Source organism: Jatropha curcas, chromosome 10, assembly GCF_041381405.1.
Source record: "Jatropha curcas cultivar XTBG-Jc1 chromosome 10, XTBG_Jcur_1.0, whole genome shotgun sequence".
Classification (NCBI taxonomy): domain Eukaryota; kingdom Viridiplantae; phylum Streptophyta; class Magnoliopsida; order Malpighiales; family Euphorbiaceae; genus Jatropha; species Jatropha curcas.
In genome coordinates, this window is record NC_143160.1 from 19,931,198 (window position 1) to 20,003,286 (window position 72,089).

The 72,089-nt window shown below is 38.3% G+C and overlaps 1 protein-coding gene across 2 annotated transcripts; it reads left to right on the forward strand.

Moving 5' to 3' along the window:
* Positions 1-3,475: 3,475 nt before the first annotated feature.
* Positions 3,476-39,831, forward strand: RL2 (Root hair defective 3 GTP-binding protein (RHD3)). 2 transcript variants are annotated; one of them, XM_089715393.1, is made up of 22 exons: positions 3,476-3,831; positions 4,825-4,891; positions 5,025-5,127; positions 5,569-5,639; positions 6,434-6,497; positions 6,572-6,637; positions 6,751-6,798; positions 6,879-6,941; positions 7,072-7,128; positions 7,380-7,538; positions 7,619-7,687; positions 7,814-7,905; positions 8,131-8,209; positions 21,984-22,149; positions 23,322-23,446; positions 23,560-23,822; positions 37,669-37,765; positions 37,854-38,024; positions 38,153-38,257; positions 38,479-38,573; positions 38,695-38,791; positions 39,280-39,831. In XM_089715393.1, the coding sequence occupies exons 1-22, from the start codon at positions 3,684-3,686 to the stop codon at positions 39,565-39,567; spliced, it is 2,493 nt and encodes an 830-aa protein (XP_089571519.1). In that variant the 5' UTR covers positions 3,476-3,683; the 3' UTR covers positions 39,568-39,831. The 2 variants fall into 2 exon arrangements, with proteins under 2 accessions (XP_089571519.1, XP_089571520.1); XM_089715394.1 differs by lacking the exon at positions 4,825-4,891 and having other exon boundaries at positions 3,694-3,831.
* Positions 39,832-72,089: the final 32,258 nt, after the last annotated feature.

The following is a 72,089-nucleotide window of genomic DNA, read 5'->3' on the forward strand; positions in this document are numbered from 1 at the left end:
TTCACACAAAAATAAAGAAACTAGAATTTAAAAGACAATTTCAGGATATAATGTATGAATTTAGCTTACTACAAAGCAAACCAAATATGGACCTAATTAATTCTACCCAAAACAAAGCAAGCAATCAAAGAAAATCCAAAAGAAAAAAAAAAAATTTTATATGGTCAGAACCGAGCACGGGCGTGCTGGATGGAAGCACGGGCGTGCGTGTAATGCTTAGTCCAATAAGTGAAGGTCAGGCCCTAGCACGGGTGTGCTTGAGGTGAAGCACGGGCGTGCTGTATTAAACCCTTTTTCAATGCAACCCAATTTAGGTAGGATTCTTAGATTTGACAAGGATTGTAGTAGATTTGCTTAATCTCAAAAGATATGGTCAACTAATTCTTGTTATCTTATCCACAAATTAGTTAAGATTAGATTTTATCACAAGATTATAGTGGATAAACTCAATCCCATAATATAAGGTCAAATCTCTAAAGATTAGGAACTAATCCCACAAAATATGGTCAAATCCCACAAAATAAGGTAAAATCCCTAAGAATTAGGAACAAATCCCTCAAAATATGGTCAAATCCCTAAGGATTAGGAATAAATCCCACAAAATAAGGTAAAATCCCTAAAATTTAGGAACAAATCCCACAAATTATGGTCAAATCCCTAAGGATTAGGAACAAATCCCTTAAATTAAGGTCAAATCCCTAAGAATTAGGAACAAATCCCACCAATTATGGTCAAATCCCTAAGAATTAGGAATAAAATCCACACAACTCAAGCAATATTAATGGTAGACGAAAATTTTTATACTCTTTTTTTTTTCTTTTTTTTTTTAATCAACAAGATCTAAGATCAAAACTTCCAGACTTGAACAAGAACGAAATTAATAAATTTAATTGAAGCAAAAACGAATTGAACTAACCAAACAAGAAAACAAACACAAAAACAAGAAGAATAAGAAACCAAATAAACACAAACCCTAGAACTAAGATAAATAAGAATTTACCTTAATCTTTGGCTCTGATACCAAATTGACGCGGAACCCTATGGAAATTAATTCCAAGAACTCTATGACAAGATTTGGAAGAGATCAAAGATCAAACTAAACTCCCCCTCTATGGCACCCAAAGCTTAAAGAAGCAAGAACACCAATAATAGAGTAAAGAATAAGATAAACGCCACAAAAGAATTGATAAGTTTACCTTGATTCTTGTTGCAATTAGAAGAATGCAATCTCACACTCTCTCTAAAGCAAAGAACACGTCTAAGCATGAAGTTGAAGAAATTCTATTTCATTGATTTGATTGAATAATGTGTCTTTAATTACAAAAAATCAAGCTATTTATACTAATCTAAGAGGTCCAGATCCTTAAAGGATTTAGAGTTAGCTAAGGATTAGGATTTAGCAAATCTAAACCAACTAAGGATATGACTAACAAAAATCATAACAACTAAGGATTTGGATATCTAATCCAAATCTACTAAAGATTGACCAAATCTAAACAAATCTAGGATAAGGAATTATTAATCCAAACCAACTAAGGATAAGGAATAATTAATCCAAACCAACTAAGGATAAGGACTAACTAATCCAAACAAACTAAGGATAAAGAATAATTAATCCAAACCAACTAAGGATAAGGAATAATTAATCCAAACTAACTAAGGATAAAAATAAAAGGGTGGCCCAACCCATTAACAACATTACAACTAAAAACTAACAAAAATGGGCTAACTTATTACGCCAAAATTAGGCTCTAGTATGGCCAGGGCATGCCATATGCTGGAATTTCAGATTCCATCTCAACATGTGGTTCCATTAATATGAGAAGCTTAGGTGTTCTCCATGCTTCCTTGAGATCTATGGTTGAGTGGTAGCGATTCCGTATCAGCATGAATGCATCATCAACAGGAACATTTGGTGATAACAGTGATTAATGTAAATGAGTTATTTCATTTTTTTCTTAAATAAATGTAAGCGAATTTTGTGGACTATGATTCCTCTATATTCTATTAAGAGGACGTGTAGTCAATATAATTTGAAAAGAAATATATAAATTAAGTACAAGTTCATTTTTTTACATGTCTCTCAATTTAAATTTTTAGAAATTAAATAGTAGTAAAGAATTTTAAATTTATGTTTTGTGTAGTTATAATATTTTAGTAAATTTTGAAACTATTAATTTACTCTTTTAGTCTTTTTTTAATTTACTATTATTATTTGCAAGTAATTTTCTTATTTAGCTAAAAAACTAAAAATTTTTAAAAAAAGTTATCTAAATTCGATTTCAAACCGGAATCCAACTAGAATCGGATGTTTTAAAACTGTCTCAAAGCGGTTCGGTTTCGATTTCACGTTTTTTTGAAATAGAAACCGACGATTTTAGAACTGAAACTGGCGATTTTGGAACTGTGGTCATGCCTACCATGTGCAAAACTTATATATATTAAATTACAGGAACCATGTAAAAATTTAAAATTAGAAAGGAAGAAAAAAAAAACCATAAGACAATAATTAATTATGATTTGATTAACTCATTATTAGAGCTCATTTGGAAAAATAAATTCCACAAAATTTTGTGTTTCATTTGGAAATTCAATATTGTGTTTGGAATAAAAAAATATATATTTAAATTCTACGAATTGAATTCTATGAAATTTGATATGTCTAACTCAAATATTACTAAAATTAATAGAATTTGTAAATGAATTCCATAAAATTGATTATTCAAATGTTTTGTTGACCATCCACTATAAACTCAACTATTTTTTACTTTCTTTTTTCCTTTTTATTTATTTTCTTTGGAAAATTCTAAATTATAACAGTTATTTTTTTAATCCAATAATGATGTTAGTTTACATTTTTATTTTTTTTTTTTGGAAAATTCTAAACTAGTAATGACGGTTTCTTTTTAAAGTCTAGTAATAAGGTTAGTTATTATTACTATGAAACTATAAAAATTGAGCATCAATAATTGTTTTCAAATGCAGTTGAAGACATTCTTAATATTTTTTTTTTAGTTTTCAAATTAATCACTTAAATCAATAAAATTTTTTACATCAATTAAAAATAATTATTATGATGAATAATAATGCTTATATATTTAATTAATTAGTGTATTTATTTAAATGAAATTTATTATTTATATTTTAATAAAAAATGATAAATTATTATATTATATATAATAAATATAATTGGTATTTATTATTTATTTCTATTAAATTATTATGTCAAGGGCGTTATAAGAAATAAAAATAAATAAATTTTCATTTAAGAATTTATTTCAAACATAATTAAATTTTTTATTTTAAATTGTAACATATCACAAATTTATTTACAAATGAATTTTACTTAAATTTATTTATTTAATAATGATTCATCTGTGTCAAAACGGTCTATGGGCTGTAAATAAGCTTTAGTGAAATATCTAATCCCATTAGCTTATCATATAATAGTTTTAACATCATAATTAAAAAAAAAAAAAATCTCGCAAAACGAGATTCTTCTATCTACTCACCAATACATCTGTACCCATTATGCGGAAGACAGATGCATATATGTCTCTGCCTTCCTGTTACTTCATCTCTACTCTATTTTGGTTCTTCTGCTCTTCGTGTACTTGGATTGAGCAGAAGAAAGTAACTTCAAGAGTTGAGTAGTGTTTGATCTCACTGGGATTTTGGTTAATATGGCGGATGAGTGCTGCTCTACACAACTGATTGACGGCGATGGCGTGTTTAATGTGGCGGGACTTGACAATTTCATTAGAACAACTAAGCTTTCCGATTGCGGCCTTTCCTATGCTGTGGTTGCAATCATGGGTCCTCAAAGTAGTGGTATGTCTATTCATATTGATTTCTTTTCTTTTCCTTGATTTTCGATTTGATTGGTTTACTGGGATTTGAATTGAATTGATTTTTGTTTAACTGGATTATATATATATTTTTTTGTATCAAGTTGAGTAGAAATCAGCTCTTCATTTAATGCTCCTCCTGATGATGGATTAAGTTCCGGTTTTGAGTTGTGATGGATTTGCTTTCGCTAAAAGTGGAAGTTGTTGAAAGTATATTGGTGGTGTAGATTGTATCAGCTGACTCTAGTTAGAAATGCATTATATCTTTTGCTAGGGAAAGAAAATATATGAATTTCCTGAGATTGTAATGTCGTCAATAGATTGAGTTTCATGCTGTTATGCTGTTTTATACAATTTGTCAATCTTTATGACGAGATGCTATTGCAGTTTTGTTGAATAACTTTTTGCAGTTGGAATAATTTTTTTTAAATTATTAAATAAATAATAGGCAAATATGAGTAATGAAAATGTAATTTTCTGCTCTTTAAAAGTTGTTCCCTCTTCCTTTATTGGTGGTTATGTCGATGTCCATAAAGTGGTACGGTTATGGCAATGAAAATGGTGATGGTGATACAAAAATGCAGTGGTAGTGGCAGGGAGGGTAACGGCAGAGGGCTGGTGGTGGCTGGCAGAGTGCTGTTAGTGGTCACAGTGATGTATTGTTATTGGAGGTATAAATATTTGACATGTTCTGTGAGCGTGACATGAACTCTATTGGGAATTAGAGTTTTGTTTCATATCATGATGGTGTCAACCTTCGACATTTTTCTCTTATCATATTCTTAATATATCTTATTATTGAAGTTTTCAAGCTTTTGGACATCAGATTCTTTATCTTTTCCTTTTATCTTTCAACATACATAAGCACAATTTCTAGATAAGTGTATATATATATACATGATTTAGCCCCATGCACATTGTTGAAGTCTATTTACATTTTACTTGTATGATTTTTTGTGCGTTCTTCCATGAACAGGTAAGAGCACCCTACTGAATCATCTTTTCTACACTAATTTTAGAGAGATGGATGCATATAGGGGAAGGTTTGTCACACAGTTTTTCAAGTTTCTAGTTTTGCAATGAAAAATCATTTTTGGTTTCTTGGTGATTTTTTATGACTCTCCTTTTCTTTTGCTTTCTCATTCACCATCAGATGAAACTCTAATTTTATTTCAGGAGTCAAACAACCAAGGGGATATGGATTGCAAGGTGTACTGGAATTGAGCCTTTCACAATTGCAATGGACTTGGAAGGAACTGACGGGAGGGAAAGGGGCGAGGTACTGACCTATTTATAATATACTGTGGAACTGTTTCTTGGTGGTGGCCCATCCAGTTTAATTTTTTTTTTTTTTTTTTTTTGGCGGGGGGGGGGGGGGGTTGGGTGTGTGGGAAAAGAGGAGAAGGCCAGATAAACTTTACAATTTTTAATCTGTGTTTATAATGAACTTAAAGCAAACTTTGATACTAATCATGGAAATTAGGTGCGTATGTGATATTGAATGATTTCACAAGTGTATGGATGTGTGCCTTTGGGTGAGTGAGTGAGTGTGTGTGTGAGAGAGAGAGAGAGAGAGAGAGGAGAGGGGGGGGGGGGGGAGTTGGGAGGAGACTGATGAGGTTAACAGATGAGTTTAAATCGTAATTCTCAGTTTGGATATCTATTGATCTCAATTTCAAGGGAAATTCTCATACTAATGATAACTTCATATTGTTTTCAGGATGACACTGTATTTGAGAAACAAAGTGCCCTCTTCGCACTTGCAATTGCTGATATTGTACTCATAAACATGTGAGTTTTATTATTATCATTGTAAAGCTTGCTTTATGTGTTTTAATGTGATACTTACGGCTAGTGTTAATTATATTTTTTTCCCGCCTTAGGCAATTTGTTTGGTCTTTCGTATTATTAGCTATTCTATACATTAGTCTATGACTAATATGTAAAAATCAAACTGTGCACTAAACTCTTAGATTTTAATATTTTTCCACTTTTATGACATTGGTTTTGCTACAAATGGAAATATAGGGAGGGGCCTAGTATTTATATAACTTGTTGTATATGAAAAAAGATCAAAATTCACTGGCCATGGCTTATGTTTGTGAAAATTATTTGCATTTTGAAAAGTACTTGTTTGTTAAAATGCATTTGCCATGGCTTTATTTTTGGTCTATAGGATCAGATGGTGAGCATGATATGCCGTCAGATGATTTAGTAAAAAATTCAACTGTTTTGATCAACCTTAACAATCAAAAGTGAAAATACCTAACTTATACATCTTCATGAAACAATATGATGAGGATACATGGAATTTTTGTTTTTGAAAGGCAGATGTCCCCTTTTGGTTACTTTTCAATATTTTGGTTGTTTAAACTGGCGGATGATGTTTCCATTGATGTGAGAATGTACCTCCAATATAAACCAGATGCTCTGTAAATTGTTAACCTATTTTAATAAAATATTGAATTAGAAAGATGAAGCTAAAGGTTGATTAGGGATGAACACGTGCACACATACATGAACATGCAAAATTTCTACTTGTAAGCAGTTGATTTTCTAACTAGATGGTTGGAAACTATGCATAGGTGGTGCCATGACATTGGCAGGGAACAGGCTGCCAACAAACCTCTTCTAAAAACAGTTTTTCAGGTACTCTAGCCATTTTTCCTTGGTTAACATACTATGGTTTTATTTATGTAAATGCATTTCTGTAATGTACATAGGTTATGATGCGTTTGTTCAGCCCTCGCAAAACAACATTACTATTTGTCATACGTGATAAAACCAAGGTCTGGATTTTCACTTATAAATTTCTCTAAGATAATTCCAATTCCGTGTACGATGTGCTCCATTGAAATGTAATATTTTCATTCATACTTTGACTATGCCTTCTATCTTATAGACACCGCTTGAATACTTGGAACCTGTTCTGCGGGAAGATATTCAGAAGGTAATAATTACATATTTTCTTGTATATTGATTATGCTTCTTGGTGTCATTGATCATCTTCAAACCCCCCAATTTCTGCAGATATGGGATTCTGTTGCTAAACCTGAGGCTCATAAAAGTACTCCTTTCAGTGACTTTTTTAATGTATGAAGATATCCTTTCAGTACTCTCTTGCTGCTGTATCTCTTTTTTGAACCATATCCCTCTATTCCCTACCCCCCACCCTGCTAAAGAAATAATGAGTTTCAATTTCACTGTTATCATACACATGAAGGTAGAGGTCATTGCTTTGTCTAGCTATGAAGAAAAGGAGGAACAGTTTAAAGAGCAGGTAATCCTTATAAATACTATCAAGCCTCTAAAACTCATATTTGTTGCTTGCATGGTTTTCAAATTCTGGACTGTGTTAATCTTCCCTGTAGTAAGTTCTGTTGATGTGATCTTTACTCCATATGTTTTCCTAACTCATTTAAGTTCAAAGTTGACATTAAGGATTTAAAAAAAAAACCCTCTCTCACCAGTTCTTGTTTGTGTTTCACAGATAATATCAGCACCTTTTGTCTAATATTTTATCTTGTACAGGTTGCTGAACTGAGGCAGCGATTCTTCCACTCTATTTCACCAGGAGGACTTGCTGGGGATAGAAGAGGAGTTGTCCCTGCATCAGGATTTTCTTTTAGTGCACAGCAAATATGGAAAATCATAAAAGAGAATAAGGATCTCGATCTTCCTGCTCACAAGGTTAATAAAAGCTTTTTCCTGTGTGAACGTAAAAGTTTTTGGTTTTCTTTTGTGAATATGTTCTCCATTTTGTTTACCAGGTGATGGTTGCCACTGTTCGGTGTGAGGAGATTGCCAATGAGAAGCTTAGTCATTTGACCACTGATGCGGTATTTCATTGCATCTGTTCTCTCTCTCTCTCTCTCTCTCTCCTTTTTATTTTTTTATTTTTTTATTTTTTTACAATTTCTCTAGGAGTTGCTTTAACTATTCTGAAATTTATTATTTGCCTTTAGGGTTGGTTGGCATTGGTGGAAGAAGTTCAAGCAGGTCCAGTTTTGGGGTTTGGGAAGAAGGTCAGCTCCATCTTGGAAACCTATCTTTCAGAGTAAGTGAACATTTATGGGCATCGATTCTAAGTGGTTTTCTAACCTACTTTCCAAGTGGATACGTGATATGTCCTCAATTTCGACATCTTGCAGATTTTTTTAACTGCTTGCCTTTCTGATATTTATCTTGTAACTTAAGTCAATGCCCTGATCTGTTTCAACTTACACTTATCCTTCAACTTGATTTTGAATCTCTGATGGATTTTAAAGTTTGTTTTGAATAGATATGACACGGAGGCTGTCTATTTTGATGATGGTGTGAGAAATGCAAGGCGGAAACAGCTAGAAACAAAAGCATTGGATGTAAGGCTAAGAATTTCTGTTTCATCACCATTAATATTGTTATTATTGTACAGAGTCCTCATTACTATTTCAAACAAAAGCATTGTTAATAAGGTGCATAAGGATCTGTTTGAATACAGGCAAGTTTTACAGTAGTTTGGGTTTTGGTGACACAATGCTTTATTATGTGAACTTACTAAGTTTAAACGCGGGGTATCTATTATATATTCAAGAAATTTTGAGGAATGAAAAGAAAAATAAACCTCTAGATTGCTTCGAATGGATAATGCATTGTTTTTTTTTTTATTTTTTTTTATTTTTTAAATATCTAACATAACATTGTTTTGATTGAGATATAGAAAAATGAACTTGGATCTCTTATATATTATAGACGAATATTCTCCTGGATTCTTATCACTGTTAACCGTTTTTAGCTTCATTTTGATAGTTGTATTGCCATTTTCCAAAAATGAGCTTGTAGTGTCAATAAAAGCTTACCTAAACCACAAGATTTTGGGGAAAAGCGTTCTTTTCTACCATAGCTTAAACAGTTAGTGAACTGAAGATCGAGAAAAAAAATGATAAATAAGTGTTGTCATGAAGGGTAACTGCAGAAGAAGCATGCTTTGTTACACTTTTTGTTGTTAATACAAGCATTATTATAGTCAGCTATTTATTGCCATATGGCTAAAAACTAAGTCACTGATTGCAAAGGGAAAGCTTCTCTGGTGTGTGCCCTTCTCTTTCTCCCCCTCTAGGTTAATTCCTTCATAGAAGAAAAGTCATATATATGCAAGCATTACAAGAGGTCTGTGGTTGTTAGTGAGTAAGTGTTCCTTTTACTTATTTCATTCTTTCATTTCTTCTCCTTTCATGTTGGGATGAGGTGGCAGACAGTGTACTGTAGGGTGATAGGAGCTGTTGCTTGATGTTGAAGCCATAAGATAACACTGGGCGAAATATAAAACAGTTAACTGGTGGGTGATATTATTTCTAAGGTTAGTTGGGGCAAAATTTGTTTTCTGCTGCTTCATTCTCTGCTACCAGGGCCATTGGATAATATCTTGTATTTCTGCTGGAATAGACTGCTGATGCCTACATATTAATTGGATCAGAAATTAGATAAAGGGAGCACTTTAAAGGGAAGAATTGTTCAAATCTGGATAGATGTGGAATATGGAGAGGAGTGACACATATTAGCAAGATCACATTGCCATTTTGTGTTGCTAAGACTTCACATCGGTTTCCGAACCTGATTCTCCTTTAATTTTAAATTTCTATTCCCTGCTCTGACTAAAATAAACTTTCCCTTTTATCAGATATTATTTCTTTGCAAAGAGAGCAATGAACGTGATTGGAAGTTAGCTGTTTTCCTTCTTGTTTCAAGTCTAAACATATCACAGTTACAATAATGTAATTTGATCACAGGAAACTAAGATGTAGATGTATTAATCCAAATCATCAAATGCATGGCAATCTGGAAATTCTGTTTTATCTGGCATTATATTTTTTTCCTTGTGTACAATACTCTATGAACATGTTAAGGATTAGTTGTAAATAGAACTCTATAAGTTGTAAATAGAACTCTATTAGGAGTTAGATTCCTAATAGGTTTATAGTATCTTGTATGTGTATATATACGTGTCCCTATTGATGAATCAAATAGAAGAAAATATTTTTTCCACATTAAATCTACATGGTATCAGAGCTTGTGGCTCTTTAAACTTGATTTTTCCCTTTTGCATAGAAAATTCCGGCGTTCCCTCAAAATCCGATCACCTGATTCCCTGCGCGGGGTGGCTGCTAGTGTTGGTGACCGTTCTAGGGTCACTGTTTTGTCTCACCGCCTACTCTAGGAGCTGCTCAGCTGTCGACCGGTCTTCCCTCAAAATCCGGTCACCGGATTCCCTGCGCATGGGCCTCACGCGCCAATACAATATTCTGCTACAGTACCACGCGCTGGCGCGTCCGGCGATCGGAAATTGCTTTCAGGTTTCGTTTTTATGTCAGCAGTCTACTCAAGTAGTTGGTTTTCTAATCTGGCGAAGTTTTGGTAGGGGCGTACTCAGTTTTGTCAATTTGGCGTTTCAGGTTACCTTTCGCTTCTGTTTGCATTGAAAGACTTCTTTTTTTGTGTCTATTTCTACGTTGCTGTCAGGATGTTTAGTTTTTATTAATAATGGATCCTGAACCTACAGATTCTAAAACTACTATTACTGAATTGATCCCAGCAATGAATAAAATCACAGAACATAAATTGAAAGGAACCAATTATTTAGATTGAAGTAAGACAATTCAAATTTATTTGCGAAGTGTTGAAAAAGATGATCATCTAATTAATGATCCACCAATTGGTGACACTAGACAACGTTGGCTCAGGGAAGATGTTAAGTTATTTCTACTGATTCGCAATTCTATTGACAGTGAAGTGGTTGGATTAATCAATCATTGTGAGTTTGTTAAAGAATTAATGGAATATCTTGAATTCTTGTACTCGGGAGAAGGTAATCTGTCTCGTATGTATGAGATCTGCAAAGGATTTTATCGGGCTGACCAGCGAGATAAGCCCCTTACAGCTTATTTCATGGAATTTAAAAAGATTTACGAGGAACTTAATGTTTTGTTGCCTTTTAGTCCCGATGTTAAGGTTCAACAAACGCAGCGAGAACAAATGGCTGTGATGAGTTTTCTTGTAGGTCTTGCTCCAGTTTTTGAAACTGCCAAATCACAAGTTCTTTCAGGCAGTGATGTTACCTCTCTTCAGGAGACTTTTGCTAGATTGCTACGTACTGAAGGTTCTCATACGCCTTCCCCTTCTGATAATAGTACCCTTGTGAGTCGTAATCAGGTAGCTAGATAGCCAGGAAACAGAGGAAGAGGAGGAAATAACCGTAGCAATGGACCAATCACTCGGGAGGCAAGCATTCTTATCTGCCATTATTGCCATGAACCTGGTCAAACTAAACGGTATTGCAAGAAACTGATTAATCCACCAAGGGTAAATATGGCAACTCAAGATTATGCAGTTACTTCTTCCGACAACAATGTAACAATTTTTGTTGCGGAGTATGCTGAGCTCTCTAGATACCGTTCTTCTAAGTCTACTGATTCCTCAATTGCTGCTGCTGCCAACTCAGGGACTCCTCCTTCCTGTCTTATGCCTACCTCATCAGATTGGGTCATTGATTCTGGTTGCACGGATCACATGACAGGTAACCCTAGTCTCTTATCCTCATTAAAAGAACTTGAACAATTTAATCGTCATGTTACTCTAGCCGATGGGTTTACATCTCCTATCAAGTGTATTAGCACCGCCAATCCCATTTCATCTCTTCCATTGTCTTCTGTTTTTTGTTTGCCTCGTTTTTCATTTAATCTATTATTTGCTAGCAAAATTACTCGTATGCTGAATTGTTGTGTCAAATTTTATCCTACATATTATGTGTTTCAGGATCTTTTGATGAAGCGGATTATTGGTAGAGGACGTGAGTCTGGTGGCCTTTATCTTTTGGATGAACACGTTTCATTATCTCTGGCTTGTGCTGGTGCTCTATCTCCTCTTGAGGTTCATTGTCGTTTGGGTCATCCGTCATTGTCTACTTTAAAGAAATGTCTGCAGTTTCGGTCTTCATCAATTTTAGAATGTGAATCTTGTCAATTTGCCAAACATCATCGTTTACCTTTAGTTCCTCGAGTCAATAAACGGATTTCATCCCCTTTTGAGTTAGTTCATTCTGATGTTTGGGGTCCATGTCCTGTTATTTCCAAAACTGGCTTTCGGTATTTTGTAACTTTTGTGGATGATTATTCTCGTGTTACTTGGTTATTTTTAATGAAAACTCGTTCTGAGATATTCTCTATTTTCTCTTCTTTTTGTGCTGAAATTAAAACTCAATTTAATACTTCTGTTCGCATATTGCACAGTGATAATGCTAAAGAATACCTATCTAGTTCCTTCCAATCTTATATGTCACAAAATGGTATTCTCCATCAAACATCTTGTGTTGATACTCCTTCTCAAAATGGGGTTGCAGAAAGAAAAAATCGACATCTTCTTGAGGTTGCTAGGGCACTTCTATTCCAAATGAAGGTCCTTAAACATTTTTGGGCTGATGATGTCTCTACTGCATGTTTTTTGATTAATCGCATGCCTTCTTCTGTGCTTAATGGTGCAATTCCTTATAACGTCTTGTTTCCTTCTAAACTTTTATTCCCCATTGAACCTCGTATTTTTGGTTTTACTTGTTTTTTTCTTGATGCTCGTCCACAGATTTCCAAATTAGATCCAAAGTCCCTTCGTTGTGTTTTCCTTGGGTATTCTCGGCATCAAAAAGGGTATCTTTGTTTCTCTCTCGATCTTGACCGTTATCTTATTTCCGCAAATGTCACATTTTTTGAGAATACTCCATTTTTTCCTTCTTCTATATATAAGAGTGTTGAAATCTTTGTGATTAAAGTAAATATTGTATTTCCTAGTTTAGGTTTATTCCTAATTAGTGTAAAGATTATGTTTCTTAGTTTAGGGTTATTCCTGTTTAGATTACTTTCTATATTGGAACAATTTTTTGTATATATATAGTAGAGTAGAGGTTGAAAATATATCACAAATTGAAAGAAATAAAACATATTATTTTCTTCAATTTCTACATGGTATCAGAGCCATTGCCGTGAATTTTTTAGCAACGGTTTCGGTTTGAAATAGTGCTGAGATATACACAGTGCCGCTAGAGTTGGCCGTCAACGCCCAGCTCAGAAGGAAGAGGGACCGCCGATCGGCCCTCCGTCCAAGCCGCGTCACCGTCCGACCACGCGCGTGTGCACACGCACTGCCAGAATTTTTCAGCCGTTCTTCACGCGCCGGCGCGTGCGGCTGTTTTCGGCGAGCTCCGTCGACGTTTCTTGTTCCGACGAGCTCGACTTGTTGTGGCGTTTTTTCCCACTGTTCCTCAGCACCAGTTTTTGCGTTTGGAATTTTTTCCCTTTTTTCCGGTATATTTCTGCCACTGCTGGTTCTTTATACTGCTGTTTGAATTTTTTTTTAATCTGACAGTATGGGTGACGGAAAGAAGGTGGATATAAGTTTTCACTTAGAGAGTCCCTCACTTCAGATTAGTCCAGTGAAGTTGGATGGAACAAACTACCTAGCTTGGTCTTGGTCTTCTTTATTATTTATTGAAGCAAGAGGTTTGCAAGGATACCTTGACGGTGGAGCGACTAAACCAGTTTCGACAGATCTGGGTTTTAACAAATGGAAATCCGAGAATTCCCTTATTATGTCTTGGTTAATATATTCTATGCAGCCAACTATTTTCCGAGGATATTTGCTTCTTGATAGAGCTAAGAAAATATGGGATGCTGCTTCACATACGTATTCACAAACTGGAAACTATGCTCAAAGGTATGAATTGCGACAGAAAGTTCATGAAACCAAGTAGGGAGATCTGACCATCGCTCAGTATTTTGCTGAACTTAGTGGGTTATGGCAGGAACTAGATTATTATCAAGATTTTCAAGCAAGATGTACTGATGATGCGACTCAAGTTCAGAAGTTGATTGAAGTAGAACGTGTGTATGATTTTCTAGCTGGCCTAAATAACGAGTATGATCAGATTTGAGTCCAAGTTCTTGGACGAGATCCTTTTCCATCCTTACGACAAGCATACTCATTTGTACATCAAGAGGAGACTAGGAGGAATGCTATGGTTCATAGATCTACCATTGACAAAGCAGGGTTGATTGCTAATTCTACAAGAGAACATATCCAGGCTGCAAAGAACAGTTCTTCAGATATAGATCAATTATTTTGTGACTATTGTGGTAATAACAGGCACACCAAGGAGTTCTGCTGGAAATTACATGGACGCCCAACTAAAGGGCGTGGAGGAAAGCGGGTCAGTTCTTCTAGACCACAGGCGCACATATCTGATTGTGGAGTTTTATCTGAGGAACCATCTACTGCTGGAAGCTTTTCTGATAAGGAGATTCAGTCCCTGAAATGATTATTGTCATAGCTTGATTCGTCCTCGACTCAAACTGTGGCCTTCAATTTTGTTAATTCAGGTAATGCTTTTCTTACCTTTCTTGCAAAAATTGCAAAACCCTCTTGGGTTATAGATTCAGGAGCAAATAAACATACAACAGGCTCTATAAAACATTTCCTCACATATTCTAAATATCAAGGCACGGACAAAATTCGCATTGCGGATGGCTCCTTAGTACCAATTGCTGGCACAGGTTCTATTGACTGTACTTCCAATATTAAACTCTCCCATGTTCTTCATGTTCCCAGATTTCCTATTAATCTGTTATCTGTCAGCTTAATCACAAAAGCACTTAATTGCAAAGTAACTTTTTACCCGACTCATTGTATATTTCAGGAACTGAACACGGGGAGAATGATTGGTAGTGGTAGCATGCGCGATGGACTGTATCTGTTGGATGACGTTTGTAGTTTTTCAAATTCGGGTACCAGTCAAGCTTTGTTAGGAACTTCTAGAAATCCTTCCGATGAAATTATTCAATGGCATAGGAGATTGGGACATCCTTCTTTTTCTGTTTTAGGACGTTTATTTCCCACTTTGTCTGCTAAATGTGATTTTAATTCATTAGCATGTGATGCTTGTGAACTTTCCAAACACACCAGGCATTCTTATTCTCCGATTAATAATAAAAATTTGATTCCTTTTGCTACTATTCATTCTGATGTTTGGGGTCCTACTAAAACTGTTTCTCTTTCTGGTTATAGATGGTTTGTGACCTTTATTGATTGTTGCATTAGATTGACTTGGGTTTATTTGATGAAAACAAAAAATGAAGTTTTTTCGTGTTTTCAGAATTTCCATAAAATGATTTGTACTCAGTTTGATGCGCATGTCAAAATCCTAAGAACTGATAATGGTATTGAATACATGAATGCAGATTTTCGTACCTATTTAGATTCTAATGGTATTATCCATCAGACTAGTTGTGTCAATACTAGTGCTCAAAATGGAGTAGCAGAAAGGAAAAATAGGCATTTACTGGAAGTAGCTAGGTCCCTTATGTTCACTATGAATCTTCCCAAACCATATTGGGGGGATGCTATTTTGACTGCTGCCTACCTTATCAATCGTATGCCTCTTCGTACTTTGAATTTTAAAACTCCATTAGAGGTTCTTTAAGGAAAAAAATCTTATGTTGTACCTCCTAAAGTCTTTGGATGTGTTTGCTTTGTTCATCAGAATGGTCTCAGCAAATTAGATCCTAGAGCCTTGAAGTGTGTGTTTGTTGGTTACTCTACTACTCAAAAAGGATACAAGTGTTATCATCCTGCTTCTAGAAAATACTTTGTGAGTGTTATCATCCTGCTTCTAGAAAATACTTTGTGAGTATGGATGTTACCTTTCGGGAGTTTGAATCTTATTTTTCTTTCCAGTCACCTCTTCAGGGGGAGAAATATCAGATGGAAGAGGTGATGGATGACATTTCTTTCCAGGGGGAGATTCCTGTAGACATAGATAGTAAGAGAGAGCAACCACCCAAATCTCTAGGAAGATTGGATAGACCTGATTTGAAAACCTACACACGGCGGACTAATACAGATACAACCATGGAGCTTGAGACCTCTGATCAACCGTCCTCTCCAATTTCGGTCCCTGAAAATACAGAAGAGCAAGAACTTGTTGAGTCTTCTTTAATTCCTGTTGATTCTGATTCTAATCTTGATTCCAGTCCTTCTGATAATGACCTTGATATCCCTATTGCACTTAGAAAAGGAGTTACAACATGCACTAAACATCCCATCTCCCATTTCATCTCTTACAATGCTCTGTCCCCTTCCTATAGAGCCTTTGTTTTGTCTGTTTCTTCTGTTTCTATACCGCAGGATTGGCAAGAGGCATTACAGGATTCAAAATGGAAGGCTGCAATGGTTGAGGAGATGAGAGCTTTGGCAAAAAATGAGACATGGGATCTTGTAACTCCTCCACCAGGAAAGAAGCCAGTTGGATGTAAATGGGTGTTCACAGTTAAACATAGGGCAGATGGTTCAATTGAGAGGTACAAGGCTAGATTGGTAGCCAGAGGATTCAGCCAGACCTATGGTGTTGATTATCAGGAAACATTTGCCCCTATAGCCAAGATGAACACAATCAGAATTTTGTTGTCTTGTGCAGTCAATCTTGACTGGGAGTTACATCAATTTGATGTTAAAAATGCTTTTCTACATGGTGATTTGAAAGAAGAGGTGTATATGGAGATTCCCCCTGGATTTGATGATGACAAAACCAGAGGAAAAGTTTGCAAGCTGAAGAAGTCATTATATGGGCTAAAACAATCACCAAGAGCATGGTTTGAAAGATTTAGTAAAGCTATGCTTTCCTTTGGGTATATTCAGAGCGATGCTGATCATACTTTATTCATTAAACATCATGAAGGTAAGATCACGTTGCTTATTGTCTATGTTGATGATATAGTGATGACTGGAAATAATGAAAAAGAAATGACTCACTTGAGAAATTTGTTAGCTAGGGAGTTTGAGATTAAGGATTTGGGAAAGTTGAGATATTTCCTTGGGATAGAAGTTGCTAGGTCAAAAAAAGGGATTTTTATTTCTCAGAGAAAGTATATCCTTGATCTCCTTAAAGAAACTGGTATGTTGGGATGTAAACCTGCAGAATCACCTATTGAAGCTAATCATAAGCTTCAAGCTGGAGTGGGAAGTTCAGTTGACATTGGCAGGTATCAGAGATTGGTTGGGAGGTTGATTTACCTTGCCCATACTAGACCAGATATTGCCTATGCAGTAAGTTTAGTGAGTCAGTACATGCATGACCCTCGGGAGTCTCATTTAGAAGCAGTGCATCGGATTTTGAGATATTTAAAATCCGCTCGAGGTAGAGGACTTTTATTTTCTAAACATGGCCATTTAACAATAACAGGCTATACAGATGCGGATTGGGCTGGTTCCCTTGATGACAGGAGATCAACCTCAGGTTATTGTGTTTTTGTTGGAGGAAACCTGGTCACATGGAGAAGCAAGAAGCAGGCTGTTGTTGCAAGGTCCAGTGCAGAAGCTGAGTATAGAGCTATGGCATAGGGAATTTGTGAACTTCTATGGTTGCGCAGATTAATAGAAGAGTTAAAGTTGGTTGAAACAACAAATATATTCTTATTTTGTGATGGTAAAGTAGCCATAAGTATTATGAACAATCCAGTCCAACATGATCGAACTAAGCACATAGAGATTGATCGTCACTTTATAATAGAGAAGATAGTTGAAGGTGTTATAAGCATCTCCTATATAGCTTCAAAAGAGCAACTAGCTGATGTTTTCGCAAAAGGTTTGCATAGCAAGTTGTTTCATTCTTTAGTTTGCAAGTTGGGCATGAGTAATATCTATGCACCAACTTCAGGGGGAGTGTTGAAATCTTTGTGATTAAAGTAAATATTGTATTTCCTAATTTAGGTTTATTCCTAATTAGTGTAAAGATTATGTTTCCTAGTTTAGGGTTATTCCTATTTAGATTACTTCCTATATTAGAACAATTTTTTGTATATTTATAGTAGAGTAGAGGTTGAAAATATATCACAAATTGAAAGAAATAAAACATATTCTTTTCTTCAATTTCTACAAAGAGTGAGGGGGGGGATGATGACCTTTTAGTCTATGCTATCCAGCAAGTTCATAACTCTCCTGCTTCTGCTTATATTCCTGACCTTGCTCCTGCTCCTACTCCAGTGTCTGCTGCTCCTATTCCCGCTCCTGCACTAACATCTACACGCCCTCGTTTTGAACAGGTTTATTCTAGTAGACCAGGAACTCTTGACTTACTTCCTCCACCTGCCGTTTCAACAGAAGATCCGGTTCTCTCCACTCAACCTGAGCCTGTGCCATCCTGTTATGGTCCCAAATTTGGATCTAGTTATGGGTCTTCGAATTATGGGATCAGGTTTGAGATGAGTATCTTAGAAGGAGTTTTCTTCCTTCTATCAGTGGTGATAGACTTGGAGAGAATCTTCCATCTCCTAGAGCTCGTTAAGAAAGAACGCTACAATCTCTGAGTTTTAGGAACTCAAAACATTTTCATAACATTCTGCTTACATTTTTCCTGATATCACAACCTTTTAAATAACTAAATGCAAAGCTAAAACTACCCACTACCAACTAATAACTACCCATTACGATAAATAACTAGCTTAACCACCCCACTAATACTCATTACAAAGACACTGATAATAACATGATAAACACTGAATAACTAAATAAAAACACCGTAAATAGCAGTAAAACTACCCTAAGCTAGCAGCCCTATAACATTATACTCCCCCTCGAAAAAGCGCTTGTCCTCAAGCGCAAAGGATGGACGACATGCAATCTTCAACTTGTAAAAATGTGATGCAAACAAAATCCTTATTACCCTCTATTATTCTGCAAATAAGGAGCTGTTTATTGTGCTTCTATATTTAATTAATATTCCTGGATCAAATGGCTCCTCTAATGTTTCCTCTATGCCATTCTCAAATTGCTTCTTCCCACTCCCTTCCCATTTAGAGGCTGCCAAATCACAAGCAAGACCCTCCAATTGTGCTAACAATTGATGTTGGATTATTTCTTTCTTTTTCTCCGTTCTATCTTCTATACACACAACTATTGAGACTTGAAACATTTGCTGGAAAACTATTCGCTCTGCGGCGGTTTTAGGTTGTTCCAATTTTGCCAACTTTCCTAAATTATTACTCCTCATAGGTGGTCCAAGAACCTCCACTCTGTGAATTTCGAAACAGTTGTAGTGCCCTTAGGAGATTCTAGACTGGCTGAACCTATTGGACCCTTTGCTTTCAGTGCTTGACTTTCAGCACTTGAAGAAGTCAGCCCCTTCTTTGTGGATTCCAAGTCAAAAGACATGGCATCCAATTTGGCACGAAGTTGTTCAACCTTCTCATTACGGGTCTGATTGGCCTGCTGCTCGAATAAGAGTAAATTGAAGAGTTTGGTAAGCTGGTCTTGAACAGATTCGCCCATAACTGTTGGCTCTGATACCAATTGTTATGGTCCCAAATTTGGATCTAGTTATGGGTCTTCGAATTAGGGGATCCGGTTTGAGATGAGTATCTTAGAAGGAGTCTTCTTCCTTCCATCAGTGGTGACAGACTTAGAGAGAATCTGCAATCTCCTAGAGGTCGTTAAGAGAGAACCCTACAATCTCTGAATTTTAGGAACTCAAAACATTTTCATGAAATTCTGCTTACATTTTTCCTGATATCACAACCTTTTAAACAACTAAATGCAAAACTAAAACTACCCACTACCAACTAATAACTACCCATTACGATAAATAACTAGCTTAACCACCCCACTAACACCCATTAACAAAGAAACTGATAATAACATGATAAACACTGAATAACTAAATAAAAACACCGTAAATAGCAGTAAAACTACCCTAAGTCCAGCAGCCCTACAACACATCCACTCCCCAGTCAGACCTTGATCTTCCCATTGCTCTCGAAAAGGTAAACGTAAGTGTACCTACCCTATTTCCTCTTTTGTCAGTTATGATAATCTTTCTTCTTCATCTCGTTGTTTTGTAAGTAACCTAGACTCTGTCTCTATTCCTAAAACTATTGTCCAAACTTTGTCCCATCCTGGTTGGTGTGCAGCAATGAAAGAGGAGATGGCTGCCTTAGATACTAATGGTACTTGGGATCTTGTGCCTCTCCCGGCAGGTAAGAAAGCTGTTGGTTATAAGTGGGTTTTCACCATTAAAGTGAATCCTGATGGGACTGTTGCTCATCTCAAGGCTCGATTAGTTGCAAAGGGCTATTCTCAGATTTATGGCCTTGATTATTCTGATACTTTTTCTCCTATCGCCAAATTGTCTTCTGTTCGTTTATTTATTTCTTTAGCAGATACATTGACTGGCCTTTACATCAGCTAGACGTTTAGAATGCCTTTCTTCATGGGGATCTTCAGGAGGAAGTTTACATGGAGCAACCACCAGGCTTTGTTGCTCAAGTGGAGTCGGGTAAAGTGTGTAAACTTCGAAAATCTCTTTATGGCCTAAAACAGAGTCCTCGAGCTTGGTTTGGTAGATTTTGCTATGTGGTACATCAATTTGGCATGCAGAACAGTACTTCTGATCGTTCTTTATTTTTCAGAAGTACTAAGACTGGTTTGATTCTACTTGTGGTTTATGTTGATGACATTGTTATTACAAGGAGTGATACAGCCGGCATTACATCACTCAAGTCATTTCTCCAGACCCAGTTCCAGACAAAAGACTTAGGATTGTTGAAGTATTTTTTGGTATTAAAGTATCTAGGTGTAAGAGAGGCATCTTCTTATCTCAAAGGAAGTATGTCCTTGACTTACTAAAGGAAACTGGAAAGTTGGGTGCCAAGCCATGCAGTGCTCCAATGACTCCAAATTTGCAACTTTCAATTGGTGGTGAGCTATTTGATGATTCTGAGATGTATAGAAGGTTGGTGGACAAATTGAATTATCTTACCGTAACACGTCCAAATATTGCTTACTCTATGAGCGTCTTAAGCCAGTTTATATCTTCTCCTACTGTTATCCATTGGGAAGCTTTAGGACAGATTTTGTGCTACTTGAAAGGTAATCTAGGTCGTGTCCTGCTTTACAGTAATCATAGGCTTTTGAACATTGAATGTTTTTCAGATGCTGATTGGGCAGGTTCGAAGGTTGATAGAAGATCAACTTCAGGATATTGTGTCTTTGTAGGTGGAAACCTGATATCGTGGAGGAGCAAGGAACAAAATGTAGTCTCACGATCGAGTGCTGAATTAGAAAATCGAGCTATGTCACAATCTGCTTGTGAATTAATTTGTATTTGTCAGTTGTTAGAGGAAATTGGCATCAAATCCTTGCCTGCAAAGTTATGGTGTGATAATCAAGCGGCTCTTCACATTGCATCAAATCTAGTATTCCATGAACGAACAAAATATATCGAGATTGATTGTCATTTCATTCGTGAAAAGATACAACAGGGTGTTATCTCTACAGGACACGTTAAAACAAGTGAACAGTTAGGAAATATCTTTACAAAAGCTCTAAATGAACCCCGGGTTAACTATCTTTGTAACAAGTTAGGCATGATTAATATCTATGCTCCAACTTGAGGAGAAGTGTTAAGGATTAGTTCTAAATAGAACTCTATTAGGAGTTAGATTCCTAATAGGTTTATAATATCTTGTATGTGTATATATACGTGTCCCTATCGATGAATCAAATAGAAGAAAATATTTTTTCCACATTAAATCTACAGAAAACATCAAAATCCCCAATCAATTGTGAAATTTGGGGCCCTAAAAAAGGATTAGAATTATGAAGTTTTAGCCAAAATGTATCTGTTACCACTACAGTCTGCATTTAGAATTAAATTAAAAATGGTCAGAGATGGAATCTTTTAGCACATATAATACTTGTTCTTTATCGTCATTCTTTTCAGCCATTTTTCTTTATTGTTGTGCTTAAGCTTTGCCTTGCTTGGTATCCAATTCAAGCGTTAAGCTTGGAGAATCTGTAAATGCAATTCGAGAGCTCCTCTTGTTAATGTCCTCTGTTATTGCAGATCCTAAATGTGCGATTTCACTCTTTGTTTTATACATGTACACACTTACTATTGATTATATTTCTATGCTTACTCCCTCATCCCATTAGGTACTTGAAGATAACTCCTCCTCTTCTTCCTTGTATATATATATATCTATGGTACTGATGTATTATTCCTCAATGTGGGCCATTTAAAATTGTCGCCAGTTCTGAAGATTAAGTTTCTTCTTTATTATGCAGCTGGTGCATCCTGCTTATATTACCATGTTAGGGCATCTACGTTCTAGAACACTTGAAAATTTTAAGACAAGGCTGGAACAGTCACTGAGTGGTGGAGAAGGATTCGCTGCTTTTGTTCGTAATTTTAGTCGATCTTGCATGCTTGAGTTTGACAAAGGGTGTACAGGTAATCAATGCATACGGAAAATCAGATGCACTCACTTATGCTTGTTGATTGATAGTGATCGTTTGTACGTATGTGTTTATTTATGTTTTATTCTGTACTGAAACAAAATTGGATCATGCCTTTCCTGGTGAATTAGTAGTTGCTTCTTGGCTTACGTTTAGTTGTCCTTTAGATAGGATATAAAAATGCACTATGTTGGCAAATGTTTGCCTAAATTTTGCTGCATGAAAGCCAGATAGAATTCTGCATTTGTTGGCCTAGTTGAAACCTCAATTTTGATATGGAAATAATCTGAGATGCTAAAGCTGTTAGTTGTTCACTTCAATCAGGCCAGCCTGGTGAGGCAGAGTTCTGGTCTTTGGATTGACCATAGGAAAGTCCCAGCGAGTGCCATTGGCAGATACTGTGTGAAATTTACGGCATTCTAGTTATAATGATTACCAAAATTCTACTTTATGATTTTTTTTCAACTGCTTGTATCCATCATTTCATTGTGCGGTCTCCTTTAGATCATAAATGGTATAATAGGTAATATGGGGCCTTTTCTTTTTGGGTGCAGTTTATGTTGTTATTGCTAATGACTAGAGACCAGTAATTGTCATTATCCTAAGTGAAACTAAATACAAAGAACAGTAAAAATTCAAATATTGTACGTAAATATCAATAACATTGAACTTTAAAATTCTAAGACATTGTGAGTTCGAAATCTTGGTAGAAGCTGTACCCTTGGTATTTTGAAATGAATAAAGATGCAAGATTTCCCTGGCATTCTGGGATTCTTGCATCACGCTGGTGTGTATGATTAGAGCTTGGTGACAATTCCCAAGGAACATCGTTGGACATCAGGGTTTATTTATGGGATGAGATTTGTCTTTTGGCTTATCTGCATTATGACTTAGATTTTTGGAGGATTTGCTTCAACTGCTATGAGGTAGGATTGGCGAGCCCTTTTGCTTATTTATTTATTTTTTTGGTTTGATGCATTCTTTTCTCTCTTCCTAAATTTCTTTTTGTAGTGGAGAGGTTTGGAAAATAAAACAAAAAGAACTACTTGTTCTTGTCAATGAGAATTCCTTCTACATTTATTATTTGTGTTTTGTAGTGATATGCTGTTTGCCTTTTCACTTTCCTCAAACTCGGTGAGTTACCTTTTTAATGCCTTGCTTTCTCAGATGCTGCCATAAGACAGGCTAATTGGGATGCTTCAAAAGTACGTGAGAAACTCCATCGCGATATTCAAGAACACGCATCATCTGTATGCAGTTTGAAGCTATCAGAAATTAAAAACAAATATGAGGTAACTTGCTAGGTTTATGTTGCTATCCAGGGATTTTGTCAGAAGTATATTTTATACTGGTTTTCACTTTTTGCTGTTAAATAACCTGATCTGAATACATTACTAATTTGCAGAAAAAACTCAGTGATGCACTAACTCAACCTGTAGAATCTCTATTTGAAGCTGGTGGAAAAGACACATGGGCTTCGATAAGAAGACTTCTTAAACGTGAGACAGAGGTTGCTTTATCAGAATTTTCAACTGCTCTTGCTGGCTTCGAGTTGGATAAGGCTGCAGTTGACACATTGGTGCAAAATTTGAGGGAGCATGCAAGAAATATAGTGGAGAAAAAGGCTAGAGAAGAAGCAGGGAAAGTTTTAATCCGCATGAAGGATAGGTAGAGAACGCAATTCTACAACTTTTTTTTTTTGAAACATATATTTGGTTAGTTATGAGAAATTAGAGAAGGTTTGAAGCATTTTGCTTGATTATTCCCTCAAGCACATTAGGTTTAAATAAATCAAGACAACACAAATATGGTAAGTCAACTGCTAATTTCAAACCCTAAATCATATCTAGAATACAAGATATTCTACCAATAATTACAAGATAATCTAACACTCCCCCTCAAGCTGGAGTGTACATATCATATGCTTCTAGCTTGTTCAAATATATTCAATCCTAGGACCTCTAAGAGATATGGTAAGAATATCTGCCAAATGATTTTTTGAATTGACGAAGGAGGTAGCAATACAACCTGATTGAATCTTCTGCCTAATAAAGTGACAATCTATCTCTATATGTTTCATTCTTTCATGAAACATTGGATTTAAGGCAATATGCTGTGCAGCCTGATTATCACATAGTAGTTTCATTTTGTAGATTTAATGTGGGAAAATATTTTTCTATATTTGATTCATCAATAGGGACACATATATATACACATACAAGATACTATAAACCTATTTAGAATCTAACTCCTAATAGAGTTCTATTTACAACTAATCCTTAACACTCCCCCTCAAGTTGGAGCATAGATATTAATCATGCCTAACTTGTTACAAAGATAGTCAACCCGGGGTCCGTTTAAAGCTTTTGTAAAGATATCCCCTAACTGTTCACTTGTTTTAACATGTCCTGTAGAGATAACACCTTGTTGTATCTTTTCACGAATGAAATGACAATCAATCTCGATATGTTTTGTTCGTTCATGGAATACTGGATTTGATGCAATGTGAAGAGCAGCTTGATTATCACACCATAACTTTGCAGGCAAGGATGACTTGAAGCCAATTTCCTCTAACAACTGACGAATCCAAATTAATTCACAAGCAGATTGTGCCATAGCTCGATATTCTGATTCAGCACTCGATCGTGAGACTACATTTTGTTTCTTGCTCCTCCATGATATCAAGTTTCCACCTACAAAGACACAATATCCTGAAGTTGATCTTCTATCAACCTTCGAACCTGCCCAATCCGCATCTGAAAAACATTCAATGTTCAAATGCCTATGATTACTGTAAAGCAGGCCACGACCTGGATTACCTTTCAAATAGCACAAAATCTGTCCTAAAGCTTCCCAATGGATAACAGTAGGAGAAGACATAAACTGGCTCAAGACGCTCACAGAGTAAGCAATATCTGGACGTGTTACGGTAAGATAATTCAATTTGCCCACTAACCTTCTATACATCTCAGGATCATCAAATAGCTCACCACCAATTGAAAGTTGCATATTTGGAGTCATTGGAGCACTGCATGGCTTGGCACCCAACTTTCCAGTTTCCTTCAGTAAGTCAAGGACATACTTCCTTTGAGATAAGAAGATGCCTCTCTTACACCTAGATACTTCAATACCCAAAAAATACTTCAACAGTCCTAAGTCTTTTGTCTGGAACTGGGTCTGGAGAAATGATTTGAGTGATGTAATGCCGGCTGAATCACTCCCTGTAATAACAATGTCATCAACATAAACCACAAGTAGAATCAAACCAGTCTTAGTACTTCTGAAAAATACAGAATGATCAGAAGTACTCTTCTGCATGCCAAATTGATGTACCACATTGCAAAATCTACCAAACCAAGCTCGAGGACTCTGTTTTAGGCCATAAAGAGATTTTCGAAGTTTACACACTTTACCCGACTCCCCCTGAGCAACAAAGCCTGGTGGTTGCTCCATGTAAACTTCCTCCTGAAGATCCCCATGAAGAAAGGCATTTTTAACGTCCAGCTGATGTAAAGGCCAGTCAAAAGTAGCTGCTAATGAAATAAATAAACGAACAGAAGACAATTTGGCAACAGGAGAAAAAGTATCAGAATAATCAAGGCCATAGATCTGAGAATAGCCCTTTGCAACTAATCGAGCCTTGAGACGAGCAACAGTCCCATCAGGATTCACTTTAACGGTGAAAACCCACTTACAACCAATAGCTTTCTTACCTGCCGGGAGAGGCACAAGATCCCAAGTACCATTAGTATCTAAGGCAGCCATCTCCTCTTTCATTGCTGCACACCAACCAGGATGAGACAAAGCTTGGACAACAGTTTTAGGAATAGAGACAGAGTCTAAGTTACTTACAAAACAACGAGATGAAGAAGAAAGATGATCATAACTAACAAAAGAGGAAATAGGGTAGGTACACTGGCGTTTACCTTTTCGAAGAGCAATGGGAAGGTCAAGGTCTGACTGGGGAGTGGATGGCACAGGCTCAGGTTGAGTGGAGAGAACCGGATCTTCTGTTGAAACGGCAGGTGGAGGAAGTGAGTCAAGAGTCCCTAGTCTCCTGGAATAAACCTGTTCAAAACGAGGGCGTGTAGATGCTGGTGCAGGAGTGGGCATAGGAGCAGCAGACACTGGAGTAGGAGCAGGAGCAAGGTCAGGAATACGAGCAGGAGTAGGAGATTTATGAACTTGCTGGATAGCATAGACTAAAAGGTCATCATCCTCCCCCTCACTCTTATGTATAGAAGAAGGAAAAAATGGAGTATTCTCAAAAAATGTGACATCTGCAGAAATAAGATAACGGTCAAGATCGGGAGAGAAACAACGATACCCTTTTTGATGCCGAGAATACCCAAGGAAAACACAACGAAGGGACTTTGGATCTAATTTGGAAACCTGTGGACGAACATCACGAACAAAACAAGTACAACCAAAAATACGAGGTTCAATGGAGAATAAAAGTTTAGAAGGAAACAAGACATTATAAGGAATTGCACCATTAAGCACAGAAGAAGGCATGCGATTAATCAAAAAACATGCAGTAGAGACAGCATCAGCCCAAAAATGTTTAGGGACCTTCATTTGGAATAAAAGTGCCCTAGCAACCTCAAGAAGATGTCGATTCTTTCTTTCTGCAACCCCATTTTGAGAAGGAGTATCAACACAAGACGTTTGATGGAGAATACCATTTTGTGACATATAAGATTGGAAGGAACTAGATAGGTATTCTTTAGCATTATCACTGTGCAATATGCGAATAGAAGTATTAAATTGAGTTTTAATTTCAGCACAAAAAGAACAAAAAATAGAGAATATCTCAGAACGAGTTTTCATTAAAAATAACCAAGTAACACGAGAATAATCATCCACGAAAGTTACAAAATACCGAAAGCCAGTTTTAGAAATAACAGGACATGGACCCCAAACATCAGAATGAACTAACTCAAAAGGGGATGAAACCCGTTTATTGACTCGAGGAACTAAAGGTAAACGATGATGTTTGGCAAATTGACAAGATTCACATTCTAAACTTGATAAAGACTGAAACTGCGGACACAACTTCTTTAAAGTAGACAATGATGGATGACCCAAACGACAATGAACCTCAAGAGGAGATAGAGCACCAGCACAAGCCAGAGATAATGAAACGTGTTCATCCAGAAGATAAAGGCCACTAGACTCGCGTCCTCTACCAATAATCCGCTTCGTCAAAAGATCCTGAAACACACAATAAGTAGGATAAAATTTGACACAACAATTCAGCATACGAGTAATTTTGCTAACAGATAATAGATTAAACGAAAAACGAGGCAAACAAAAAACAGAAGACAATGGAAGAGATGGAATGGGATTGGCAGTGCCAATACACTTGACAGGAGATGTGGACCCATCAGCTAGAGTAACATGACGATTAAATTGTTTAGGTTCTTTTAATGAGGATAAGAGACTAGGGTTACCTGTCATGTGATCGGTGCAACCAGAATCAATGACCCACTCTGATGAGGTAGACATAAGACAGGAAGGAGGAGTACCTGAGTTGGCAGCAGCAGCAATTGAGGAATCAGTAGACTTAGAGGAACGGTATCTAGAGAGCTCAGCATACTCCGCAGCAGAAATTGTTACATTGTTGTCAGAAGAAGTAACTGCATAATCTTGATGTGTCATATTTACCCTTGGTGGCTTATTTATTAGTTTCTTGCAATACCGTTTAGTGTGACCAGGTTCATGACAATAATGACAGATAAGAATGCTTGTCTCCCGAGTGATTGGTCCATTACCACGGTTATTTCCTCCTCTTCCTCTGTTTCCTGGCTGTCTAGCTACTTGATTATGACTCACAAGGGCACTATTATCAGAAGGGGAAGGTGTATGAGAACCTTCAGTACGTAGCAATCTAGCAAAAGTCTCCTGAAGAGAGGTAACATCACTGCCTGAAAGAACTTGTGATTTGGCAGTTTCAAAAACTGGAGCAAGACCTGCAAGAAAACTCATCACAGCCATTTGTTCTCGCTACGTTTGTTGAACCTTAACATCGGGACTAAAAGGCAATAAAACATTAAGTTCCTCGTAAATCTTTTTAAATTCCATGAAATAAGCTGTAAGGGGCATATCTCGCTGGTCAGCCCGATAAAATCCTTTGCAGACCTCATACATACGAGACAGATTACCTTTTCCCGAATACAAGAATTTAAGATATTCCATTAATTCTTTAACAAACTCACAATGATTGATTAATCCAACTACTTCACTGTCAATAGAATTGCGAATCAGTAGGAATAACTTAGCATCTTCCCTGAGCCAACGTTGCCTAGTGTCATCAGTTGGTGGATCATCAATTAGATGATCATCTTTTTCAACACTTCGCAAATAAATTCGAATTGTCTTACTCCAATCTAAATAATTATTTCCTTTCAATTTATGTTCTGTGATCTTATTCATTGCTGGGATCAATTCAGTAATAGTAGTTTTAGAATCTGTAGTTGGAGGATCCATTATTAATAAAAACTAAATCCCCTACCAGCAACGCAGAAACAGACACCAAAAAAATAGTCTTTCAATGCAAACAGGAGCGAAAGGTAACCTGAAACGCCAAATTGACAAAACTGAGTACGCCCCTACCAAAATGTCGCCGGATCGGAAAAACAACCACCTGAGTAGACTGCTGACAGAAAAACGAAGCCAGAACACAATTTCCGATCGCCGGAAACAGCTGGACGCGCCGCCACGCGCCGGCGCGTGGTACTGTAGCAGAATCTTGTATCGGCGCGTGAGGCCCACGCGCAGGGAATCCGGTGACCGGATTCTGGGGAAAGACCGATCGGCAGCTGGAGCAACTCCTGGAGTGGGCGGTGAGACAAAAAAGTGACCCTAGAACAGTCACCAACACTGACAGCCACCACCTGCAGGAAATCCGGTGACCGGATTTTGAGGGAACGCCGGAATTTTCTATGCAAACGGCAAAAAATCAAGTTTAAAGAGCCACAGGCTCTGATACCATGTAGATTTAATGTGGGAAAATATTTTTCTATATTTGATTCATCAATAGGGACACATATATATACACATACAAGATACTATAAACCTATTTAGAATCTAACTCCTAATAGAGTTCTATTTACAACTCCTAATAGAGTTCTATTTACAACTAATCCTTAACACATTTGTTTCACTCCGCCACACTTCAACTCCTGAAGAAGTTATTTCAGCCAAATAAGTGCACAAGTGCAATGCCATGGCTCGAGATTCTACTTCTGCACTTGATCTAGCCACAACATCCTGCTTTTTACTTTTCCAGGATATTAGATTTCCTCCATTCATAACATAGTAGCCTCAAGTAAATTGTATATCAAATGGAGAATCTGCATCAGAGTAGCCAGCTACTTATGTATGACCTTTGTCTTCATATAACAAGCATTGCCCAAGAGTACCTTTGATATACCTTAGAATGCGAACAACATCTCAATATCACATTGGGATTGGAGAAATTGGCTAATCACACTTGCTGCAAAAGGAATATTTGGTCATGTGATTGTGAGATAATTAAGATTACCATCATGCCTTCTATATCTATCAGGATCTCTAAGTGGCTTCCTTGTTCCGGAACAAGTTTCATATTGGGATCCATAAGAGTATCCACAGATTGCAGTGTATCATTCTAGTCTCTTCTGGTATATCTAGTGCATATTTCCTCGGTGAAATTGCAACACCTGTCTTAGATTGTGCTACCTTTATCCCCAGAAAGCATATCAGTTTTCCCAAGTCTTTGGCTTGAAAGTGGCTAAACAAATGTTGGTTAAGTTGAGAGATCCCTTCATGATCATTGCATGTTATGACTATGTCATTAACATAGACCGCTAAGCAACTGCATTTACCATGATCTCCATGTTGGTAAAGAACTGAATTATCAACCTCACTTCAACTCCTGCCAAACTGTTGAACGACAACACCAAACCTTCTATAAACTGTGTTCATGGAGATTGCTTCAAGCCATACAGAGATTGACGTAATCGACATACCAAAACTAGACTTCCCTGAGCAGCAAAACCAGGCAGTTGGTTCATATATACTTCTTCAGCCAACTCCCCATGTAAAAAAGCATTTTTAATATTGAGTTAAAGAGGCTAATAGTAAATAGCGGCCAGACTGAGAAGCCGGACATGAGCAATCTTTGCCACTGGTGAAAAATATCACTGTAGTAATGACAATAAATTTGTGCGTACCTCTTGGCAACAAGCGTAGCTTTCAAACAGTCAATTTTGCCATCAAGACCAACTTTGACAATGTAAACTCAACGGCAACCAACAGTACTTTTGCCAGGGAGCAATGGAACAAGTTCCCAAGTGCCATTATTGTGAAGAGTAGTGATCTCTTCAATCATAGCTATAAACCAACCAGGATGTGCAAGTGCTTCACTGACATTCTTAGGTATAAGAACGATAGACAAGGTGGAAACAAAGACATAATAGGAAGGAGATAAACGATGATAACTACGGAAATTATAAAAACGAGGATGATTTTCGAGTGGAACGAATACCTTTTCGAAGAGCAATGGAAGGAGTAGTTGACTCTACGGTTGACATCACCGATGTAGGACATGAGTCACTAGGTTTTGTACTTGTATTCAAACCAAAGTCAGTAGTAGGACAACTAGAGTAGACTTGAAGTGGTAGAGATCTAGTGGGAATCGGTAGAATAGAGATTGGAAGGACTTTAGAAACTGAGTGTTGATAAGTTGGTTGGCTTGGAAAGTAAGGAGTTGTCTCAAAAAAGGTTACATTCGCAGAGACAAAAAATTTATAAGAAATTGGGTCATAGCATTTGCATCCTTTTTGTAGAAGAGAATATCCTAAGAAGACACACTTGATTAATGTTAAGGATTAGTTATAAATAGAGTTCTATTAGGAGTTAGATTCCTAATTAGTTTATGATTTGTATTCCTAAATAGCTAGCGTAGGAATTCCTTATATATAGACCTTTGTAATCGATTGATGAGATACAAGAAATACAATTATGATATATTCTCTCAACATGGTATCAGAGCCTTCCATTTAAAAAAATAAAATAAAAAAAAGAAATTTCCCGAAACTTCCTTTACGAGAAGCCATTGCCACCCTAGAAAGCCTTTCTAGGGTTAGTATTTTGCCTCACCGCCCACCCCAGGATATTCTCCAGCTGTCGATCAGCGACTCCCCAGAAGTCGGTTGCCGGATTCCAAGCGAATGGCCACCACTCGCCACCTCTTTCTTCCTGCTTTGGTTCATGCGCTGGCGCATGTCCAGTGGTCTTTTTCACTCCGGTTCCTCTCTCCAGCGTTGACTTGAAGAGAGACGTGTAACTCAGTGAGTTGCATCGTTATTCTTGGGCTTATTCAATAGGTTTGTTTGCTGCGATTCTGTTGCTTTAAGTTGCTCCAACTTGAGGGGGAGTGTTAAGGATTAGTTATAAATAGAGTTCTCTATTAGGAGTTAGATTCCTAATTAGTTTATGATTTATATTCCTAAATAGCTAGCGTAGGAATTCCTTATATATAGACCTTTGTAATCGATTGATGAGATACAAGAAATACAATTACAATATATTCTCTCAACAATTGACTTGGATTGAAGTTTGTCTTTCCCAGGAGTGTGGTCATGAATAAAGCAAATATAACCAAAGACATGAGGAGGAAGATGAAATGTATCCTATTTAGGAAACAAAATATAATGAGGATTCTGATTTTGTAAGACAAAAGAAGGCATCCTATTAATAACAAATAAGAAAACAAGCAGTAAGAACTGCATTCCCCCCAAAATGAGGTGGAACATGATTATGATATGGCGATTCGTTCATCTTTTCCTGTTAACACTAAACTTTTAGTCGGCAACGGACACTATTTACCAATTGAGGGCTCAGGAACAGGTTACCTTCCCATCCTTAACCGTACATACATCCTCCCAAACATACTTTACAGCCCACATATCATTAAAAATTTATTATCTGTCCGCCGTTTTACACGTGATAACAATATTTCTGTTGAATTTGACCCTTTTGGTTTCTCTTTGAAGGACCTCAAAACGGGACAGCTCCTTTCCCGCCACAATAGTACCGGAGATCTCTATCCTGTCACTCCACCAACCCTACCACCACAAGCTTGTTCAATCACATCTCCCAATTTACCTTGGCACGATCGCCTCGGTCACCCTGGCACACAAGTTTTAGATGTTTTAACCAAACAGTTTGGTCTTCCTTGTAATAAGAACAAGCATTTATTTTTTTGCAATTCTTGTCATTTATCTAATAGCAAACGATTACCTTTTTATGAGTCAAATTCCTTTACTTTTTCACCATTTGATATAATACACTGTGACTTGTGGACCTCCCCTATTCCAACCAAATCTGGATATAAATACTACATGGTGCTAATTGATAATTTTTCCAATTATGTGTGGGTATACCCTCTCAAGTTCAAATCTGAAACTTTCACCACCTTTACTAAATTCCATAAACTCATAGCCACTCAATTCAACCGCAATATCAAAACTTTTCAATGTGACTTGGGGGGAGAATTTGACAACCATAACTTCAAAATTTTTGCCCAACAACATGGTCTGTTATTCCGTTTTTCATGCCCCCAAACATCTTCCCAAAATGGTCGGGCTGAACGCATGATTCGTCGTCTCAACGACATCATCCGCTCACTCCTCATCCATGCTCAATTACCACCTATGTTTTGGGTCGAAGCACTTCACACTGCTGCCTATCTCCATAACATCCTTCCAACCAAACGTCTCAATTATTTCACACCCACTTTTGCCTTATATCTCCGCCACCCGACATACGATCACTTACGTGTGTTCGGGTGTGCTTATTATCCCAATACCTCCGCAACCCAACCCCACAAATTACACCCAAGATCCGTTAGATGCATCTTCCTTGGATACCCTCCAGATTTTAGGGGATACCGATGCTTTGACCCTACAACCGGGAAGATCCACATATCACGACATGTAACCTTTGATGAACAAACTTTCCCATACACCATTCCAACTCCACCCAAAACATACACATTTCTTGATGAACAACCACCACCAGGATTTCAGTTTATACAACCTCACCCAACACCAAACACCACCCAAACCCAAAAACGCCCAATCTCTCACCCCATAATATACACCCGCCGCCATAAACAACAGCCCCTTAACCCAGTGGCCAATGCTACGGCACCCCCACACACTGCTGCACCTGTCTCACAAAATCCCAACACTCAGACCACCGCTGTATCAAAACCCGCACAGAATACTCATCAAATGACCACCCGCTCCAAAGCTCGCCATGCCCTTATGACCACCTCAATTTCACCAATACCCACCTCTTATGCAAAAGCTTTTTCTGACCCTCATTGGTTAAGTGCTATGCAGGCTGAGTTTCGTGCTTTGCAGGAAAATGATACATGGGAACTCGTGCCTCGCCCTCCTGACCGACCGGTCATTCGGTGTATGTGGCTTTTTCGTCACAAATTTAAATCAGATGGGTCACTTCAAAGGTACAAAGCACGTTTGGTGGTAAATGGCAAATCTCAAACGGTGGGCATTGACTGTGACGATACTTTTAGTCCCGTAGTGAAACCCGCTACTATACGGACTGTGTTATCCATTGCAGTTTCCCGTTCTTGGCCAATACACCAGTTGGATGTCAAAAACGCGTTTTTACATGGGCATTTAAATGAAACTGTTTTTATGCATCAACCCCCGGGTTTCACAGATAGAAGATACCCTCATTTTGTGTGCAGATTGAAAAAAATCCCTTTATGGGCTCAAACAGGCTCCACGGGCATGGTACACCAGATTTGCAACCCATCTGCTGTCTCATGGGTTTCGCAGCAGTGTGTGTGACAATTCCCTATTCATTTTCTCAAAGGGAAATCAGCTTGCTTATTTACTTCTGTATGTTGATGATATAGTGCTCACTGCCTCTTCTAATGAGTTATTGCAGAATATTATCCGCATGCTCTCACGAGAGTTTGCAATGACAGATTTGGGCCGGGTGCATCATTTCCTGGGAATCAAAGTGACACGGACATCTGGTGGGTTATTTTTGGATCAGTCTCAATACACAAAGGATATCATCTCCAGAGCTTCAATGTCCTCTTGCAAACCGTGTGCCACCCCAGTCGATCTATCATCAAAACTGAGTGCTTCTGATGGACCTCTCTTCCATGATCCAACATTATACCGCAGTCTTGCTGGCGCATTACAGTATCTCACATTCACACGCCCAGATATATCATATGCTGTTCAACAAATATGCCTCTTCATGCATGAACCGCGGGATCCACACTATGCCTTTCTCAAAAGAATAATCCGATATTTACAAGGCACAGTTGACTACGGTATAAGAATTGGCAAGACAAATACACATACCTTGGTAGCATACTCAGACGCAGATTGGGGTGGATGCCCAGACTCCAGAAGATCAACTAGTGGCTACTGTGTTTTCCTTGGTGATAATTTGATTTCATGGTCTTCAAAACGGCAGCCTACTATCTCACGGTCTAGTGCAGAGGCAGAATATAGAGGAGTAGCCAATGCTGTTGCAGAGACCACCTGGCTTCGCAATTTACTTCTGGAATTACACCTCCCACTTCAGCAGGCCTCCGTCGTATACTGTGACAATGTTTCCGCAGTGTATATGTCTGACAATCCTGTCCAGCATCAACGCACAAAACACATTGAGATTGACATACACTTTGTACGGGAGAAAGTTCGAATAGGCCACATTCGGGTCTCACATGTCCCATCTGCTTTTCAATATGCTGACATCTTCACCAAAGGCCTATCTCGACAGTTGTTCCAGTCATTTCGATCCAGCTTGAGCGTCTGTCCTCCGCCCGCTCAAACTGCGGGGGAGTCTTAGCCGATGATATCTCCACAAATCATTCCTCTGATTTAGGAACAGATTACAATTAATTTCCTGTAATTAATCTCTATAATTCCTTTCCATATTCTGTTTGTATTCTCCCTATTTAAAGGGCCTTATACATCAATACAAATCATCAAGAACTCCAAATCCTCAAACACTTTCATTGAGACACCAAGGCATCTATTTCTTTCCAAGCACTGTATGATGGATCTGTAGAGGCTGGGGGTGGCGTGTCATCAATGTGATCAAGAACACGGTATGCAATAGAATGAAACTTGAATAATTTCACCCATGATGTGTATGTAACTGTGCTACCATCTAGGGTTCTTATCTTTGATTGGATGTTAGTCACAGAGTAGGCAGGGTGAATGGGGGTGGGTGTTTGTGTCATGGCTATCGGCGGCAGCAGCTAAAAAATATGAGAGAGAAAGGAGAGGGAGGGATAATTTTCAGAACCGAAGCTCTGATACCATGAAAGTGTTTGAGGATTTGGAGTTCTTGATGATTTGTATTGATGTATAAGGCCCTTTAAATAGGGAGAATACAAACAGAATATGGAAAGGAATTACAGAGATTAATTACAGGAAATTAATTGTAATCTGTTCCTAAATCAGAGGAATGATCTGTGGAGATATCATCGGCTAAGAGTTCATTCAACAATTCCATTTTGTTGAGGTGTAAATGCAAAAACTGATGAAAGAACAATGTCAAACGTAGATGAGGCTTTATTATTGACACGCTTATGAAAGGAAACACGAGATTGTTTCCCAAGTTGACATGACTCACGTTCTAATATAGTTAAGGAAGATAAACTAGGAACTAAATCTTGAAGTTTGGTAAGACTAAGATGTCCGAAACAGTTGTGAAGAAGTTCAAAGGAAGCAGTAGAAGCGAAAACAACAATGGTTTTGATAGTGGAGAGGTAGTAAAACCCTTGTGACTTATATTCGACTCCAATCATCTTCCCTGTATGTCAATCCTACACAAAGACATAGTCAACTATAAAGGACACAATTGCAATTAAGTTGGTTGGTCAATTTACTGATGGAAAGTAAATTATAAGGGCATTCAGGAGTGAACAAGACTGAAGTCAAAGTCATTGAATGAGTGGGCTGAACTTCCCCAATTCCGTTAAGCTTAGTTTGTGAGCCATTAGTTAGGATAATTGTAGATGAGTCTGGAGGAGTGATAGTAGAGAAAAGTATTTCATTACCAGAGATGTGATTAGAAGTACCAAAGTCGAGAACCCAAGGATCATTGGTTGTGGAGCTAGATTGAGACACAGAGGATGACTGCTATAGTGCTTGCTTTTTGGCAACACGAAAGTGTACATATTCATCATAATCGGATCTTATCAAAGTTATCGAATTACCTGATGCATCAGGCAAAGGAAGAATTTTAGCTCCGTTACCCTGAACCATATGAGCAATTGGTCATCCAGTACTGGTAGACTGATGTTGTGGTGGTTTACCATGCAATGTGTAACAGTTTTCTCGGGTATGACCAGGTTTGTCACAATGATTGCAGTGTTTATTCTCTGTTGTTCTCGTGTAGTGACACTCTTTGAGAAAGGCATAACATAATTAAATTCATCAAGCAATGTTTCAACTTGTCCAAGATAACTAGCCAGATCATGTTGATTTTGCTGCAAATGAACAATATCAGAGACAACTTTGTATATTCGTTTTGTCATTTGTATACAACGTCTTGGCTTTATATTCTAGAACTTACAATAGGTTTTGCAACATTGAAATAAAGGAAGTAGTTTGGGATCAAGAGAATGCACAATAGACTACACAATTGTGCATCAATTATAGATCATGTTGTCCTATCTATGGCTTATTTCAATGGCATTTTTATTTAAGTGATCATTATATCCTTGTTCCATAAACCATAGTTCAATAGAAAAGGACCAAGGAATATAATTACTACAACCTAGAAGTTTCACAGTAGTAATAATAGGGAATTCGAAAAGAGAGGTTTAATTAGGATAGGTTCAGACATGATTCTGAGATTGACTTAAAAAGGTAAAAGAATTGTACCTTGGTAGTAGAGAAGAGAGTGGCTGTGAAAACCTTAGCCTTGAAAAGAGAGAGAACCAGTAAAGGGAATGACCGGAAAAAGAACCGCCGGACTCAGGTGAACCTGACAGTGGTGGTCGTTGGGAGAAGTCGCCGGGAATCTTGTGGCGGCGCGTGGTGGCTGCAGCAGGGTTTCCGGCGCTGGAATTTTGTGTCTGAGGTCGTCGGAAGCTGGTGGACCGATCTACGATGGCAATGTATTAAAATCTCCTCAGATGTATGCGGATTCAATTGGTAGTGGTGTTTTGTTTTGACAGGGCAGAAAAGGGAAAGAGGAATTTGTAGGCTTACGAAAGAAAGAGAAATTAGGGTAAGACAAGAAAAAGAAAGAAAATAATCAGACCTTTGCAGGCTTTGATACCATGAGAAATTAGAGAAGGTTTGAAGCTTTTTGCTTCATTATTCCCTTAAGCACATTAGGTTGAAATAGAATCAAAACAATACAAATTTTATAAGTCAACTACGAATTACAACCCTAATCATATCTAGAATAATTGCAAGATATTCTAACAAGTTAATTTTTTGAGATCATATTTCAGGTTTTCAGCAGTTTTCAATCATGACGATGATTCAATGCCAAGGGTTTGGACTGGAAAAGAAGACATAAGGACTATTACAAAGGATGCAAGATCTGCGGTAAACCACAGGGATTTTTAATTAAAGGCCACTCTTTCGAATTATACTTGAGTAAGATTCTGAATGTCTTGCAATTATTCTGTTACAGTCTTTGAAACTTCTATCAGTCATGGCAGCCATACTCTTAGATGAGAAGCCAGATAAAATTGAGAATGTACTCATTTCCTCTCTCATGGATGGAACTGTTGCTGTTCCCTCTTCCCAAGATAGAAGCATAGAAGCTACTGTGGACCCCCTTGCTTCAAGCACATGGGAAGAGGTAAATGTGGTTAAGTGTTATCTTCCTCCATCTCTTTGTGTGTGTGTGTGTGTTATTTTCTAGGACAATTTTGCGTTGATAATAATAAGTTGATTTTTGATTTGTCATGAAAATTGAATGTGATGCAGGTTTCTCTAAAAGATACATTGATCACGCCAGTTCAGTGCAAGTCATTATGGAGGCAGTTCAAAGCAGAAACCGAGTACTCAGTTACTCAAGCAATTTCAGCTCAGGTAACTTATTTTCATGTTCATGTTATTATTCTGCAGTTTTGCTTAGTAATTTGATCATATGCATAGTTAATGGCAGAAAATTTTCCAATATTGAGTACATATTGTTCTTTCCCTTTTATGCTCCATCATCTGGTTATCTTGCAAGGAAAAGAGTCATCTTGATGTTCTTATTATAGGAACTTATCCAGCACTCTGACAGATGGTTCTTGTTTTTTATTCAGGAGGCTCATAAGCGCAGCAACAACTGGTTACCCCCTACATGGGCAATTATAGCAATGATTGTCCTTGGTTTTAATGAATTCATGCTTCTGTTGAAGTAATTACTTCTAACTTGAAATGGGTCCTCAACACTATCAAAAGAACATATTTTATTATGTCCTTTTTCTCTTTCGACCAGTTAGTATATCCATTTTGACATTTTTGTTCTATTGAAACAGGAATCCTCTTTACCTCATGGTTCTGTTCATTATATATTTACTTTCAAAAGCCTTATGGGTACAGATGGACATCGCAGGACAATTTCAAAATGGCACTGTGAGTTTAAAGAATGATTGTCTTCTGAATGCACATTGTTACTCTAATGCAAGTGCAATTGACTAAAATTTTTCATGACATAATTGAATTTTCATTTCATTATTCCCTTAAAAAACAGGAAAATTTTCATTTCATTTCATCAAGGTTTACAAAACATGCTTTTATATCATGTGATCCACTGCATTGGTGCCTTAACGGGCAAAAGTTCTTTTGTAATTTGCACACCCTTCCCCTATTGCATTATTTTGTCCAGTAACACGTGAAAACATTTATAAGAAAATTGCACAGCAAATTCAAAAAGCTTACCCATGTCCTAGAACAAATCCCAGCATGGCAAATTGGTTTTCAGTTCCTATGGCAGGCCATTTATTGTTGAAGCAAATGACTGGGAAGCAGGCTACTTCTGGACAAAATCATCTTCTTAGAAGATTATCTATTGTTTGATTGTGCTGCTCAATGCCTCATTTCTTCACTTGGTTATTTGGCAGTTGGCTGGAATATTCTCCATTTCTTCAAGGTTTCTTCCTACTGTTATGAACCTTCTTAGGCGACTAGCTGAAGAGGCTCAAGGGCAACCAGCTCCTGAAGCTCCAAGACCACAATCGCTGGCTTCTCACAGTTTCAGGAACCACACTCAACCGAATTCAACGTTAACAACAATGCCTCAGTCTTCTGTATCATCAAACATTTCATCATCTGAAGATGGTGTTGAATACACAAGCCCAGACTTGAGACACAGACAAAGTGCAAAAAATCCAGAAGTGGAAATCTCTTGATAGGAGCAGTACTTTGTGTGTGTAAAATATGTATCAATGTAGGAGATGTTTTTCTTCTCTTCCTGCCAATAGAAACTAGAAAGTAAAAGAAAGGTGAGAGAAAGGAATGTTCATTTCACACATATGGGGGTTTTACATGTGTAACCGGTAAGTAATCTGTTTTTCATAAAAATGTTTCTTAGACTATAAATTGTTGAGAAAAATCTCCCTACTTTATTGTATTCTGTTATGAATTTATGTTACCATTGAATTAGTTTCGATCTATTTGTGCGCCGACTGCGAACATTTTGGTTAACAATTATAGTAATAATATGATTACCACTGAGCTTGCGTTTGTATGTACTAATATATGATTTTTGAAAGTAGTTCCGAGCAAAATTCAGTAAATATTGAGCTGAATTAAATAAAAAAAAAATCATAAAATTCAAAATAGAAGAGAATTTACCTGCGCTGTGCGGAAATGTTAATTTGGATGGTACGTGTCTCGTAATCCTTTTTTGTCATTAGTCTGATCATTTTGTCGCATGATAAAAACAATCATCGTTATTATTTTTATGAAGCATCGACGAAATACATAAATATATCCTGAATTTTTATAAAAAAACCCCATACCACCCTAAACTCAAAATTGTCAATTTCGCTATTTTTAAACAGTTCACAGCATTGCGTGAAAATCACTTGCCTAAAGAGTGTGAAGCATAAAAAAAGGAAAGCTTATGTCGCATTTAAGTATAAAAAATGTGGTAAATAACAAAATTAAGATGGACATTTTCGTACTTTTAACACTTTCTTCTCCAACCTACCCACTACAATCTCGTCAACGTTCTCCCTCTGCAACTAAAATTATTTCCTTTCCCTGAATTTCCTTCATCAAATCTTTCAAATTATTTACATGAACTCAAAGCCTTTAATTTCAAAAATGAATGCAAATAAAATGCTAACTGGTTTATTATCCATATAATCTTGATATGAAAATTGGTGTAAAGCTAAGAAATTTAACTATATCTGCAAGTTCCCATTTAAAAAATAAATTGTAAAATCAAAAGCTACAGAACTATACTTTGATTGCAGAATAATATTTCACATTGTCTCAATAAAAAAATAAAGAAAGAATCTAGGAGGAGGAAAGAAGCTTCTTCTAATTTCAGTAAAAAAAAAAAAAAGAAGCTACGTCAAGGGAGCAAGATTGAAACCGAGAATAGTAACTTGAATCCAGGCACGAAATTTCTTTCATTTTCAAAGAAATTGGTAATAGGTGCCTCGATTAAAGCCGGAGATTTGAGGTCCGATGAGCATTCTGGTGACTCATCGGAGAAGTCTTTGGAAGAATACTCTCTGCATCGAAAGTCAGTGAAGCGGAGCACGGCAATGATATTATCGTCGTTTATGGTTTCTCATTGTCCCATCATCTTATATATATGAATGTCAGGATCCAAACCTTGAGCCGCACCAGCATTAGAGCCCAAACAAATTTGTAGAAATTAAAAAAAAAAAGAATATGTTTTATTTTTTTCAATCGTGTTATATTTTTCAACCTCTACTCCAATATATATATATATATATATACAAAAAATTATATCAATATAAGAAGTAATCTAAATAGGAATAAACCTAAACTAGTAAACACAATCTTTATACTAATTAGGAATAAACTTAAATTAGGAAACAGAATATTTACTTTAATCACAAAGATTTCAACACTCCCCCTCAAGTTGGTGCATAGATATTACTCATGCCCAACTTGCAAACTAAAAGATGAAATAACTTGCCATGCAAACCTTTTGTGAAAACATCAGCTAGTTGCTCTTTTGAAGCAGCTATACAGGAGACACTTATAAAACTTTCAACTATCTTCTCTTTTATAAAGTGACGATCAATTTCTATGTGTTTAGTTCGATCACGTTGGAATGGATTGTTCATAATGCTGATAGCTGTTTTACTATCACAAAATAAGGATATATTTGTTGTTTCAACCAACTTTAACTCTTCCATTAATTTGCACAACCATAGAAGTTCACAGATTCCCTGTGCCATAGCTCTACATTTAGCTTCTGCACTCGACCTTGCAACAACAGCCTGCTTCTTGTTTCTCCCTGTGACCAGGTTTCCTCCAACAAAAACACAATAAGCTAAGGTTGATCTCCTGCCATCAAGGGAACCAGCCCAATGCACATCTGTATAGCCTGTTATTGTTAAATGGCCATGTTTAGAAAATAAAACTTCTCTACCTAGAGCTGATTTTAAAAATCTTTGAATTCGATGCACTGCTTTTAAGTGAGACTGCCGAGGGTCATGCATGTACTGACTCACTAAACTTACAACATAGGCAATATTTGATCTAGTATGGGTAAGGTAAATCAATCTCCCGACCAATCTCTAATACTTGCCAATATCAACTAAACTTCCCACTCCAGCTTGAAGCTTATGATTGGCTTCAATAGGTGATTCTGCAGGTTTACATCCTAACATACCAGTTTCTTTAAGGAGATTAAGGATGTACTTTCTTTGAGAAATAAAAATCTCTTTTTCTGACCTAGCAACTTCTATCCCAAGGAAATATCTCAACTTTCCCAAATCCTTAATCTCAAACTCCATAGCTAACAAATTTCTCAAGTGAGTCATTTCTTCTTCATTATTTCTAGTCATGACTATATCATCAACATAAACAATAAGCAATGTGATCTTACCTTCATGATGTTTAATGAACAAAGTATGATAAGCATCGCTCTGAATATAGCCAAAAGAAAGCATAGCTTTACTAAACCTTTCGAACCATGCTCTTGGTGATTGTTTCAACCCATATAATGACTCTTCAGCTTACAAACTTTCCCTCTGGTTTTGTCATCATCAAATCCAGAAGGAATCTCTATATACACCTCTTCTATCAAATCACCATGTAGAAAAGCATTTTTAACATCAAATTAATGTAACTCTCAGTCAAGATTGACTGCACAAGACAACAAAATTCTGATTGTGTTCATCTTGGCTACAGGGGCAAATGTTTCCTGATAATCAACTTCATAGGTTTGACTGAATCCTCTGGCTACCAATCTAGCCTTCTACCTCTCAATTGAACCATCTGCCCTATGTTTAACTGTGAACACCCATTTACATCGAATTGGCTTCTTTCCTGGCGGAGGAGTTACAAGATCCCATGTCTCGTTTTTTGCCAAAGCTCTCATCTCCTCAACCATTGCATCCTTCCATTTTGAGTCCTGTAATGCCTCTTGCCAATCCTGCGGTATAGAAACAGAAGAAACAGACAAAAAAAAAGGCTCTATAGGAAGGGGACAGAGCATTATAGGAGATAAAATGGGAGATGGGATGTTTAGTGCATGTTCTAACTCCTTTTCTAAGAGCAATAGAAATATCAAGGTCATTGTTAGAAGGATTAGCATTAAGATTAGGATCAGAATCAACAAGAATTAAAGAAGACTCATCAAGTTCTTATTCTTCTGTATCTTTAGGGACTGAAATTGGAGACGACGGTTGATTAGATGTCTCATGCTCCATGGTTGTATCTGTATTAGTCCACCGTGTGTAGGTTTTCAAATCAGGTCTATCCAATCTTCCTAGAGATTTGGGTGGTTGCTCTCTCTTACTATCTATGTCTACAGGAATCTCCCCCTGGAAAGAAATGTCATCCATCACCTCTTCCATCTGATATTTCTTCCCCTGAAGAGGTGATTGGGAAGGAAAATAAGATTCAAACTCCCGAAAGGTAATATCCATACTCACAAAGTATTTCCTAGAAGAAGGATGATAACACTTGTATCCTTTTTGAGTAGTAGAGTAACCAACAAACACACACTTCAAGGCTCTAGGATCTAATTTGCTTAGGCCATTCTAATGAACAAAGCAAACACAACCAAAGGCTTTAGGAGGTATAATATAAGAGTTTTTTCCTTGAAGAACCTCTAATGGAGTTTTAAAATCTAAAGTACGAAGAGGCATACGATTGATAAGGTAAGCAGCAGTCAAAATAGCATACCCCCAATATGGTTTGGGAAGATTCATAGTGAACATAAGGGACCTAGCTACTTTCAGTAAATGTCTATTTTTCCTTTTTGCTACTCCATTTTGAGCACTAGTATTGACACAACTAGTCTGATGTATAATACCATTAGAATCTAAATAGGTACGAAAAACTGCATTCATGAATTCAGTACCATTATCAGTTCTTAAGATTTTAGCATGCGCATCAAACTGAGTACAAATTATTTTATGGAAGTTCTGAAAACACGAAAAAACTTCATTTTTTGTTTCATCAAATAAACCCAAGTCAATCTAGTGCAACAATCAATAAAGGTCACAAACTATCTATAACCAGAAAGAGAGACAATTTTAGTAGAACCCCAAACATCAGTGCTCTTCTATCATATTGCCATGGTCTTCCCAATAATAAATGGCCAGCTTGCATAGGTACTATGTCACATAAAATTTCATCTTCATACCTTCCAATAGAAAATGGTACAAGTACCTGTCGAGTCACCTTCACTTCCCCACAATCATTCAACCATTGCAATTTATAAGGTTTACGATGCTTGAGACAAGTTAAGTTCAGTTTGTTTACCATGTTTACACTAGCAACATTAGTGCAACTACCCCCATCAATAATAAGAGTACACACTTTTCCACTAATCAAACATCTAGTGTGAAATATATTCTCACGTTGCTCAAGGCTTTCCTCTTTGACATGCATATTCAAGGCACGCCTAGTAATCAAAGCTTCTCCATGTTCAGGAAGTATTAAATTTTCTGAATCATCATCATCATCATCAATTAAATTAGGCATATCATCACAATCACTACATTCAGATTCAGAACTAACATTCCCATCATCTTTAGCAATCATAACCTTTTTATAGGACATTGAGATGCATAATGCCCTTTCCCCAAACATTTAAAACATTTAATTTCTCTAGAAGGGGTTGTAGAGTTAGAAGTACCTTTGTTGCTTTTAATAGGAGTTTGGACAGCTTCTTTACCTTTTGAAGTTGAATCTGTCCTTTGAGAATTAAAGCCTCTAAATTCTTTCTTTTCACTTTCTTTGGACCATTTAGATCCCCATGTGTTGTTTGAATACTTGTTGGTAGATCTCCCCTTTTTCTGCCTTTCAAGTTTCATTGCCATATCTATCATCTCCTCCAAGGTATCATATCTATACATCTCTAAAGCATCTGCAATGTCTTTATTTAGACCTCCAAGGAATCGTGACATGGTGATTTGCTCATCTTCCTCAATCTTGGCTCTAGCCATGCAAATCTCCATCTCCTTATAGTATTCTTCCACACTCCTTCCTCCTTGCACCATTCTTGCTAATTTATTGTGGAAATCCCTAAAGTAATGAGTAGGGACAAATTTTTTGTGCATTAGTTCTTTCATGATTTCCCATGGTGGTACAGGTCGCAATCCCTTCCTTCTTCTTTTTAATAGCAATTGTTCCCACCAAAACATAGCATAACCTTTGAATTCAACAGCAGCAAGATGGGATTTCTTTTCTTGACAATAGTTATGGCATTTAAAAATTTGTTCTACCTTTCTCTCCCATTCAAGGTACTCTTCAGCATTATTGTTGCCTTTGAATTCTGGAATCTTCATCTTAATTGATCCCAAGTCTCCATCAATTTTGTTAAAATTAGTTTCTTCAGCCTCCTCATCTTCATGGGTTTGAAATCTAGCTTGTGGACGAGTTCTAGTTGAGTTATAGCTTTGTGAAGCTTTGATCTCTTGTATTTCCTCCCTCATGTCTTGGAAAAGATTAACACTACAAAAAAAACGCGAAATTGCGACCGATTTATGTCAGTCGCAATATTGCGACCGATTTGCGACTTATAGGCAAACAGTTGCAGATTTTAGCGTTGAAAATTTTCGCGAGTTTGGTTTTTGGTTTGCGACTTAAGTACTACGGATTTGCGACCGATTTTGCGACCACTTTGCGACCAATTGTGTTTCTGTCTCAAAATTGCGCGCGTCAAAAATAGGGATAAGTTCTGAGACCGAATGGCGACAAAATTGCGACCGATGTCTTCAGTAGCAAAGCGGTCGTAATTTTGTCGCGTAGTAAAACGACGTCGGACAATTAAAAATTGCGATCGATTTCAATTACTTTTACGACCGATGGATCGGTCGCAAAGTTTAGGGCTTTAAACGCGACGCCCTCTCCTTTTCCTTTCTTCTTCTTTCTCTCTTCTCCTTCTCCTCTCCTCTCCTCCGTCCGCAGTGCCGCTCCAGCCCCTCCTGAGAACGCTCCAGCCCGTGTGACACCGCCACCGACGCTCCGGTCACGCCTCTACGCCATTCGCCACCGTTTAGACAGCATTTGAGGTAAGCCGGTTTGCATTTTATTTTTTTCGATTTTTTTTTGCGATTTTTGTGTTTTTTTCAATTTATTATTATTGTTACTGTTATTATTGTTATTATTGTTATTATTGTTAATATTGTTAATGTTGTTGTTAGTGTTGTTGTTAGTGTTGTTGTTATTATTATTATTATTATTATTATTATTATTAATATAGTTATACTAGTTTATATAATGAATAATGAATAATCAATGCTTTGTACTTGAAAAAAATATATTTTTTTTCTTTTACAGTAAACGAAATTTGAAAAATTAAAGGGAAAAAGAAAAGCAAATTTTTATAATTAGTGATAAAAAAAATAGAGAAATTGCACTGTCTCCAGCTTAATTATTGTGATATTTGCACCAAATTTTAATTCTATTATTGGTATAAAAATTGAACCTATTTACTGTTTGTTGTAACTTTCTTTTATTCATTGTTTTTTGTTGTAACTTAATTGATTTGTTTGTAATGTTTTCCATACAATCGAAGTGCTTGTTTTATTTTTCCATTTCTTTCATTTGCGGACTGTATTAAACTTACCTACACATGATGTAGAGAGATGAGAGTATCTCACCATTCACAGGGCAGAGAAACAAATAAAATAACAATAATGAAAATCACCTATTAATTTGGTGTAAATAAAAAAAAATGATAACATTTTTATCCAAGGTAGTGCAACATTAAGATTAAATCACAGTGGAATCATAGACTCAAGATGTAAATTAGTGAGGTAAAAAAAAGTTTGCTTTACAATGCAATGAAATAAGATTTGAGAAATTTTTTTGAAAAAAAAGTATGAAAAAATAACAAATAAACATTCATGACTAATACTTATAAAAAAAAAAAATTCATGACTAATGGCAAAGAATGATTTAATGTACTTGAAAAATTCAATTTTATAAATAGTAATAATTTATATATCTAACACATCTCCTTAACTCAAAAGCATAAGCTTTTTTTTTTTCCCCCTGAAAAAAAAAGATAACTAAAGAGCTTACACTTACAAGTAGTATAAAGAATATTCATATTTTTAAATCTAAAGAGTATACTTTCCAAAAAGCAATCCTCTTTCTTAGTCTTTGCTACATGCGATCAATTTAGTCGGTTGAGCCCGTTTTAGCAGAATATTGTTTTTTTCTTTTTTTTTTTTTGGCTTCTTGTGACATTTTGAAAATGGCTACCATTTAATTCAAGATGATCAACTTCAATTCAATAATTTTTATTAGGTGAGATGGAGCCCTTCCTCCATTAAATAAACTTCAACTAGATTAGATTCAACTTAACCATTTTTTTTATTAGGTAAAAGACACAAACAAATCTTTCCTCAACCTCTTTTTTTTTAAATGTCATTTTACTAGTGAGTATTTTCTATCTTCCCTACCATTTCAAGCCATTTTCCCAATTCAATAATCTTGATCATCCAAGCTAAATCAAATCCTATCTTTTACATTTTTAATCAAAAACTAATTAGCTTGTGAAACAGGCAATAATAATAATTCGCAGTCTCATTGTTATTTCTTTTCTTTTACTTGAACTAGATATGGGAACTTCTCTTAAAAGATAAAATAGGAAAATAGAACTTAAACAAAGCTTCACCAAATAAAAACAATAAATTACCTAATTTGGTAATTTATAGACTCCTATAAGAGTGCGTCAATATATCTTTTATGTAAATAAAAATACTTGTCTGTATTGAACTTATGATCAATTCTCCTAATCCATCAATATTAAATTGACATGTTTAAAGAGAAGACAAAGGAAAAGAAAAAAAAAAAAAAACCACTGACAAACAAATTCTAAAACCTAAGAGACAGTACAATATATCATATAAGTTGGAGAAATTGATGTTCTTGTTTGTGGTTATATGCATTTTTTTCTCTTTTTTACATACTTGACACGTTAATACATATAATGAGACATACACCCAAACATTTGGCAAAGACGCTACAACTTTAGAATATTTTTCTTTTCTTCAACGTTTAATTCAAAGAAGGATTACCTTTCTCTATCGATTTTCACCATGGATGTGGAATACCCAAGTTTTGCTTAATAATGTGTAGGTTTATGTTTTTGTGTTTTATTTTTTTGGTACTTTTGCTTAGTGTATTGATTCTTCTTTTATTACATGTTCTTGATTATTAGCAACTCTTTCTTGAGAAGTTTTGGCTGTGTTTTTCTTTATTATAGATATTATTGTCGTTATTATTCTTAAATATATTTTTATTAAATGAATGATGAGTTTGGATTGGAGGCCTAGTAGTGGCCATTTTGCCTTTGGAGAATGTTGGTATGTTATAGAAGTGTTTATTGAAGTGTTTTTGTATTTGAGATTTGATTGTGTTGTGCCCAAATGCTGCAGAATTTTTTTCCAATAAATTCAATATGTAGAATAGTACACTTACCTTTATTATAGTAGGTATATATATATATATATATATATATATATATATATATATATATATATATATATATATAACCTTTGTATTGAATAAATGAACTTAGTGATTTGACATTTATATATAGTTACCCTTATTATAGAAATAACCTTAGTTAGTTATAAGTGTAAATTGAACATTACATTAGTGGCATGTTTTAAGGCTAGATCAGGCTAATGCAATTACATATAATTTACCCTTGATAAACACATTGTTAATTAGGTAAAAAAAAATGCGAAATAATCGAGATTGGATGTACTGGAGGTTCGAGGTCAATGGGATATTAAGACAAGAGTTCCTGCAAGGATTGGAGGCGTTTATATAGTTTGTAGTTGGTAATCCCAGTTTTATGGATGGTAATAAGTTGAGGTGTCCATGTAATCACAAGAAGTGTCAAAATCAAGCCTTCTTAGACATCGATACAGTGAAACTTCATTTGTGCAAAAATGGGTTCGTGGAAAATTATTACGAATGGATACATCATGGTGAAGCTCGAGTTGCCAGTGGGTCAGGCCACTCCATTCCGGTAAGTTTAGAAGTTCAGCCTTATCAATTTCTGTATGGTAATCAATGCAATGATATGGTAATTGATGCGAGTAGAGTACAATGTGATTGGGATAATATGGCAGCACAATAATTGTTTGACATGCTAAGTGCAGCTAACAGTGAACTGTGGCCTGGATGCAAGAATCATTCAGTTCTGTCTGTTGTTGCACGATTACTACACATGAAAGCGGAGCACCATTTTTCAGAAAGGTGTTACGATGATTTTGTGCACTTAGCAAAAGATATGTTGCCTGAAGGCCATTCAATGGTTGATAATTTTTATCGGACAAAAAAATTAGTTCGGGGATTGGGACTATCGGTAGAAAAGATTGACTGCTGTCGTAATAATTGTATGATATTCTGGGGTGTTGACTCGGAATTCAGAGAATGCAAGTTTTGTAATCTTCCAAGATATCAACGGCGAGGTCAAGGGACTGGTAGAGTACAAAGAGAGAAGGCTTTCAAGAAGATGTATTATTTCCCTCTTGTTCCTCGCCTTCAAAGGTTATATGCATCTAAGGCGACAGCTGAACACATGACATGGCATGCTTTGCATGAATATGAGGATGGTATAATGACTCATCCATCAGACTCTAAAGCGTGGAAACATTTTGATAACATTCATCCTGTGTTTGCTGCTGATATGAGAAACGTGAGATTGGGGCTTTGTACTGAGGGTTTCAGTCGTTTGGCCAATCAGGACAACAATATTCATCATGGCCTGTCATTGTGACACCATATAATCTACCACCGTCAATGAGTATGAAAGATGAATATATATTTTTGTGTGTTATTGTTCCTGGGCCTACTAATCCAAAACATAAAATTGATGTGTTTCTGCAGCCTTTGATTGTCGAACTTAATTATTTGTGGGAATATGGGGTTGAAACATTCAATATTTCGACCAATCAGAATTTCATAATGCGAGCTGCTTTGCTTTGGACCATCGGTGATTTTCCAGCATTTGGAATGTTATCTGGGTGGAGTACGGCTGGTAAATTGGCTTGTCCTCATTGCATGGAAAACACAAATGCATTTACACTAAAGAATGGAGGTAAGCAATGGAGGTAAATAATGTTGGTTTGATTGTCATCGCAAATTCTTACCAGAATCTCACCCTTGGAGGAGAAATCGACAATGCTTTAGAAAGAACACGACTATTGTTGAACCCCCTCCACCTGTGAAGTCTGGAGCAGAAATATTACAAGAAATTGAAGATCTGGGGCTTATGAAAGTTACAGAGTTAGATGCAGATGAGGTAAATACAAGAATTGGCAGGAATAGCGGGTGGAAAAAGCGAAGCATCTTCTAGGATTTGCCATACTGGAGTTCACTTCTTGTCCGTCATAACCTTGATGTCATGCACATAGAAAAAAATGTGTTTGAAAATCTGTTCAACACTGTCATGAACATTGAAGGGAAAACCAAGGATAATGCAAAAGCGAGAGCAGACATGAAGGAAATTTGTCGTCGACCAGAACTCGAGCAATCTGTACTTACTGGTAAGTTTCCGAAGGCATGTTATTGTTTAGATAGACCCCAAAGGCAATTATTGTGCGAATGGTTACGATCATTAAGGTTTCCAGATGGCTACTGTTCAAATATGGGTAGATGTGTGGACATGAGGAAGTACAGATTGTTTGGTATGAAAAGCCATGACTGCCATGTTTTCATGCAAAGATTGATCCCTGTGGCATTCCGGGAATTATTACCAGGAAAAATTTGGGAAGCAATGACAGAATTGAGTCTCTTTTTCAAGGAATTGACGATGACTGTTATCCGATGCGATGATATGGACTAATTAGCGCGAGAAATCCCGGTAGTGATGTGCAAGTTGGAGCGAATTTTTCCACCTGGCTTCTTTGATTCTATGGAACATCTGCCGGTTCATTTGCCCTATGAACGTCGTTTAGCAGGACTGGTACAATATCGATGGATGTATCCATTTGAGAGGTGATTCACTAACATCTCATTCTAATGATTACATCATTTATTTGAACTTATACTTATATATTGGCATTGTACAATCACAGACACCTGCAGAAAATTAAAAAGAATGTGCACAATAAGGCAAAGGTTGAGGGATCCATTTGCAATGCATATTTGGTGGAAGAAGCTTCCACATTCTATTCACACTACTTTGACCAACATGTTTTCACCAAGCATCGGAGAGTGCCACGTAATGATGACGGAGGAGATCGCGTACAATCTGAGTTTGAAGGAAATCTAAAAATTTTCACCTATCCTGGGCGTACGATTGGTAAATAAAAAAAAAGACGATTGACTGATGCAGAGATACAAGCGGCTCAAACCTATATTTTATTGAATTGCGAAGAGATCACACCATATGTACAGTAAGTATAAATAATGTAAACAGTCTAAACTTGACGTGGGCCATTGTTAAATCATACTTATGCTAATTTGGTTCGTTGATAAATAGGAAATATATCAATCTTTTGCGGCTTCAAAATCCCAATTTGACTGATACTGCAGTTGATGCAAAGCTGGATACCGAATTTGTAGAATGGTTCAAATATTATGTAAGTTACTTTCAATGTACACAACATGGAATGTACATTTATTAAATCTCACTCATGTCATTACTATTTCGCATAGGCTCGAAGCTCGGGAATCGATATCCGTAATAGATTTATTACGGATCTGGCAAAGGGGCCATTACCGGTTGCTAATGCCTACTCTGGCTACTTTGTAAACGGTTACAAGTTTCACACTGAGGGTTATGGGAGAAGCAGAAAGACAATGAACAGCAGTGTGTGCATAAAGGGATCAAACTACAGTGACGTGTCAAACGATTTTTATGGGAAATTAGTTGAGGTTTTGGAGTTAGAATATCCAGGCCTACCAATGAAGTGCACAATCTTATTCAAATGTGAATGGTTTGATCCTACGCCAAACATTGGCACGAAGGTTCATCCTAAGTATAATCTGGTAGATATTAATCAAAGAAGAAGATATACAAAGTATGAACCTTTTGTGTTGGCAATGCAAGCTGCACAGGTGTACTATGTCCCATATCCATTGTTTAAACGAGATCGATGCGATTGGATGGTAGTGTGTAAAATCAAGGCTAGATCAGTTGTTCATGCACTTGAAACCAAACAATCTGCTTCACTCGCAGTATCGGAGCCATTTCAAGAAGTTAGGGTTGAAACGCAACCGATGCAAGTTGTTGAAGATTTAACAGATAGATTGGATGATGAAAGCCGATCTTATGTTGAAATAGGAACATCAGATGATGAAGAGGAAGAAGATCAAATCATCATGGGTACCTCAGAAGACGAATATGAAGAAGAGGAAGCTGATGAACAGGAGGAGGAAGCAGATGATATTGAAGACACTTAAAACTTAGAGCAGTTTTGTTACAAATTGATAAATGTATATCTAATTAATATTATTAATGAAGAATTTCAATGGTATTAACTTTCTTTACTCATATTTACCACATGTTCTACAATTCATATAATTGTATAAATTCATTTTATCTAGGTTCTGATATTTGCAGTGTAGATGGCTAGAGGCAGAGCGTTTGATTTTGACGCGTCCGGCAGTGGTTCGCGTGGAGGTCGTGGCCCTAGACGCAGTGCCCGTGGACGAGGAGGGTCGATCCCTCATCCTTCTTCAGGTACGTCTGGGGCTTCGTCATCTGCTCAGCGACCAGTACTGCCGCCATCACATCCTTCTTTAGGTACGTCTGGGGCTTCATCCTCTACTTAGCGTCTAGTACTGCTGCCATCACAGCCTTCTGCTCCTTCCTCTTCTGATCCTTCCTCTTCTACTCCCGTTTCTAGACCAGTACAGACTCCACCAGCTACACAGTCACCTACTGTGCAAGGTAATCATAAATGTCATAACTGTCATTTTAATTACATATTAATTATCTAAAAATTTATAACATTTGTCACTTCTTTTGCAGCTTCATCAGATCCACGTATCACCCTCAGTTTGGTAGCGGGACAGTAAGTACTTATTCAATTTTTCCGCAGGCATATTTTGTTCAGATTGTGATGCTTTCGTGTAATTATATTTCACTTCTGTTTTTTTTTTTTCATCATATATCCATCTTCTCGAGCAGCGAGGCAAATTTTGAGGATAATCAAGCTCCAGCTGCATAAAGAAGGATACGTATGGGATGTCGTACTACAAGAGGCGAGAGACTTTTATTGGGAGGAGTTTCAGGTACTCTTTGGTTTAAGTTCTATCATCATTCAATGTTTACAATTCAAGATACATCCTTAGTCTTGAAACGCTATATTTCATTTTTTGCAGAAACATTTCATATGGGACGAGGCCATTACAGCTATGCTGAAAGTAGCCTGGGAGAAGATATGCGTCGATCGATATGCTGACTTCACCTATAGGATGAGAAGAAGCGGTAAGAAGCAGCAGTGCGTGTCTCAGGAGATATGGGAGAGCTGGCAAAAGGCTTGGGAGGATCCTGCCTTCAAGAGAAAGCGGGAGATATTTGCACAAAACAGGCGCAGTGAGACTGGCGGTGATGGAGCAGGACCTTCTCGACACACAGGAGGATCTATATCTGCTATAGAGACAGCTCGATTATCCCTTTACATGAAACTGATGTTTAATGAAAGGACACTATATATATTAATATATCATGCATAAAAATTCATTACAGGCTAGAAAATTAGGTCGTGAGCCCACACCGATTGAGGTGTTTACATACACTCACACTAAGGACCACGATCTGAATACGTTTGTCGACAGACGTGCGGTGAGCATCAATGTAAGTAACAATGAATAATATTTACATTTACCCTCTACTCGTTGCGAAGATGTACAAAGTTCAATATAATAAAGATTGCAATTGCATTGATTAATTAATTTTTTATTTTCAGGAGAACTATACTACATCTCAGGAGCGTATTGTTACTTCTCAGACCGATGAATCCGAAGCTGAGTCAAGAATTGACGAGGTAGCTCTTTATCTCGAGGCTGTAGGGGACGAGAAGAAGAGGAAGGTATATGGCATCGGGTCTCAGGCATCACAGTTTTACTGCAGCTCAGCAGCTCACGCTTCTACAGCCAGCGCAGCACCACAGCCCGAGCACACTGACGAGCACTATACTGATGATATACGGGCTCAGCTTGCTGATCAGCAGAGACAGATTGCAGAGCTTAGAGCGCATGTGATGCGGCTGTCCGGTGAGCCCCGTGCTGGTACTTCTTCCTCTGATCCTGCGCCTGCTACAGACCGACATGTTTCGACGTCTCAGCAGCAGCCACTACCGGCTCCTGATCCTGATGCTGCAGACGATACCTTGGTCACCCCTCCTGGCGCTACATCACATCCAGCAAGTACTCCTCCCGGCGATCCGACATCGGGAGATCCGACATCGGATCTTGTAGATGAGCAGCAGCATAGATTTGATTTTGGACCTTTTTAGTTTTTCATTTGTATTTTGATATTTTAATTTGTTCAGTACAATAAAAATTACATTTTTATATTGTTCTTGAATTGCGTGTGTGATATATATGTATATATGTCAATTTTCACAGGTGCGGAAAAATTTTGGTTTCATAATAATATTTAATTTTTTTTTATTTTTTTTCCAATTTTGCGACCAATTTGATACCAAAAATTACAATTTTAAATTTAAATTTTGCGACCGATTCAAAAAAATTGCGACAGTTTTTTCTGCGACTAAATTTGCGACTGAATTTCCAATTAACCACCACCAAAAATTGCGATCGCTTATTCCAAGTTGCGACCGATTATATCGGTCGCTAATTTGCGACCGATGAAATAATCGGTCGCTATGAACCCCTCCCCCGAAAACATAGGCATATGAATACATATGACTAAGGGCAGAAATGCACGTGAATGTGTGAGTCGCCACCTTGTTTAATTATTTTAGGGTAAACTAGGAAAAAACCCTAAGTTGACTCCAATTTTAATTAACCTAATTACTAGATTAATTATCCCAATGTTTAAGGCATGGTTTGCGAACCCGAGGTGGATCCCGAGACTATGTCATGTTGATGAACTAACCAATGAATGAATGCTTTGCAAGGTAAATGATGTAATTGGACCAAATGAAAGTGTTTAAGTGATTTCGACTTGCTGCTCAGGGTTAAATCCCAAACGTGCCTACGTACTTCTGTTTTGAATGGAAGATCAAAGTCCACGTAGTTCGATAGGCCTCTTAAAAAGGGTTTTGAATGGGTATGCTTAATGCATGAGTGTGTGTATGCTTTGTGCTTTTTGTTTAAGCATTTTGCCAAAGAATTGATTGATTTGATGTTTTAGGCATTTGTTGCCAAAAGTGTCGATTTAAGGCTTTTAGCCAAAAAGATTGATTTAGGCAATTTGTTGCCAAAAATTGAAGTGATTTAGGCGATTGTTGCCAAAATTGATTATTTGAAGGCTTTTGGCCAAAATGAGTTGATTTAGGCAGTTTGTTTGCCAAAAGGTGTTAGTTGGGCGATTGTCGCCAAAAATGAGTGATTTAAGGCTTTTAGCCAAAAGATTGATTAATTCAAGGCATTTTGCCAAAGATTCGATTTAAGCGATTTGTCGCTAAAAATGATTAATCTACTTATAGGCAATTTGTTTGCCAAAAGTGATCAATTGAATTGCAATATAGGCAATTTATTGCCAAAAAAACGTGTTTAATTAAGGCCATTTAGCCACAATTATTGATTAATTGGACTTAAGCCGGATTGTTCGAAATAAATGCGATTATACCATAGCTATTGATTAACTAGGCTTTAGCCAATATTGTCGGAGTTTGGCATGAATACCACGATTATTGATTAACCGGGCATTTTAGCCTAAACTTATTTACTTAAGGCAGTTTGTTGCCAAAATGATTATGGTGGTGTGAATGCAGTTGTAGAATTAGGAGTAGAAGAGAAATATGAATGAAATGCTGAAATTAAATAGACAGGGTTTAGTTATTACCTGAGTTAATCGGCGACCGCTTCTTAGCTTCAGCTTGAAAACTCCGGATTAAGCTCCTCGTTAGGGGAATATTAATTAAAATTAATTCGATTTTAAGTGACCAAGTATCACAACAGCAAAATAAAAGCCTATACTAAATGCAGAAAAGCAATAAAAGAATCGCAAGGAGCGTAGGGGAGAAGGAGCGTCCGTCAACACAGACTGAGTGAGTAAAACTGAGTGTCCGGGGCTGTATTTATAGGAAAAAAATGGGCTAGAGGGCGGCCGCCGCCGCCGTGGCCGGCGGCCGCTGCTGCCCCTGACGGCGGCAGGCGCCGCCGTCAATGGCCGGCGGCCGCAGCCGCCCCTTCCTGCTGCAGCAGCCGCCGTGGCCGGCGACACTCGCCGCCGGGGCCGCGGACTTGCTATTTTTTTGTTCAAATGGCTTTTTCGGGAGTTCCGTACCTCCAAAAAATATTCCGGGACCAGTTCTGCAATCCTCGCAATTTTTCGGACGTTTCAAGTACCATATTGGCATACTTCCGGTAAATGTCCAAAATGGCCTCCGGTCCGGCCGGACTGTTTGCAGTCTGGGAAAATAGGCTTTTCAAGCCTCAAAATTTGAGTATTCACAGTTGCCCCCCACCGGCAACCATAAAAATGATTTATGGGCGTCGGTGGTTGTCTGAAAAATAAATTTTGAGGGCAAAAATTGGACGCGTCCAAAAGACCCGCCTTTTGGCTATTTCCTTATAAATAGTTGAAGTTTTTCTTCTTCTTTCATTCTAAACTCTCCAAATCAAAGAGCTCTCTCAAAAATTCTCTCAACTTCCTCATCATGACTTCTCCGGGTCACAGCGGCGACGAGGATTTCCTAGAGTCTTTGGGAATTTCCCTGGACCCCGACCTTACAGCGGACGCAAACACCCACGCCTCTGTGACTGGTATCTACGCCCAGGTAAGTTTACTCTTCTTCTTTTTTTTTTTTTTCATGTTTTGCATTTTACTGTTTTATTAGTATGCATGCTAGGGTAGAACTAAGATATTATCCTTAGTAAGGAACCGAGGAATAACTCTTAGATTGCTTTACCTTTTAGGATCGCCATATTAAGTTGGATGTGGGTGAGACCTCTGTGGCCGAAATTTCGGTCGAGATATTTGATCATAACAACCTAGTCGGAGCGATTATTAGTCCGTCCCATCTGGGCTACCTGAGGCATTTTGACGTGGGTCGGAACAGTCACAAAGAATTACTGAGTGCTCTGGCCGAGAGATGGTGGGACACCACCAATACTTTCCATTTCCCTTGGGGTGAGATGACAATGACCCCCACTGATTTTTCGGTAATCTCCGGGATTCCTTTTGGCATTCGGCCGATCGAGCTGTATAATGACTGGAGGACTGAGGTCTCTCCTGATCGGATGGTTGAGCTGATAGGGATCGACTTGCCCCGGATTGTCGGGCCAGGCTCTACTACTCCCGTTTTGAGCGTTTCCAGACGCTGGTTATCCCTCCAGGCCCCCGTCATTTATGCTAGATATAGGCAGGGAGAGCTGACGGCTACTCAGGTGGCCAGATTCACCCTGTTGCTGCTGTTTGCTTCGACCTTCTAGTCCAACAGCAAAGAGAAGTTTAATCCCTCCATTTTGAAGAGTTTGGAAAATCTGGCCCATCTTGAGGAGTACGACTGGGCCGGCGCTATTCTGAGCCGCATGTATGATAACATGTGTGATCTGAGTCGGGGCCATTGTAAACTCAGCGGGACCTACTACTTTTGGGAGGTAATGTAAAGAACATTCTCCCTTTCTGTGCTTTTCTGTTTATTTACTGATTTTCCCTCACTGATTCTCGCTTCTGTTTTGCAGACTTGGGCATTTGAGTATTTTCCTTACACTCGCCCGGAGCTGATTCAGGCTAATCTTGGATTAGGGCTGGTACCTTTGGCTTGGAGGTGGTATCGAACAAACCTCCAAACTGTTCGACGCAGAAAGTCATTAAGGGACCTACGGACATTCTTCGATACTTGCACCGTGGATCAGGTAAGTGTCTTGTAAATTTTTGTATGTGAAAATAAAAAGGATTTATTAACACATTTGCTTCTTTCATTAGGTTAAGGTGGGGGCGATGACCGCCCGTTTACAGAGTTGGATTCAGGCCGACCCCCATTTCCAGCGGTCGAATGTCGTGTCTCGACGGAGGGTGGTCCTGTCGCACCCTGTCTTGAGGCGATATTACTTGGGCGAGAGAGTAGACTTTCAGATCAGAGGTTGCCGCTCCGTCCCTTATTCCCCTCCCGAGGACATGCGAGCGGAAAAGCAGATGACGCTTATCGACGCTCATATCGAGGGCTTCCCTCATGTAGAGTTCATTCTGGGAGGAGATTATGATAAGTTCTGCAAGATGTTTCTGATGCAGCCTATCGGATCTCGGTTTGATGATTTTTAGGCACCTTCACAGCCTCCTATCACACGTTCTTCTCGGGCTTCAGGCCCCTCGACCAGGACTCCAAGGAGGAGGCCCTAGACTGATCCTTCTTCTTCCACTCCTGTTGAGGGTCCATCTCGGGCTGGGCCTAGCCGCCTGTCAGGTCCTTCTAGGGCTCCTCGGGCCATTTCAGAGGCTACCGGGCCGCTTCATCCAGGCCTGGCCAACCTACATCTTCCCTACAGCATTTCCTACTATACACCTGACGGCACTGTAGCTTTTCGGGAGGTCTCCCTGGAGAATGTGGATCGCTTGGATCTTCCTCCCGAGAACATTAATGAGGTAATGACTGATAAATCTCTCACAAAAAGGATTCATAAGAGATTTGATATTGACTTGTGTTTTTTTTTTTTGTATGATTTCCAGGTGCCAAGCGGCTTGGTCAGTCAGATGATGGAGCTGATGCTCGGGATGCAGCAAGAACTTTCTGCGTCTTGGACTCTGAGGGCCTTTGATGACCAGAGGAGGAGGAGGCCCCGCCGCTTATGTCATGGTTGCTAGATTTTTGCTGCTCTCTTTTTTTCCTTTTTTTTTCTGTACCGAACTTTGACTGTACCTGCACTCGATTAGTAGTGGAAAATTTGTATGTATGCATGCTTATTTACTTTAATTAAGAAAGAACAGAATTTCTCTTTTTAATTTTTTCAATTTCTGATTTTTCCTTGATTTTTTTCATTCATTTTTTTTATCGAAATTTTTTTTGTTTTTGCCGCCGCCACCGGCGGGGACAACCGCCTCCGCACGCGTTTTTTTTTCTATAAAAGGGCTGTTTTTTCCTTTTTTTTCATTCTTTCTCGAAATCTGTGCCAAAAAGAACAGTTTTTTTTAGCCAGTTTGTCTCTTTTTCTCTCTTTTCCTTTTTCTTTCTTCCTTAAAAAATGAATCCTTTTTATAATCATAGCATGCACAGCTGGACTAGGAGTCTCTCCAAAGTCGAAAAGATCAACTTAGGGAGGTACGGTCTTTCTCCTATTGTTACCCTTAGGGGAGTGGTAATTGACTGGGATTTTCTACGGGCCTGCATCAGACTTTGGGACCCGGAGGCCCACGTTTTCCGGTTCGGGGCCATGATGGAGGAGATGTGCCCTCTTTTTGAGGAATTCTGCGCTATTATAGGGTGCGATCCCAATGCCCCTTTAGTCAAGCATGAGGTAAAAGTTGGGTATGTTCAGTCGTTTGAAAGCCTGTTTCAGCTCAGCCGGCCGCAAGCTAGGGCCATGATTGTTGGTGATCAGAAAGCAATTCTGCTGCCCCTGATTGACGAATTTTCAGAGATTCATTCAGACGATCCAGACCTGATGAGGCTGAGAATGCGGGCATTAGTTTTCTGCTTATTAGCTGGTTTCTTGTTCAACAAGGACCCAGGCGTTGGAGATTTGCGTCTCTGCCCCATGGTTCGACAGATGGAGGATATGGGTTGCATCGGAGGCATTGTGCTGGCGGAGACTATCAGGAACCTTGACAGAGCTGCTTTAGGCTTCGATGAATGGACGGTTTCTCTGATCATTCTCCAGGTACTTCCCCTTTTCCTTTTTTTTCTCATTTTTTTTCTTTTGGTTCATTCCTTCGTAATAGAAAGGATCCATTACTCAAGTTTGGTTAAAGGACCACCTCCAAGTGGTTGCTACTCCTACTTCCTTGCCTTACAACCCTTCTCAGTATCGTATGCGAAGGATCCTGATCACTCATCCATCTACTGATGCATGGACCTCGTGGCTGATTGAGCTGGGCCCAGATGAGGTACTGTGGTACGTTTCCTGGTATGACATTACCCGCTTCATCCAGGTTAGCTTCTGCCATACTCGGGTTTACCTTTTAGGCCTTACACACTGTACTTGGTACTGCGCTTCGCGCATTATGAAGCAGATGGGGATAGACCAGACTGTTCCGATTGTGGATGACATTTCAGCTGATTTGGCCATCACTCCGGGTGTTACCCGAGCTGTCCTTAGGGCTTGGGTTAGAGACCATCACATGGTTAGGCCTTTACCTAATCCTACCGGTGTTCAGACTTCTCCTGAGTATCGGACCTGGTTCATTGCCGTTGTCTGGCCGGTTGAAAGGCCAAGGAGGAACGCACTGCTGAGTGCACTTGAAGATTGGGCTCAGGCTGACGCTGATAATGAGGTTGGGACTGATGAGGAGATTGTGTTGGCTCCTCGGACAGGCGGGGTTGGAGAGAGTTCAGCGGCTAGGGATGACTCGGAGGATGTTGCCCCACGGAGGCGACGGGACCCCTAGACTCTTATAGGCTTTTGGACTTTTGTTGTTTTTCCCTTATTTTGACTTTTTGTTCGGGACTTTGACCTTGGATTTTGGATTTATGTTTTTTTTTTGGGCTTTGGATTTCATTATTTATTTATTTTTCTTGGACTCTTTTGCTTTCTGCTTGACTTTATTGCTTTAATTGGGAATGTCATTTAAGCTTTCTAAGCATTTTCCAACTTTATTTATTTAAGCTCTAATTTTTGCCTAAGCCGCCCTTTCGGGTTTTCAACTTAGCGAGCTACCCATTTTTGCCTAAGCCGCCCTTTTCGGGTTTTCAACTTAGCGGGCCCCGACTTTTGCCTAAGCCGCCCTTTCGGGTTTTCGACTTAGCGGGTTTTTTTTTCACTTTTTTTCTTTTCTTTCCTCTTTTTTTTTATTTGGCAAAGAAGAATGAATTATGAAATGATTTTTTTCGTTTAATGTTTAGACCGCGCCCAATGAGAGCTGCCTACATATCTCCGATACATAATTTCTTTTTTCTAAGGAGAATCAGGTCTAATGTAGCTCTTTTTACATTATGCAATGCTTATTATACAAAATATCTTTTTAACTGATCTAAATTACATGGATTCGTGAATTCCAAACCATCCAAATCAGTCAAAATGACGGCTCCGCCAGACAATATTTTCTTCAACACATAGGGTCCAGCCCAATGAGGACGAAACTTCCCATGCGGGTCTATGATTGGCTGTCTAATTTCCTTCAGGACCAAACAACCTTCTTCTAGTTTTCGGTCTTTGACCTTCTTATTAAAATGACGTGCCATTCTTCTCTGGTAAACTTGAGTTTGGTGGATCGCTTGCAATCGTTTTTCGTCCATACCCAAGAGTTGAAAATGATAATTCTTAGCCCAATCTGCTTCGCTGATTTGGCTTTCTCGGACAATCCTCGCCGACTGAACTTCCAACTCAATAGGCAACACTGCTTCCATACCATACACTAAGGAATACAGAGTTGCTCCGGTGGGCGTTCTGATTGAAGTCCTATATCCCCATAGGACATTCGGTAATTGTTCATGCCAAGCTTTATGCTTTTGAACTGTCTTTTGTAGAATGACCTTTATAGCCTTATTTGCAGCCTCCACAGCCCCATTTGTTTGTGGCCGATAGGGTGAAGACTTGTGATGCCGAATCTTCTTTTGCTTCAGCAGGTCAGAAAATTCACTTTGAAAGTGGGACCCGTTATTAGTAATGATCTCGAATGGCGTTCCGTACCGACAAAGGATGTTAGTACGAACGAACTGTGCTGCCTTCTTGGCATTCCAGACCGAATAGGAGGCTGCCTCAATCCACTTAGTGAAATAATCAACAGCGACCAGGATAAATTGATGACCATTGGAAGCCTTTGGGTGGATTTTTCCAATCACGTCTATGCCCCAAGTTGCGAAAGGCCATGGTGAAGCAATAGGATTCAAATTGACCGGAGGCTGTTTTTGCAGCTTAGCAAAAATTTGAAACTCATGGCACTTTTGTGCATACCTCACGCAATCTGCATTCATGGTTAACCAGTAATAACCCAGGTTCACAATTTTTCGAGCCAAGGCTATCCCGTGCATGTGTGGACCAGACTCCCCATTATGTAAGGAATCCATGATGGTTTGAGCTTCTCCCTCATCAACGCACCTTAGGTGCAGGCCATTCCAACTTCTTTTATACAGAACTCCCCCAGTAAGGAAATATCCGGATGCTAACTGTCTCAATGTCCGTTGATCAGTCTTGGTGGATCCCTCCGGGTAAGCTTCATTCTGAAGATAATTCTGTACATCCCAATACCAGGGCTTGTCATCCACCAAATTCATGATATGTGCTGGCTATTTCTGTAGCCGAACTGTCAAAGGTCGAATGACTTGGTCTCCCCCTACATTACCCATGGAGGCCAAAGTAGCCAGAGCATCAGCAAACTGATTTTTGGCTCGCGGCAAGTAGTGGAAGGATAAATCCTCGAATTGCTGAGCCAATTCGTCCAAGCGTTGTAGGTAAGGAACCAAACGCTCTTCCTTAATTTTCCATTTTCTCAAAGCTTGGGAGACTATTAAATTGGAATCCCCGAAAACCTTGAGGACCTTTATTTCCTTTTCCATGGCTGCTTCTAACCCCTTTATGCAAGCTTCATACTCGGCTTCATTGTTGGTGCAGTCAAAATCTAATTTGACTGCGATTGGGACGTATTCTCCACAAGGAGTTTTGAATACGACTCCAACCCCATTTCCATGGTAGTTTGAAGCTCCATCGAAGTAAATTTCCCAGACTTCACCTTCCAAGCTCAACAAGTCTTCATCAGGAAATTCTACCTCCGACATTTGGTCTTCGATCGGTAATTCTGCTAATTGATCAGCCAAGGCTCCGCCTTTCACTACCTTCCGTTGTACAAATTTTAAATCATAGGCTGCGAGCACCGACACCCACTTAGCCATCTTACTGTCAAGAACCGGCCTCTCCATAAGGAATTTCAAGGGGTTCGATTCAGAAATAACGTATGTGGTGTAGGACGAGAGGTAGTGTTGCAGCTTTGTACAAGCCCAAACTAGAGCCAAACACAACTTCTCTATCTTATTGTATTTTAGCTCGTAGTCTAGCATCCTTTTGCTGAGGTAGTACACGACATTTTCTACCCTAGTGTCCTCTGCTTGTTGAGCTAGCATTGCACCCATCACTTCTTCTGTCACTGATAGGTATAATAGCAAAGGCTTTCCTAGCCTCGGTGGCTGTAAAACTGGCGGGGATAATAGATATTGCTTGACTTGGTCGAAAGCTTTCTGACAATCCTCATTCCATTTGACGAATACCCCTTTCCTGAGTAATTTGAAGATCGGACCACAAGTATCGGCCAATTGATTAATGAATCGGCTGATGTACTGTAGCCTTCCCAGAAAACCCCGAACTTCCTTTTGCGTCTTCGGTGATGGCATTTCCAGAATGGCTTTGGCTTTTGAAGGGTCAGTCTCTATGCCCTTTCGATCGACCATATGCCCCAGAAATACTCCGGATGTAGCTCCAAACAGACATTTCGTCGGGTTGAGCTTTAAATTGTACTTTCGAAGTCTAAGGAAGAACTTCTCAAGTGCTGTTGTATGTTCTTTAGCTGTTTTCGATTTAACAACCATATCGTCCACATACACTTCTACCTCTTTGTGAATCATGTCATGGAAGATGGTCGTTGCCATTCTTTGATAGGTTGCCCCTGCATTTTTGAGCCCAAAAGGCATAACCCTATAGCAGTAGGTTCCCCACTCTGTGATGAATGCCGTCTTCTCTTTGTCTGGCAAATGCATCATTATTTGATTGTATCCGACAACAAGATCGGTCAAGGAGAGCATCTCGTGTCTCGCCATTCGGTCCACCAACAAGTCAATATGCGGCAGGGGAAAGTCGTCCTTCGGACATGCTTTATTCAAATCCCGGTAATCCACACACATTCTGACTTTGCCATCTTTCTTCGGCACCGGCACAATATTTGGTAACCATGTCGGGTAGGCAATAGGTTCTATGAACTTATTTTCCAATTGCTTAGCTACTTCCTCCTTGATTTTCAAGGACCATTCTGTTTTCAGCCTCCTTAGCTTCTGTTTTACCGGCTTAGCCTCGGGGTACACTGGAATCTTGTATACTGCTATTACTGGGTCAATTCACGTGATGTCACTAGCCTTCCACATGAAGCAATCGACAAACTTCTTCAAGCATTCAATGATCTGTCTCCTGTTCACACAGTCAGATGCAATGTATGTATGTTCATTTTTTTCTTTGCCAATTATTATTTTTTCTTTTTCATTTTTTATTTTGTTTATTTGATTTTCATTATTTTTGCTTGGAAATGCTTGGAAAGATCGATACGCGGGGTAGCCAATAATTTGCAAGCTCTTATTGATTAGGACGGAATTGTCCTCAAAAATTACATCAAATTTGAAGTCTGGATTTTCTAAATCCGACACAGACGACTTAGAATTGGAACTGGACTCTGACTCGGTTTTAGACTCGGGGTCAAACTTAGACTCAGTACAGGACTTGATTACAGACTTTGACTCTAGGTTTGACTCGGGAGGGAGTTTATCAGCAACGCGCTCCTCCTCGGCGTACCAGTTGGTGAGATGCCCTTCGTATGGCTTGATCAGGCTCAGCAGGTCTTGGTTCCAATCATTTCCTGTGATGACCGCAACCTCGTCAAAGAGACTGGGCTGCATGAAGTCTTCTAGTTCAGTTATTGCTTCTGGCTTGTTATCCTAGGTATCAGCAAATATTTCCAGCCCGGGCGGCATTTTCTTAGCTGTCGGGAAGTAGAATGGTTCCTGGAAGCCATAATAAGGAATTGTTTCTCCCGGTTTACAGAAATAACCATTCAAAGTCAAATTGTAAGGCCGCATCTGTATACCCTCCTTCTTTCTTCTCATGGTCCTTTCAGCAAGGTCTTCATCAGTGGGCTCATAACCCAGCCTAAAGGTCCCTTGGTTCACTGGACACTCCCAAGCTTGTAGTGCGGGGTATGTCTTTCCGGACCTTGCCATAACCATTCCTGGTAGATAGGACATCTTCAGCATTAAAGGAACCATGCAGTTTATTTGCACCGTCCCGAAATCAAAGAGAATTCGAGAGTTTGCAGTCTTTCCTTCTATGAACTGCACAGTGTCATATTGAAATCCCGAGAGGGGCAGGTTAGCATTCTTAGGGTTGACCTCAAAGAGAGGCTGACCCTTTGTCTTCTTCAGTTGGCTATAATCATCCCCTTGAACCGTTATAATTTTACCCTCGTAGGGGAATTTGACCTTTTGGTGCAAAGAAGAAGGTACTGCCTTGGTATGTTGTATCCATGGCCGTCCCAGAAGCAGGTTGAAACTGGTGGGCACGTCAATTACTTGGAACGGTACCTCCATTACGGCTGGCCCAATTGCCAATTTTAGTGTAGCAACCCCCAACACTTCCCTCCGGGTGCTGTCATAGGCTTTGACTATTTGATCTGATGGACTGAAATCTGCTTCCTCCAACCCTAAACAGCTAGCTACCCTTAGTGGGCAGACATTGAATGCTGACCCATTATCAATGAGAACCATGGGAACAGTTTTATCTCTAGTCTGAACAGTGATGTAAAGGGCATTGTTATGACTGCCTCCCTCCTTGGGTAAGTCATCATCAGAAAACCCGATGCTTTGCATCTTTGATGATTGGGTGAGGGTGGATACCATCACTTCAGGGCTAACCTCCACCGATGTTTGAAGTTGGCTCAAAGCCTTGCAAAGAGCTTGGCGATGAGAAAAGGATGATGCCAGAAGTTCCCAGATTGACACCCTAGCCTGGGTCTTTTTCAACTGCGAGAGTACCGGGTCTTCCTTAGGCTCATCTGCCCTCTGGTAGGGGTTATTTTGGACTTTGGCCAGGACTAATGGTTCATACTGTCTCCCGCTCCTAGTTATAGCATCGACCTCTTCAGTTAGGTCATTGAGATCCAGGACATAGATTTCATTCATTTCTAGGAATAGTTCGAAAGGATCGATCAATTCCTGGTCAGCAACAATAGCATTTACCCCGTGATTTGGTAAGGGATTAGTGCTAATGTTTGGCTTACTCCTTGGAATAATTGAACCATTGTCCACCAGGTCTTGGATGCGGTTCTTAAGCGTCCAGCACGCTTCAGTCTTGTGCCCGTTACCCTGATGGTACTCACAGTACTCGTCAGCTCTGTAATTCCTTAGTAATGGGTTGGGTGGCGGCCTTGCTTCCAAAGGCTTGATGTAGTTTGCCTTGACAGCCTTTCGGAACACAAACAGGATTGGCATCCCGAGATCAGTGTAAGTCCTCCTCGACTGGCTGCCATTTCTCATATTCCCCACACGTAAAGGGTTCGTGGGGGTGATGCTTGCCACTTCATGAACTTTGCTAGCTTGGCTAGGCTTCTTGTATTTTGAGGTTCACGAGTCTTCTTTCAGTTGCCCCATTCGAATTAAATCCTCTACCTTCGTAGCAGTGGCAATGAGCGACTGGAACGTCCGTAGGTACTGAGTTTGTAATTGTTGCTGGTAGATAGGCAGCAGGTTCTTTATAATTATGTCCACCTGTTCTTGCTCAGAGGGCCGGTTGATCATTTGGGCGGCCTTGGCCCTCCATCTCGTAAGGAATGAGGAAAAGGATTCATTATTTTTCTGTTTAGTGGTTTCCAGTTCCCTTCGAGTAACATCAACCTCCATATTATAGTGGTATTGCGTATTAAATGCATTGCAGATGTCTTCCCAGGTCTTCATTTTATACCGGTCCAGGCTGACAAACCACCTCAAAGCAGCACCGGTGAGTGATTGTTGAAACAACTGAGCAAGGAGCTCACTGTTCAGTCCGAACGGGTTGAGGGCACCCACATACATTTTCAGGTGCATTTTGGGACAAGTGGTTCCATCAAACTTTTCCATGTTGGGCATCTTGAACTTTGTTGGCAGTCTCCCTTCGGGGAACAAGGACAAGGAGTCCATGTCCACTACTTCCTTGTGTGTCTTAAGGGCAGTGATTGACCTTTCCAAAAGTTCCAATTTTTCTCTTATTTTCTGAGCTTCCAGCTCAGAAGCAGTTCTGGAGGGCATGTCATCCAGGTTAAGGGTAGGGTTTGTTGGTTTAGCAGCAGGTCCCTGATTGGAGGTAGCAGGTCCACTTCCCCCAGCGGAAGCCCCATTTCCATTACTACTACCTAGTTCAGCTATTAGGGCAGTTCTCTGGGCAGCCAATGCCTCATTCATTCTAGCCTCCATTCTGGCTTCCAGTTGTTCCATAAGGTTTTGGATGTCAGCAAGTGATGCCATTGGTGCAGTTGAAGTTGGTGAAGCTGGTGAGGTTGGTGAAGCTGGTGAGGTTGGTGAAGCTGGTGAGGTTAGTGATAGCACTGTAGGTGTGACTGGAACTTGGATAGGCACTCGAACAGTGGGTACCTGATAGGATAAAGGTAGCTGGATTAGGGTACAGTGGGTAGTATCAAGGTAGCTGATGTGAGGTAGATCGACTCTTTGTCCAACTGTGCATGACTAAAAAGAATATTTTGTGTTTTCTTTAATGTTTTTATGAGGTGATATGTCATGAATGCACACAACATCACGTCATAATCCGTTTCAATGATATGATTCACATCATTGGGTGCATACAGTCCTAAAGGATAGGTTCTATAGGCTATGACACAAATAGAGCATTGGCTTATTAAGGGACCCATGAACCTTGAGTAAGGATATACCTAACCACATGTGAAACAAAGAGTTTCGCGTGGGTCCAACAGTACGCATACTCATGGGCCACCCCCAAAAGGATTAGGGATGGTTTGCGGTAACAGGGAGGACGCTTTGGCTATCCGTCGACATAATCAAAGAGACCTGCCGATCAGCGCTACTTGCTATCCAGACTCAGAAGTTTGAACAGAGAGAGAAGAAATTCATTTGAAATTCGTTTTTTATGCAATGGAGAAAAAGATTCTCAATTCGTGCAAATAAATAAACAAATTTAAATGATTTAAAGTAAAATTCAATTAGGTCCAAATTCTCCTTATTAAGCATTCTTAAAGAAAGAACACTTAATCTTTGCTAGGGTACCCTGCAAAACAAAGCATAGTAAAATAATACCCTAAAGAAGGGCAGGTTAGTTGACACAACAATTGTAGTCCACTTTATGTAAAACGATTACATAAGTCCCCAGCAGAGTCGCCAAACTATGAACCCCTTCCTCGAAAACATAGGCACATGAATGCATATGACTAAGGGCAGAAATGCACGTGAATGTGTGAGTCGCCACCTTGTTTAATTATTTTAGGGTAAACTAGGAAAAAACTCCAAGTTGACTCCAATTTTAATTAACCTAATTACTAGATTAATTATCCCAATGTTTAAGGCATGGTTTGCGAACCCGAGGTGGATCCCGAGACTATGTCATGTTGATGAACTAACCAATGAATGAATGCTTTGCAAGGTAAATGATGTAATTGGACCAAATGAAAGTGTTTATGTGATTTCGACTTGCTGCTCGGGGTTAAATCCCAAATGTGCCTACGTACTTCTGTTTTGAATGGAAGATCAAAGTCGACGTAGTTCGATAGGCCTTTTAAAAAGGGCTTTGAATGGGTATGCTTAATGCATGAGTGTGTGTATGCTTTGTGCATTTTGTTTAGGCATTTTGCCAAAGAATTGATTGATTTGATGTTTTAGGCATTTGTTGCCAAAAGTGTTGATTTAAGGCTTTTAGCCAAAAAGATTGATTTAGGTAATTTGTTGCCAAAAATTGAAGTGATTTAGGCGATTGTTGCCAAAATTGATTATTTGAAGGCTTTTAGCCAAAATGAGTTGATTTAGGCAGTTTGTTTGCCAAAAGGTGTTAGTTGGGCAATTGTCGCCAAAAATGAGTGATTTAAGGCTTTTAGCCAAAAGATTGATTAATTCAAGGCATTTTGCCAAAGCTTCGATTTAAGCGATTTGTCGCTAAAAATGATTAATCTACTTATAGGCAATTTGTTTGCCAAAAGTGATCAATTGAATTGCAATATAGGCAATTTATTGCCAAAAAAACGTGTTTAATTGAGGTCATTTAGCCACAATTATTGATTAATTGGACTTAAGCCGGACTGTTCGAAATAAAGGCGATTATACCATAGCTATTGATTAACTAGGCTTTAGCCAATATTGTCGGAGTTTGGCATGAATACCACGATTATTGATTAACCGGGCATTTTAGCCTAAACTTATTTACTTAAGGCAGTTTGTTGCCAAAATGATTATGGTGGTGTGAATGCAGTTGTAGAATTAGGAGTAGAAGAGAAATATGCATGAAATGCTGAAATTAAATAGACAGGGTTTAGTTATTACCTGAGTTAATCGGCGACCGCTTCTTAGCTTCAGCTTGAAAACTCCGGATTAAGCTCCTCGTTAGGGGAATATTAATTAAAATTAATTCGATTTTAAGTGACTAAGTATCACAACAGCAAAATAAAAGCCTATACTAAATGCAGAAAAGCAGTAAAAGAATCGCAAGGAGCGTAGGGGAGAAGGAGCGTCTGTCAACACAGATTGAGTGAGTAAAACTGAGTGCTCGGGGCTGTATTATAGGGAAAAAATGGGCTGGAGGGCGACCGTTGCTGCCGTGGCAGGCTGCCGCCGCCGCCGGTGGCCGGCGGCTGCTGCCGCCCCTGACGGCGACAGGCGCCGCCGTGGCCGACGGACTTGCTATTTTTTTGTTCAAATGGCTTTTTCAGGAGTTCCGTACCTCCAAAAAATATTCTGGGACCAGTTCTGCGATCCACGCAATTTTCCGGACGTTTCAAGTACCATATTGGCATACTTCCGGTAAATGTCCAAAATGGCCTCCGATCCGGCCGGACTGTTTGCAGTCCGAGAAAATAGGATTTTCGAGCCTCAAAATTTGAGTATTCACAGTCGCAAAAGTTTTTTACGACTAGATATTTTGCGACCGATAGATATCAGTCGCAGATCGGTCGCTAAGTGAAATTTGCGACCGATTGGTCAGTGGCAAAATGGCATTTTTTTTGTAGTATTGTTGAAGGTTCTAAACTATCCTTGAATTGCTTCCATGAAAAGTTTCAATTGAGGATCTTTAATTGGAACTCCATCTCCATTACCATCTCCAGTTTTGCCTGAACCCATGGTTAGTGTTCAAAAGAGAAAACACAAATGATTTGAGTTATTGGTAAATCACTCCCTCACGTGTTTACACTCTTCAATCACTCCTTGCAATTCTTCCAATTGTACTTCAGAATCTTTGGACAACCAACCAACTCAAAAGCACGTTTAGAAACAAGGAACAAACCCTAACAATGGAAAGCAAGCACAAGTTCTAGAAAGAAGACTCAAAACAAGATGGACAGCAGCACAAGAACAAAATTAATGTACTACTTTAATTATCAATTAGAGTGTAGTAAATAAGCAATCACACCCTAATAATGTAATAGAAGCAATAGAAAGCTCAAACGAAAAATAAAGAAACTAGAATTTAAAAGACAATTTTAGGATATAATGTAAGAATTTAGCTTATTACAAAGCAAACCAAATATAGACCTAATCAATTCTACCCAAAACAAAGTAAGCAATCAAAGAAATTCCAAAAGAAAACAATTTTTTTTTATATGGTCAGAACCGAGCACGGGCGTGTTAGAAAGAAGCACGGGCGTACGAGTAATGCTTAGTCTAACAAGTGAAAGTCAGGAACTAGCACGGGTGTGCTTGAGGTGAAGCACGGGCATGCTGAATTAAATCCTTTTTCAATGTAACCCAATTTCGGTAGGATTTTAGATTTGACAAGGATTGTAATAGATAAACCAAATCTCAAAAGATATGGACAACTAATTCTTGTTACAAAGTAGTTAAGATTGGATTTTATCATAAGATTATAGTAGATAAACTCAATCCCACAAAATAATGTCAAATCCCTAAGAATTAGGAACAAATCCCACAAAATATGGTCAAATCCCTAAGAATTGGGAACAAAATCCACACAACTCAAGCAATTTTAATGGTGGACAAAAAATTTTTTTTTTGGTACTCTTTTTTTTTTTTTTTTAGCAAAGCTAATCAACAAGATCTAAGATAAAAACTTCCAGACTTGAACAAGAATGAAATTAATTAAATTTAATTGAAGCAAAAAATGAATTGAAACTAACAAACAAGAAAACAAACACAAAAGAAACAAGAAGAAACAAGAAAACATATAATCGCAAACCCTAGAACTAAGATAAATAAGAATTTACCTTAATCTTTGGCTCTGATACCAAACTGACGCGGAACCCTATGGAAATAAATTCCATGAACTCTATGACAAGTTTTGGAAGAGATCAAAGATCTAAATAAACTCCCCTCTATGGCATCCAAAGCTTAAAGAAGCAAGAACACCAATAATAGAGTAAAAGAATAAGATAAACGCCACAAAGAATTGATAAGTTTACCTTGATTCTTGATGCAATTAGAAGAATGCAATCTCACACCCTCTAAAGCAAGAACACGCCTAAGCATGAAGAAGAAATTCTCTTTTTGATTAATTGATTGAATAATTAATAACTACAATACAGCAAGCTATTTATACTAATTCTAAGAGGTCCAGATCCTTAAAGGATTTAGATTAGTTAGTCTAAATCAGCTAAGGATAAGGATTTAGCAAATCTAAACCAACTAAGGAGTTGATTAACAAATCTTAACAACTTAAGGATTTGGATATCTAATCCAAATCAACTAAAGATTGACTAAATCTAAACAGAATAAGGCTAAAATAATCAAGGGTGGCTGAATTATAGGAGGCCCAACCCATTAACATTGCAAAAACTCGAAATAAACTAACTAGTTTAACTAGAGGCAGAGGTGGGCACGGTTATGGGTGTGCTAATTGGCACGGGCGTGCTTTAATGTAGGAGTTCCCTCGCGAGAGGTAGAGGCGAGCACGGTCTAGGGTGTGCTATTTGGCACGGGCGTGCTTCAAGGTAGTTGTTTTCCTCAGCAAGTCAAACGAGGGCACGGCTTGGGGTGTGCCACCTTGCACGGGTGTGCTAACATAGCACGGTCTGGGGCATGCCATGGTT

What these genes read in the sequence shown, in the direction of transcription:
- RL2 (XM_089715393.1), top strand. Translation starts at nt 3,684, where the DNA reads ATGGCGGATGAGTGCTGCTCTACACAACTGATTGACGGCGATGGCGTG. An exon ending in TCATACGTGATAAAACCAAG is followed by an intron (nt 6,638 to 6,750) that starts GTCTGGATTTTC and finishes TCTATCTTATAG; the next exon opens with ACACCGCTTGAATACTTGGA. An exon ending in TAGAAACAAAAGCATTGGAT is followed by an intron (nt 8,210 to 21,983) that starts GTAAGGCTAAGA and finishes TTTATTATGCAG; the next exon opens with CTGGTGCATCCTGCTTATAT.